This window comes from Bos javanicus, chromosome 22, assembly GCF_032452875.1.
Source record: "Bos javanicus breed banteng chromosome 22, ARS-OSU_banteng_1.0, whole genome shotgun sequence".
Classification (NCBI taxonomy): Eukaryota; Metazoa; Chordata; class Mammalia; order Artiodactyla; family Bovidae; genus Bos; species Bos javanicus.
In genome coordinates this window covers 8,624,582-8,696,670 of record NC_083889.1, presented here as the reverse complement: position 1 = coordinate 8,696,670, position 72,089 = coordinate 8,624,582, and the positions used below count along the sequence as shown (strand labels likewise).

The window sequence follows — 72,089 nt, the reverse complement described above, 5'->3', positions numbered from 1 at the left end:
TTGTAAGGCCTCCCCCAGGCAGCCATTTTGCTTTTTTGTATTTCTTTTCCATGGGGATGGTCTTGATCCCTGTCTCCTGTACAATGTCACAAACCTCCGTCCATAGTTCATCAGGCACTCTATCTATCAGATCTGATCCCTTGAATTTATTTGTCACTTCCACTGTATAATCATAAGGGATTTGATTTAGGTCATACCTGAATGGTCTAGTGGTTTTCCCTACTTTCTTCAATTTAAGTCTGAATTTGGCAATAAGGAGTTCAAGATCTGAGCCACAGTCAGCTCCTGGTCTTGTTTTGGTTGACTGTATAGAGCTTCTCCATCTTTGGCTGCAAAGAATATAATCAATATGATTTCGGTGTTGACCATCTGGTGATGTCCATGTGTAGAGTCTTCTCTTGTGTTGTTGGAAGAGGGTGTTTGCTATGACCAGTGCATTTTCTTGGCAAAACTCTATTAGTCTTTTCCCTGCTTCATTCCATATTCCAAGGCCAAATTTTCCTGTTATTCCAGGTGTTTCTTGACTTCCTACTTTTGCATTCCAGTCCTCTATAATGAAAAGGACATCTTTTTTGGGTGTTAGTTCTAAAAAGTCTTGTAGGTCTTCATAGAACCGTTCAATTTCAGCTTCTTCAGCGTTACTGGTTGGGGGCATAGACTTGGATTACTGTGATATTGAATGGTTTGCCTTGGAAACAAACAGAGATCATTCTGTCGTTTTTAAGATTGCATCCAAGTACTGCATTTCAGACTCTTTTGTTGACCATGATGGCTACTCCATTTCTTCTGAGGGATTCCTGCCCACAGTAGTAGATATAATGGTCATCTGAGTTAAATTCACCCATTCCAGTCCATTTCAGTTTGCTGATTCCTAGAAAGTCGACATTCACTCTTGCCATCTCCTGTTTGACCACTTCCAATTTGCCTTGATTCATGGACCTAACATTCCAGGTTCCTATGCAATATTGCTCTTTACAGCATCGGACCTTGCTTCTATCACCAGTCACATCCACAGCTGGGTATTCTTTTTGCTTTGGCTTCAACCCTTCATTCTTTCTGAAGTTATTTCTCCACTGATCTCCAGTAGCATATTGGGCACCTGTTTCTTTAGGTAAATTCATTACTAAGTATTTTATTATTTTCATTGAAATGGTGACTGGAATTGTTCCCTTAATTTCTCTTTCTGTTCTCTCATTGTTAGTGTATAGGAATTCAAGGGATTTCTGTGTGTTAATTTTATATCCTGCAACTTTACTATATTCATTGATTAGCTCTAGTAATTTTCTTATGGAGTCTTTAGGGTTTTCTATGCAGAGAATCATGTCATCTGCAAACAGTGAGAGTTTTACTTGTTTTCCAATCTGCATTCCTTTTATTTCTTTTTCTGCTCTGATTGCTGTGGCCAAAACTTCCAAAACTATGTTGAATAGTCGTGGTGAGAGTGGGCACCCTTGTCTTGTTCTTGACTTTAGGAGAAATGCTTTCAATTTTTCACCATTGAGGATAAAGTTTGCTGTGGGTTTATCATGTATGGCTTTTATTATGCTGAGGTATGTTCCTTCTATGCCTGCTTTCTGGAGGGTTTTTATCATAAATGGGTGTTGAATTTTGTCAAAGGCTTTCTCTGCATCTATTAAGATAATCGTATGGTTTTTCTCTTTCAATTTGTTAATGTGGTATATCACATTGATTGATTTGCGCTTGTTGAAGAATCCTTGCATCCCTGGAATAAAGCCCACTTGGTCATAATGTATGATCTTTTTAACATGTTGTTGGATTCTGTTTGCTAGAATTTTGTTAAGGATTTTTGCATCTATGTTCATCAGTGATATTGGCCCGTAGTTTGTGTGTGTGTTTATGTGGCATGTTTGTCTGGTCTTGATATTAGGGTGATGATGGCCTCATAGAATGAGTTTGGAAGTTTACCTTCCTCTGCAATTTTCTGGAAGAGTTTGAGTAGGATAGGTGTTAGCTCTTCTCTAAATTTTTGGTAGAATTCAGCTGTGAAGCCATCCGGTCCTGGGCTTTTGTTTGTTGGAAGATTTCTGATTACAGTTTTGATTTCCGTGCTTGTGATGGGTCTGTTAAGATTTTCTATTTCTTCCTGGTTCCGTTTTGGAAAGTTACTTTTCTAAGAATTTGTCCATTTCTTCCAAGTTGTCCATTTTATTGTCATATACTTGCTGATAGTAGTCTCTTATGATTCTTTGTATTTCTGTGTTGTCTGTTGTGATTTCTCCATTTTCATTTCTAATTTTGTTGATTTGATTCTTCTCCCTTTGTTTCTTGATGAGTCTGGCTAATGGTTTGTCTATTTTATTTATCTTCTCAAAGGACCAGATTTTAGTTTTGTTCATTTTTGCTATGGTCTCCTTTGTTTCCTAATTTTTAAGATTTCTTTCCTTCTACTAGCCCTGGGGTTCTTCATCTCTTCTTTTTCTAGTTGCTTTAGGTGTAGAGTTAGGTTATTTATTTGATTTTTATCTTGTTTCTTGAGGTAAGTTTGCATTGCTATGCTGCTGCTGCTGCTGCTGCTAAGTTGCTTCAGTTGTGTCCAAATCTGTGTGACCCCACAAATGGCAGACCGCCAGGCTCTGCCGTCCCTGGGATTCTCCAGGCAAGAACACTGGAGTGGGTTGCCATTTCCTTCTCCAATGCATGAAAGTGAAAAGTGAATGTGAAGTCGCTCAGTTGAGTGTGACTCTTCATGACCCCATGGACTGCAGCCTCCCAGGTTCCTTCATCCATGGGATTTTCCAGACAAGAGTACTGGAGTGGGTTGCCATTGCCTTCTCCAGTATTGCTCTGAACCTTCCCCTTAGCACTGCTTTTACTGAATCCCATAGGTTTTGGGTGGAGAAGGCGATGGAACCCCACTCCAGTACTCTTGCCTGGAAAATCCCATGGATGGAGGAGCCTGGTGGGCTGCAGTCCATGGGGTCACTAAGAGTTGGACACGACTGAGCAACTTCACTTTCACTTTTCACTTTCATGCATTGGAGAAGGAAATGGCAACCCACTCCAGTGTTCTTGCCTGGAGAATCCCAGGGACGGGGAGCCTGGTAGGCTGCCATCTATGGGGTCGCACAGAGTCGGACACGACTGAAGCGACTTAGCAGCATAAGTTTTGGGGTGTTGTGTTTTCATTTTCATTTGTTTCTATGCATATTTTTATTTCTTTTTTTTAATTTCTTCTGTGATTTGTTGGTTACTCAGAAGTGTGTTATTTGGCCTCCATATGTTTGTATTTTTAGTAGTTTTTTTCCTGTAGTTGACATCTAATCTTACAGCATTATGATCAGAAAAGATGCTTGGAATGATTTCAATTTTTTTGAATTTACCAAGGCTAGATTTATAGCCCAGAATGTGATCTATCCAGGAGAAGGTTCTGTGTGTACTTGAGAAAAAGATGAAATTCATTGTTTTGGGGTGAAATGTCAATTAAGTCTACTGGTCTATTGTATCATTTAAAGTTTGTGTTTCCTTGCTAATTTTCTGTTTAGTTGATCTATCCATAGGTGTGAGTGGGGTATTAAAGTCTCCCACTATTATTGTGTTATTGTTAATTTCCACTTTCATACTTGTTAGCATTTGCCTTACACATTGTGGTGCTCCTATGTTGGGTGCACATATATTTATAATTGTTATATCTTCTTATTGGATTGATCCTTTGATCATTATGTAGTGTCCTTCTTTGTCTCTTTTCATGGCCTTTATTTCAAAGTCTATTTTATCTGATATGAGTTATTGCTACTCCTGCTTTCTTTTGGTCTCCGTTTGTGTGAAATATCTTTTTCCAGCCCTTCACTTTCAGTCTGTATGTGTCCCTTGGTTTGAGGTGGGTCTCTTGTAGACAGCATATATAGGGGTCTTGTTTTTGTATCGATTCAGTCAGTCTTTGTCTTTTGGTTGGGGCATTCAACCCATTTACATTTAAGGTAATTATTGATAAGTATGATCTTGTTGCTATTTACTTTGTTGTTTTGGATTTGGTTTTGATTTGGGTTTGGATTTGAGTTTATAAACCTTTTCTGTGTTTCCCATCTAGAGAAGATCCTTTATCATTTGTTGAAGAGCTGGTTTGGTGATGCTGAATTCTCTGAGCTTTTGCTTGTCTGTAAAGCTTTTGATGTGTCCTTCATATTTGAATGAGATCCTTGCTGGGTACAGTAATCTTGGTTGTAGGTTTTTCTCTTTCATCACTTTAAGTATGTCCTGCCCTTCCCTTCTGGCCTGAAGAGTTTCTATTGAAAGATCAGCTGTTATCCTTATGGGAATCCCCTTGTGTGTTATTTGTTGTTTTTCCCTTGCTGCTTTTAATATTTATTCTTTGTGTTTATTTATTCTTCATTAATTTGATTAATATGTGTCTTGGGGTGTTTTGCCTTAGGTTTATCCTGTTGGGGACTCTCTGGGTTTCTTGGACTTGGGTGGCTATTTCCTTCCCCATTTTAGGGAAGTTTTCAACTATTATCTCCTCAAGTATTTGCTCATGGCCTTTCTGTCTTCTTTTTCTGGTATTCTTATGACTCAAATGTTGGGGCATTTGACATTGTCCCAGAGGCCTCTGAGGTTGTCCTCATTTCTTTTAATTCCTTTTTCTTTTTTCCTGTTTCATTTATTTCCACCATTCTACCTTCTACCTCACTTATCCTGTCTTCTGCCTCAGTTATTCCACTGTTGATTCCCTCCAGAGTGTTTTTGATCTCAGTTATTGCATTATTCATTATCGATTGACTCTTTTTTATTTCTTCTAGGTCCTTGTTAAACATTTCTCGCATCTTCTCGATCCTTGTCTCCAGACTATATATCTGTAACTCCATTTTGTTTTCAAGATTTTGGATCATTTTTACTATCATTATTCTGAATTCTTTTTCAGGTAGACTCCCTATCTCTTCCTGTTTTGTTTGGTATGGTGGCCATTTATCATGTTCCTTTACCTTCTGAATATTTCTCTGCCTTTTCATCTTGTATAGGTTGCTGTGTTTGGAGTGGCCTTTCTGTATGCTGGTAGTTTGTGGTTCCTCTTTACTGTGGAGGTTCCTCCCTGTGGGTGGGATTGGACAAGTGGCTTGTCAAAGTTTCCTAGTTAGGGAAACGTGCATCAGTGTTCTGGTGGGTGGAGCTGGATCTCCTCTCTCTGGAGTGCAATGAAGTGTCCAGTAGTGAGTTTTGAGGTATCTATGTGTTTGGTGCGACTTTTGGCCACCTGTATTTTAATGCTCAGGGTTATGTTCCTGTGTTGTTGGAGAATTAGTTTGGTATGTCTTGCTCTGGAACTTGTTGGCTCTTGGGTGGAGCTTGGTTTCAGTGTAGGTATGGAGGCTTTTGGATGAGCTCTTGTCGATTAATGTTCCCTGGAGTCAGGAGTTTTCTGGAGTTCTCAAGTTTTGGATTTAAGCCTCCTCCCTTTGTCTTTCAGTCTTATTTTTACAGTAGCTTCAAGACTTCGCCATCCATACAGCACCAATGATAAAAACATCTCCTTTTGAAGAGAATGGGCTGCCTTTCTGGGTGCCCAACGTCCTCCTCCAGCTTTCAAAAGTTGTTTTGTGGAATTTGTTCAGCGTTCAAATGATCTTTTGATGAATGTGTGGGGGAGAAAGTGATCTCCCTGTCCTATTCCTCCACCATCTTAGGCCACCCTATGTGTTTCTTACATGAATACCTGTCATTGGCTTAGGGCACACCCAAAACATCCAGGATGAATTCCTTTCCTCAGGACCCTTAACTCAACCACATCTGCAAAATCTTTGTTTCCAAATAAAACCACGTTCCCAGGTTCCCAGGCTTAGCATATGGACACATTTTTTTTTGGGGGGGGGGTGCACAATTCAAAGCTACTGCAATAACCAACCATGCTAAGCGTGGTTGTTTTCTGGGAAGAGCAGAAACTGAGTTTCTAAAAGGTTAAGTAACTGGCACAACATCACTGAAATGGAAAATAGCAGAACTGGGACTCAGACCCAGGCCTGACTCAATGTGTCTGGTCACTTTTTCTGCACCATGACTCTGCCATGAGATTATGTGTTATCACACAGGGTCTCAAATCATCCTGAGATCTAACTAATATCAAGTAAGGCAGGACTGCAAAAAGCCTTGCTGAGTCTTGTCTTGAAAGATGGGTGAGTAGTAAATATGTTATCTATAAAATTTGATGATACATACCTGAATAAGAATCAAATACCACATAGTGTAAAGCCTGCCAAAATGAAGGTGAAGTGCTTTGGGTGCAGGGTCCCAAGGCTGATGTATTTCAGAAAGAAAGGGGATGCCTGGAGACAAGAAATGAAGGAGCTGAAAAGGCTTCCTGGGAGGATAGGATCCCAGTTGAAAGGAAATGAAAAGGAGGAACTGGACTTGGATACACCAAGAAAAAGACATCATAGACAGTGAAAATGTTAAGACAAAAACTTGGAAGAGAAGAGCCATAAATACAACTTGGCTACAATGTAGGGTTTACCCAAAGGGGATTAATGAGAGAGAGATAAGACTGGAGGGTTTGGTAGGGGCATCTGGTGAAGCATCTTAAGGCTACACTTAGGAACTAAGACTTGGCTCTAAATGGTGAAAACCACTCAAGACTTCAAAATACATGGTGAGAGGTGCTGATGCAAAATAGAAGTTAAGGCAAGTGAGATGTGTCTCTGGTTCTTCCAGCTTCTCTGCTTGTGCCTTCTTCATACAAAGTACAATCCTAATCAGTCCTCCTTTCACTTTTCTTTTAGGGATGAATTTGGTAAGAGAAAGACTGGCTCTGAAGTACATTCCAATCCTAGGAGTTTAAATAGTACCATATCAGCCATTTTCTCCCTAGTAGAACTCTGATCAGGCTTCTCTGTTGGCTCAGATGGTAAAGAACCTGCCTACAATGCACAAGAACTGAGTCTGATCCCTGGGTTGGGAAGATCCCCTGGAGAACCCCGACTGTTTCTTCAGGGAAGAAACCTGTGTCAGCTCTTGTAAGCTGTAGAACAGGTGGTCCATTTCCAATGACCAACTCTCAACCAGAAGACCATTTCTGTTTAAATGCTGTACTGAGGTCCAATGTCTAATGGACTGGCACATCTAAATGAAATTAGAAATCACACCTGAGCACAACTTTTCCACAATGAAGAGGGTATAGCTTTCATATGCAACAAAAAGAATGTGGAACAGGATGAAACAAGATGAACAGGATACCAGGAGTCCATTTCCCAAAACTAGAGAGACCGGACTAATCCCCACCACTGGTCTCTGTCCAACTCTGGATGAGACCACATGGCTGAGGAAAAGTGACTGCTCACCTCTGAGAGCATGTTGAGGCCATTCCAGCAGCTCATAAGGTCAGAGGCAAAGAAGGAACTGAAAACAAGAACCTAAAAAAGACCCCTTCCAGAACACAATCCCACAGTCCCATGAGCAAACCCGCCTACTTCTCCCATCACCTTTTCGTACTTAAGAGTGCTGAGTGAGAGAAAGCCTGCTAGTGCTTCAACATAAATTTACTTCTGATAATGGAAAGCAGGGAATGGTCTCAAATGAATCTTAGGAGGCTCTACAATAGAGGAAAATACTAATTATGCCTAACATTTGTAGAGCATGTGAGAAAGCACTTTTACAAGTACAATTCCATTTTATCTTTCCGGAATTAATGAAACCATACATAAAACATGCTTAGAATGGTGCCCAGAACATAGCAGGTGTTCAATAAATATCACTCTCCTTCTCATTTACCCAGGAGCTCTCTCTGCTGTCATCTTTCCAGCCTGCCTCTAGGCTGTCACTTCCCATTACTCTCTGCCGTGAAAACTGGGACAACAGTGTTCTCTTCCTTTCCTGCTCACAAACAAAATCCTACCAAATCCCTTTCAAATGAACCAGCAGAAGCACAAAGTGACAGTTTTTTTTGTAAATCAGTTATTATTTCTCCACTCAACATAAACACAGCCTGGGTCTGTTAAACTGAAATAATCAAATGTCAGCCGTCTGTGTCAGCTGCCTAAGAACCACACTGCAACAGGACATACTTGGTCCAGATAATTGCCACATAATAAATTATGCAGATGATCAGAAATATTAGTAAAATCACTCTGTCATGGCTTTGTGCCGTGCAGGTGGGAGGCCAGTCCCTTAAGACTAAGTCATGGGGAAACTGAAAATAAACCTAATTATTAGTCTGGCTGGAGTCCTGCCAGGCATGAGATATTTCTTTCCCTTGCATCTCAGTGAATCTTTTCTCCACAAAAAGAAGATCTATACATGCTAACATATACGTGTAGTTCTCCTGTCGGAAAACTGTTTAAGAATGGCTGCTTCCTCTTTTCTGTTGTTGCTGCAGCAGTAAATAGATCAGATCAAGCCCTTCTTCTTGTCTATCAGCATTGTGCTCATCCTTCAATGTCACTTCCAAATCCCCTGCAGTCAGAATTAACCACTTGTCCTTCTGGGTTCCCACAGCTGGGTGCAGGAATGACTAATTAGCCCTCGATTCTTTCTGCCACATGTAATACTTGCTTGTTTATTTGCTAAGCTTCTCTACAAGAAAGAAAGCAAAACATCTTCTTTATCTCTATAGTCTCCCCAGGGCCTCGTGCGGTGCCTGGCACGTGGTGGGTGCTCAGCAAATGTTTGTAGAATTTCAATGAAAGCCGGTAAAAAGCCTAGAGCAGACACAGTCACTTCCTGAAACCATCTGTAGACCCCGTGGTTTTCGAGCCCTCCTGCTTCTGAAACATAGAAGCCTCACATGGAGACCATGTTTCTTGTCTGATGATGTGAGTTCAACAGGCCTTCCGATGAAGGAATCTTTCTTGATATTACATTGATGATTAACAACATGCGTTATCCCAGCCCCAAGATGCTAGGAGGCCTTTCTACATTATGAATAAGAGACTGGACTGAACTCAGCATGAGAATCAAGGTGATCAGACTCCATGAGCAAGGAGTCACAGGGACCCTCCACTGGTATATGTGAGTCAGGTCTGCCAATCGCAGAGCATTACCAAGTTTCCCTGTCCCACATTTCTAGTCATACACGAAGTTCTCTTTGAGCAACAGTGTGCTGTGGTAGAGAAGACATGGGCCTGTGTCTAGAAAGGCCTGATTCAAATCCCAAATCTACCAACTGACAAGTTATATGAGCTCATGCAAGTTAATAAAAGAAATGGGCTTAGTACCCTTACCTCTAAAATGGGGATAATAGATCTTCCTCATGTAAAAATATGGGCACTGCCTTCTGTCCCTGGCTTGAAAGTGAAATGAAAGTGTTATTGGCTCAGTTGTGTCTGACTCTTTGTGACCCTATGAACTGTAGCCCACCAAGCTCCTCTGTCCATGGAATTCTCCAGGCAAGAATACTGGAGTGGGTTGCCATTCCCTTCTGCAGGGGATCTTCCTGATCCAGGGATTGAACTCCAGTCTCTTGCATGGCAGGCAGATTTTCTACTATCTGAGCCACCAGGGAATCCCTTAGGATGTATTAATAGTATGCACTCTGGGCCCAAATACACCCATATAAATTCCATTCACCCACCTGCTCTGCTGGTATCTGGTGGTCTTCTCAGGGCCTGTGAAGCTGTTATAGCATAGCAGAGAGACATTCTCATGGGTGGCAAAGACTGAGACCAAAAAGCACAGACGGCATCAGCACCACTTGGTGTAAAAACAGACAATTGCTGTTATAGATGGAAGGAGCAAGCCTCTCAACTGGTGCTCAGTCAGAGCTCTGAGTCACTGGTCATGGGCTGTGCCCTCATATCTATAAGCCCTTGGTCAAGTGGCTCCACCAGCCATGGTCCATCACCTGGGAAAGGGGCAGCTGTAAGCCTGGAGCATCCAACACTCATGGAAGCCAGCAATGGGTGTCGTGGAGACCACTGATCACACAGATGAACTGTGCCTGCCTGAGAGTTACTGATGAGTACTTGTTCCCTCACGGTTACCATGACCCCACAACTACCTGCCCCAGATCTGAACGCCTCCAGTCCCAACCTTATAGCCTGACAACACAGGACATTCTAAATGTAACAGACTCTGTCGGAGCTCCAAGCATACCCCTTCAGCATTCACCCTTCTACTTCATACCTGCTGCAACCTAGAGCAAGCACCTGCCCCTCTTTCCCCAGAAGCTCTCTCCTGGCCCGCAAACTGGGAAGGCTAGGGATTCAGGGGGTTAGTGTTCTTGGAACAGCCCTCTGTGATAACAGATGGGATCTGGAGGATAAATACCAGTTTCCTCCTCCTTGGGAGGCATAACTCGGGGATGTGTTCTATCCTGTCTTCCTACAGTCCCCAGCAGTGCTGAGCTCAGGTGCCCAGGTGGTTACTGCCTGAAAAACATACTGTGTTTTGGTGATCTTCCCTTTCATCCTGCCCTTTGGGTGCTTCTGTTGATAACATCTCAAATAAGCTACTTTCTCTTTGGTTTTCTGGCTGTGCTTGGTCTTCATTGCAGCATGCGGGCTCTAGAGGGATCAGGTTCAGTAGTTGTGGTGCAAAAGCATGGTTGCCCCGTGGCATGCATGATCTTAGTTCTCCAACCAGGGATCGAACCCATATCTCCTGCATTGGGAGTACAGAGTCTTAACCACTTAATGAAATTTAACAGGGAAGTTCTGCTCAGTTCAGTTCAGTTCAGTAGCTCAGTTGTGTCCATTTCTTTGCAACCCCATGAATCGCAGCACGCCAGGCCTCCCTGTCCATCACCAACTCCCGGAGTTCACTCAAACTCATGTCCATTGAGTCAGTGATGCCATCCAGCCATCTCATCCTCTGTCGTCCCCTTCTCCTCCTGCCCACAATCACTCCCAGCATCAGGGTCTTTTCCAATGAGTCAACTCTTCGCATGAGGTGACCAAAATATTGGAGTTTCAACTTTAGCATCAGTCCTTCCAATGAACACCCAGGACTGATTTCCTTTAGAATGGACTGGTTGGATCTCCTTGCAGTCCATGGGACTCAAGAGTCTTCTCCAACACCACAGTTCAAAAGCATCAATTCTTTGGCACTCAGCTTTCTTCACAGTCCAACTCTCACATCCATACATGACCACAGGAAAAACCATAGACTTGACTAGATGGACCTTTGTTGGCAAAGTAATGTCTATGCTTTTGAATATGCTATTAGGTTGGTCATAACTTTCATTCCCAGGAGGAAGCATCTTTTAATTTCATGGCTGCAGTCACCATCTGCAGTGATTTTGGAGCCCAAAAAATAAAGTCCAACACTGTTTCCACTGTTTCCCCTTCTATTTCCTATGAAGTGATGGGACTGGATGCCATGATCTTCATTTTCTGAATGTTGAGCTTTAAGCCAACTTTTCCAGTCCTCTTTCACTTTCTTCAAGAGGCTTTTGAGTTCCTCTTCACTTTCTGCCATAAGGGTGGTGTCATCTGTATATCTGAGGTTATTGATATTTCTCCCAGCAATCTTGATTCCAGCTTGTGCTTCTTCCAGCCCAATGGTTCTCATGATGTACTCTGCATATAAGTTAAATAAGCAGGGTGACAATATACAGCCTTGACAGACTCTTTTTCCTATTTGGAACCAGTCTGTTGTTCCACGTCCAGTTCTAACTATTGCTTCCTGACCTGTACATAGGTTTCTCAAGAGGCAGGTCAGGTGGTCTGGTATTCCCATCTCTTTCAGAATTTTCCACAGTTTATTGTGATCCACACAGTCAAAGGCTTTAATGTGGTCAATAAAGCAGAAATAGATATTTTTCTGGAACTCTCTTGCTTTTTCCATGATCCAGCAGATGTTGGCAGTTTGATCTCTGGTTCCTCTGCCATTTCTAAATCCAGCTTGAACATCTGGAAGTTCACAGTTCACGTATTGCTGAAACCTGGCTTGGAGAATTTTGAGCATTACTTTACTAGAGTGTGAGATGAGTGCAATTGTACGGTAGTTTGAGCATTCTTTGGCATTGCCTTTCTTTGGGATTGGAATGAAAACTGACCTTTCCAGTCCTGTGGCCACTGCCGAGTTTTCCAAATTTGCTGGCATATTGAGTGCAGCACTTTCACAGCATTATCTTTCAGGATTTGAAATAGCTCAACTGGAATTCCATCACCTCCACTAGCTTTGTTCATAGTGATGCTTTCTAAGGCCCACTTGACTTCACATTCCAGGATGTCTGGCTCTAGGTCAGTAATCACACCATAATGATTATCTGGGTTCTGAAGATCTTTTTTGTACAATTCTTCTGTGTATTCTTGCCACCTCTTCTTAATATCTTCTGCTTCTGTTAGGTCCATACCATTTCTGTCCTTCATCGAGCCCATCGTTGCATGAAATGTTCCCTTGGTATCTCTAATTTTCTTGAAGAGATCTTGAGTCTTTCCCATTCTGTTGTTTTCCTCTCTTTCTTTGCATTGATCACTGACGAAGGCTTTCTTATATTTCCTTGCTATTCTTTGGAACTCTGCATTCAGATGCTTATATCTTTCCTTTTCTCCTTTGCTTTTCACTTCTCTTCTTTTCACAGCTATTTGTAAGGCCTCCCCAGACAGCCATTTTGCTTTTCTGCATTTCTTTCCCATGGGGATGGTCTTGATCCCTGTCTCCTGTACAATGTCATGAACTTCCATCCTTAGTTCTTCAGGCAATCTGTCTTTCAGATCTAGTCCCTTAAATCTATTTCTCACCTCCACTGTATAATCATAAGGGATTTGATTTAGGTCATACCTGAATGGTCTAGTGGTTTTCCCTACTTTCTTCAATTTAAGTCTGAATTTGGCAATAAGGAGTTCATGATCTGAGCCACAGTCAGCTCCCATCTTGTTTTTGCTGACTGTATAGAGCTTCTCCATCTTTGGCTGCAAAGAATATAATCTATCTGATTTTTGTATTGACCATCTGGTGATATCCATGTGTAGAGTCTTCTCTTGTGTTGTTGGAAGAGGGTGTTTGCTATAATCAGTGCGTTATCTTGGCAAAACTCTATTAGCCTTTGCCCTGCTTCATTCTGTACTCCAAGGCCAAATTTACCTGTTACTCCAGGTGTTTCTTGACTTCCTACTTTTGCATTGCAGTCCCCTATAATGAAAAGGACATCTTTTTTGGGTGTTAGTCCTAGAAGGTCTTGTAGGTCTTCATAGAACTGTTCAATTTCAGCTTCTTCAGTGTTACTGATTGGGGCATAGGCTTGGATTACCATGATATTGAATGGTTGCCTTGGAAAGGAACAGAGATCATTCTGTCGTTTTTGAGATTGCATCCAAGTACTGCATTTCGGACTCTTTTGTTGACCATGATGGCTACTCCATTTCCTCTAAGTGTTTCCTGGCCACAGTACTAGATATAATGGTCATCTGAGTTAAATTCACCCATTCCAGTCCATTTTAGTTCGCTGATTCCCAGAATGTTGATGTTCATTCTTGCCATCTCCTGTTTGACCATTTCCAATTTGCCTTGATTCATAGACCTAACATTCCAGGTTCCTATGCAATATTGCTCTTTACAGCATCGGACCTTGCTTCTATCACCAGTCACATTCACAACTAGGTGTTGTTTTTGCTTTGGCTCCATCCCTTCATTCTTTCTGGAGTTATTTATCCACTGATCTCCAGTAGCATATTGGGCACCTACCGACCTGGGGAGTTCCTCTTTCAGTATCCTATCATTTTGCCTTTTTGTACTGTTCATGGGGTTACTTGCTTTCCAATCGTTAACTCAGTGTCTTCTGGGGAACCTGGGCTAAGACCATATTTAACCACTAAGACTCAATATCCTTATTCCTAGCATAGCCTAATTCTTACAAAGCTTGACTGTATTAACAGGATGCATGATAATTCTTTGTCACAACATTATTTGATTAAGTACACATATCATTTTCCCACAGGGCTGGAAAATAGAGTTAAGTGTATTTGCAGAGACACACACATGCACAGGCATGTGCATTCATTCATTCTGAATGTTATATTCAAAAGAAACCTTTTGAAGTGGATGGCTCTCTGAGGTTCCCCTGACTGATGGTTGTACCCCCAAGTCTTGTCAAGGCTCCTCCAAGGATGAGTGGCATCTGGCAACTCGCCTTTCTCCTTCTCTTCTTCCCCTTCCTCATCCTCTCCCTCCTCTCTTTTTTCTCTTTCTCTTTTCCAAGTCAAATAAGCCCTGTAAAATGAAATAGACCTATTATTTCCTGTACTGAGCTGAGAGAGTGACAAATGGGGGACCAAAACACCATGGCAGTTGGCGTTAATTAATACTAAATTTACTGAATTAAACAATGAATTTTAAAGAAATAATTCTAAGATGTCATTTCAATTAAGGCACTGTCACTGGGATAATAGATGCAGATGGTGTCCAGGAAAGTCGATCATGGCAGTTACAGGAAGAAACCATTAACTCCAAAGGAGCAAGCAGATGAAAAAGAACGAAAAGAAACTCATGCTTCCCAAGGCTTCTGGAAGGTACTGCAGAGTTGCTAGGCTAATCACACCTCTGTACCTCTCCGGGAGCTCAGCTGGTAAGGAATCCACCTGCAGTGCAGGAGACTCTGGTTCAATTCCTGGTTCTGGATGATTCCCTGAAGAAGGGATCGGGTACCCACTCCAGTATTCTTGTCTGGAGAATCCCAATGGTCAGAGTAGCCTGGTGGGCTACAGTCCATGGGGTTGCAAAGAGTCAGACACAACTGAGCAACTAAACACAGCATGCAACACCTTTTCAATCAAGGGAGGTGTATCTTGATTAAGCTCATTCATCTAGAACAAGTCACCTTAGTGGTTCCCCATTTTACTAAGGCAAAGCAGAAGCAATCACTTCCCTGGATTTGAGCAGAAATCAGAGCAGAGTATTTAGGGTGAAAGGTTCTAATAGACACAAGCCTTGGCTTTTCTCCCCAAAAGGATTCCCTCTCTTGGGCCCAGAGAAATGAATGAACATCTTTATGACATTTGGAAAACTGGAACAGGAAAGGTAGAGGCATCACGGCCAAAGAATGAAGAGCGACAAGAATCTCTTTAATGGCCATCTAGTTCAACTACAAGATTGTCCAAGCAAGAATGAGGATCCAGGGCTTCCCTGGTGGTCCAGTAGTTAAGGTTTGCCTTCCAGTGTAGGGGTGCAGGTTCGATTCCTGGTTGGGGAGCTAAGACCCCACATGCCTTGTGGCCAAAAAAACAAAACATAAAACAGAAGCAGTGTTCTAACAAATTCAACAAAGACTTTAAAAATGGTACACATCAGAAAAGTCTTAAAAAATAAAATGAGGATCCAGAAATGAGGGCTTCACCCAAGGCCCCATAGTTCAGACCTCAAACCTACAACCTGTCCGTTTCTTCCTCTAGAACAATGTGGGTCTCTGTGAGTACTAACTACAAAGAAATATCCTGAAAAGACCCTTTAATTAAAAAATAATAGACATAAAATTAGGAGAATAAATTGAAGATGTCACTAAGAACAGCAGGTACAACAATCTCAGTCTTAGTTTGTCTATAACATGGTTATAGTAACCACTAACTAAAGGCTGACTCCTCTAGCACATCCTACCCTCCCTGTATGTTTTACTTACTTAATATATGCCTAACCCACTATATTGAATTTTGAAGAGGCAGAGCTACAGTATGTCTGGAAAACAAGATGAGTGTGTGTGTGTGTGCTATGGTGTTGGCCAGAGGCAGGGTGGCGGGGTGGGATACGGAGTAAGCAGCCAGGACGTATTTTCAAAGCTCTTTCCCTCCCCAGAGGAATACCTCCTACGTCCTCTGAGTCACACAAAAGGCATGGAAGGGGCACCCTCAGTCTAACGGTGTTTCACCAACCTTTGCCTGGCATCTGTTACAATTTCGAATACATAACTTTGGAATCTTAGAATTTCCTTCGAATTTTTCTCAAAATGAACAGCTCTTCTGGCCCTGGCCACCCCTGGGAAGTTCTGTTCACTTTCACAATCTGAAAAAAAGGACAATTTCATTTTTAATTATGAATATTCATGTGCTCAATGGAGACTGTGCATGTCATTATAATTCCCAATTTAGTTCAGAAGGAAACTGACATTTTATTCAAATTCCTTTATTCTTCACTGAAACAGAATAGGGTGACATTTTGCTCTGAAAGGAAATGGAAATTTTTCTCTTGTCTTTGTCACCTAATTTCCCATTTCCAATAAAATCCCATTTGCAATCCCAGTGTTACTAGAACAATCCAAGAGATCAGGAGGGTGAGGAAATTCCAGTCTGTAAGGGAAGAACTGACCTGGATAAGATTAAAATGCAAACAGGAGGTGACAATATGAGTCATACACAGTAGCTCATTTAGTAGCTCCTCACCCCCAGCCTGTTATGATCCCTCACTCTAGAGATTAAAACAAACAAACAAACAAAACCAGGAATCAGAAAAATTGAATGATTTGCCTAAGATCATATGGCTCTTAAGTAGAATAAAAATGTAAACATAGTTCTCTGGACGGCAAATCCCATTTTCTTTCCAATCGATCATAGCTGCTTATCCATTCCATAAAACCCCTCGATTATTAATCTGTGTGCAGAAGCCCCTCACCACCCCCAGGTTCCTGGCGAGCGCCACCTGGTGGGCCCACTGTCATGCCAGCGACAGAGCCATTCCTGTTTCACAGGGGAACCAAAGAAGCCATGAGGAAATTAAGTGATTTGAGAAAATATCATACAAAGGCATCTAAAGTTATGTATGTTCTTGTTCTCAAATATCATCACATGAAAAAAACACATTCACATTTAAGTAGAGAAACAAAAAATGAAAGAAATTAGGTATAAGGCAATTTGTCAGCCACACAAAGCATGGCCTAAATTCCTTCCACAAACACGGGAGCTTTATTAGTTTTCTAGGCTGTGTGACAAATTACAAACTTGGCAGCTTAGAACCCGTTGATGATCCCATGATTTCTACAGGGTAGCTGTCTGGGCTCAGCTCTGCTGAGTCCTCTGCCCAGGCTCTGGCAGGGCTGTCATCAAGGTACTGGCCAGCCTGGAGTCTCACTTGAAGCTCAGATTGTTAGCAGAATTTATGTCCTTCAGGTTGCAACAACTCCAGGCCAGAAGGACAACCTCTCTGACTTCAGAGAAGTCCTAAGCCATCTTTGAAAGGACTCACTTGATTAGCTCAGGCCTATCCAGGGAATCTCTCTTTGATTAACTCACAAACTAATTAGGGACTTAGTGACATCTGTACCATCCCTTCACTTAGCTGTGTAATGTAACCATGGGAGTGGCACCCATAACATTCACCAGACCTGCCCACAGTGAAAGGGAAGAGATTCTACTTGGAACATACACAAAGAGGTGGAATCTTGGGGACCACCCAGAACTCTGCCTACCACACTAATACCACCTTTCAACAGGCAGCGTGCTCAGGTTCGTATTTGATATTCTACTGCTAATCCACACAGCAGTGTGACAATCTCCCCGGGTTCTCTGCAGCTCTTTAAATGGATGCCAGCTCACTACTTAATTAGGTAAGCCAGGATAAGTGCCTACTGTCATGCCTGGCCCAGGACGAAGATGTCTAGAAAGGTCAACGTCAAAAGAAGACTCGGTTCTTTACAAGCAGACACTTCCAATCCACATTGCAGAAAGCTGGAAATTACTGCTTGTAAAAACTAGGAGTTAAAATTGTTTTTGAAAACTGATAGGTCACGTCCATCCTCATAGACTGAGTTAGTAGTGAAGAACACAGTGACTCACGAGGAAGGGAACTCAGAATAAATAAGGGGGTTGAGTTCAAGGTCTGCAAGATTAGATTCCAGAGTAATGTGGCCTTTGTAAAATTTTTATAAGTAAGAATCTGCCTGCGAAGCGGGAGAGCCAGTTTTGATCCCTGGGTTGGGAAGGAAATGGAGAAGGAAATGGCAACCCACTCCAGTATTCTTGCCTGGAGAATCCCATGGACAGAGGAGCCTGGCAGGCTACCGTCCAAGGGGTTGCAAAAGAGTCAGACACCACTGAAGCTACTAACACCTTTAGGAAGAACTGGAAAAACAAAACCCAAAGACTGAGCATGTGGCCCTAACTTGCAGCACAGCCTGTGTGACCTGAATTTCTCTTTTCTTCTCTATGAGTCACAGCACCCCTACCTTTCAGTAAGAGTGACCTGCACGAGCTGAGAGAACATCCCAGGTTGGTCCTCTTCACAAATACACTGATTTTTCAAACAGCATGGAGGGGACAGCCCCTTGGCACCATTCAGATTCACCCAGGTGACAGCTCTTACCTCTCAGACATCACGGCCACTTTACAGTGTGAGGAACAGAGGGAAGATGTCCAACTTAAGAAAAGCACCTTTTTCTCAGCCATCAGGAACAGTTTTGGCCAGCCAACATCTTCTCTCCTCTTGGTGTTTTTATAGGTCTCTTGTGCATTCCCCCCTCAAACAAAGTCGTGATTATTCATGAGCCCAGGTGTAGTCGACAGCACCTGTTACGGGCCTCCTCTCTCCGTATTCACTTTTCTACATCCGCAAGCAAGTCATTTAACCACCAGAGTCCGTTTCCCACCTAAGTGGACATAATGATGCCGAGACCCAGGGACGGGGTAAGAGGATTAACTGACTTGATGCACAAGTCAGCTCCCCAGCAGGGGTCCTGACACAGTGGATGCTCTGTCCCACCCTCAACCCCCTCCATCCCCATAAGAAGGCAGATCTCATCTGGAGGGCATTATTTATAAAAGGCTAGAAGCTGTCTGCCTGCTAAGTGAGCTTACAGAGAATTCAAGTCTGATCATCAAAATTAATAATGGTATTCAATCTAATTTTCCAAGCCAGAGGAGTGGAAGGCTGAGCTGTAATCAATCTTTAGAGGTCAATTCACAGGGGATTTACCAGGTAAAGGGCTTAGCGCCCCCTTGTGCAGGAAAAATGCCATGCTCTTACCATCCTGCGATCTCTGAGCAAGATGCCTGTGGCTCCCTTAGATGATTGAAAACAGATTCCCCCTCTCTCACCTGCCCCTAGGCAGCCAGCTCTAGGTTAAATTGCAATTTTTTCTTTTAAAGATTGTGAATTGTTTGATTAGTTTCCAAATAAGATAGTCTTGCCTTCCCCATGGAATAAAAATCACAAGGGTTTACCTTAAATTTCCTTTCTATTCCTGAGTCCAGACAATGAGTTTCCTTCCCCAGAGGCAATTACTGCTGCTAGATTCCTGGGACTCCCACCAGAGATCGTGTGTGTGTGCATGCACATATACATACTGCATATCTAGTGCATACACATAAGTATTTACAAATATGTGTATATATCCTTCCACAAAGGATGAAGGGCTATACACACAGCACCTGGCTTTTCTCTACACCTTCCTTTTTCACAATATGTGTTGGCAATCATTCCATATCTGTCTGTTTCACTGCCTCGTTTTTTTGTGATTGCATAGTATTCCACCGAATGAATGAAAAATTTATTTATTCAGTCTTTTTGATAATTGTATAGTATGTACATATGTGTATTAATTGGAGAAGGAAATGGCAACCCACTCCAGTATTTTTGCCTTGAAAATCCCATGGATAGAGGAGCCTGGAGGGCTACAGTCCATGGGGTCACTAAGAGTCAGACATGACTGAGCATCTGAGCATATATACATATACATATACATGTGTGCATTAACATATGTACACATATAAAAATACTTGTATAAATTTTATTAATCTTTTGCTATTTCAAACAAGCTACTGATTTCAACAAACTGTGGAAAGTTCTTAAAGAGATGGGAGTACCAGACCACCTTACCTGTCTCCTGAGAAACCTGTACACAGGTTAAGAAGCAACAGTTAGAACTGGACATGGAATGACTGACTGGTTCAAAATTGGGAAAAGAGTATGACAAGTCTATATATTGTCACTCTGCTTATTTAACTTATATGCAGAGTATATCATGTGAAATGCTAAGCTGAATGAGTCATGAATCACAAGCTGGAGTCAAGATTGCTGGGAGAAATAGCAGTCTCAGATATGCAGATGATACCACTCTAATGGTAAGTGAAGAAGAACTAAAGAGCCACTTGATGAGGGTAAAGAGGACAGTGAAAAGCTGGCTTAAAACTCAACATTCAAAAACGAAGATCGTGACATTCAGTTCCATCACTTCATGGCAAATAGAAGGGGAAAAAGTAGAAACAATGACAGATTTTATTTTCTTGGGCTCCAAAATCACTGTGGACAGTGACTGCAGCCATGAAGTTAAAAGACACTTGATCCTTGAAAAGACACCCACGACAAGCCTAGCCAGCATATTAAAAATCAGAGACATCACTTTGCCAACAAAGTCCATCTAGTCAAAGCTATGGTTTTTTCCAGTAGTCATGTACACATGTGAGAGTCAGTCCAAAGAGAAGGCTAAACCCCAAAGGACTGATGCTTTCAAATTGTGGTGCTGGAGGAGACACTTGAGAGTCCCTTGGACAGCAAGCAGATCAAACCAGTCAATCCTAAAGGATATCAACCGTGAATATTCATTGGAAGCACTGATACTGAAGCTGACGCTCCAATACTTTGACCACCTGATGCAAAGAGCTGACTCACTGGAAAAGACCCTGATTCTGGGAAAGATTGAGGGCAGAAGGAGAAGTGGGCAACAGAGGATGAGATGGACAGAGAGCATCATCAGTTAAACGGACATGAATTTGATCTAACTTGGGGAGACAGTAGAGGACAGGGAAGCCTGGCGTGCTACAGCCCTTGAGTTTGCAAAGAGTTGGACATCACAGCGACTGAACAACAACTGCTTTCAACAAGCTATTGCTATTTCTGTAATTAATAATCTTTCTGTTGGTTTATATTACGGTGAATGTATTTTTTGGATCGACTCCCAGTAGTGAAATTGTGTCCAATGTTCTTCTAATTGCTTTATACATATTCACTCAGTGAATATTTATTGAGAATCTTATCAGGTCTTATTGACGGTGCTGAGAATATATCATTGAATGTACTAGACAAAATTATTCTTATCATATTTTACATTATAGTGATAATAATTTTTTAACTCCTTACAATAATTGTCTTATATACGCTAGTGGTAAAGAACCTGCCTGAAAATGCAGGAGACATAAGAGATGTGGGTTTGATCCCTGGAGAAGAGCATGGCAACCCACTTCACTATTCTTGCCTGGAGAATCCCATGGACAGAGAAGCCTGGTGGGCTACAGTCCATGGGGTTGCAAAGAGTCGGACACGACTGAAGTGACTTAGAATGCACACAGGGACTATCAGTCTCCCATTTTATAGGCAAGAAGACTTGCCCAAGATGTACAGTTAGTAAGGAGTGGAGTTGGGATTAAAACCAGGTAGTTTTGTTCCAGAATAGTTGCACCTTGCTACAAGCTATATTTTTACAACACATCTTAAATATGCTACACGTCACAACTCAGCTCAGCCTTATAAGAGGCCCCATTATTTTTTAAAATTTTTATTGGGGTAGCGTTGATTTACAATGCTGTGTTAATTTCTGCCATAGAGCAAAGTGAGTCAGTACACACACACACACATTCAGTCTTTTTTTAGATTCTTTACCCATGTGGGTCATTACAGAGTACTGAGTAGAGCTCTCTACTATTTTTTTTTTTTTTTAGAATAGGTTTAACGGAAAAGAACTTGTTATGCCTGGAAACAACCTATCCATGGGGACACCTTCTAAAAGGCTCTTAGATCAGTTTTCCTCAAAGTAGCTCTGGTCTGAGGCTCTTGTGCTTGTGATTTCCTGAGAGAGGAGGGGATGGGAGCATCAAGTTAGGGCAGGGGAAGAGGCTGCATAAAGACGTGAACTCAATGGAACTCTACCCTCGGCTGAGCCCTTGAGGAGCTCAGAAGCATAAACGGCATCACAGAGCTGTCCTCCCTGGTAGCAGAGGGATGGTGATCCGCAGCCCCATGCTCAGTCATGGGCTGTGAGCTGCCTCTAGAAAGAGGTACAACCTCCTGGGCTATTCTGGGTGAGGGGAATGTCCAGAATAAGGATGCAGGTGCAGACAGCCGGCCACCCCTACAGTTAAGGCAGGTGGGGCATGGACTGGCCCTGTAAAGGGAACCTGGGCAGAGCACCATGGTGTGTGTGTACCACGTCACGGAAAAAGCATCTCCACTGGATTCTCCTGCAGGTACTTCTGAATCAACAAGTTCAAGGCTGGATGCATCAATGGGCACTGCTTCTGTATCCTCCACCACGTTAAACAGCACCACCTCCCACAATGATGCCCAGTGCAGAAGCCTCCTGGTCCTTTCCCCGCTCAGCCTCTTCAGCTAACCAGACAAAATTTGTAACTCACAATGTCTTACTTTCTCCTAAGGAAGAGCTTTTCTCATCCCAACTCAACTGCATCCTGACTCCATTATCGCCTTCTCAGATCGGTCTTCCACATGGCAACCTGAGGGATCTTCCAATGCACAGATCTCATCCTGAAACTCCTTGTTTATTAGACCTTCAGTGGTTCCACTTCTTCTATTCATTAAAGCCCGGAGAGTACTGGCCTTGTTCAACTCTAGACTCTCTGTTCCACTAGCCACACACCTCAACCCACTAATGTACACTGCTGTTCAACCCAACTGCTTGAGCTTCCTCAAACACTAAAACTCTTGACTGACAAGAATTAGTCTACTTTTGTCCAGAGTCAGGCTAAACTTTCTCTGCCCTGGGATAAAGTCCCTCAAGGGCTCTCAAACTTGATAAATATTTAGTGTGTGGTATCTAGTCTCCAAATTTGTCCCCCAGTAAGTTATGCTTCTCAGTATTTATGCTCCTGTGCACCCCCACCCTTGAATCTGAGCTGAACTGGAGATTTGCTTATAATCAACAAAATGCAGAAGTCACACTTTGATTTCTGAGGGTTAGTCAGAAAAAGCTTCATAGCTTCCAACTTTCACTCTTGGGAGGTTTGCTCCAAGGGAAACCAGTCACCAGGAAGAAATCCATCTGTCATGGATTGACAGATGCTGTGAGGAATCCCAAGCTAGCCAAGCAGAGAACCCATGTGAGGAGACAGAGATCTGAGAGAACAGCCCCCACACATATCCAGCCATCACAGGCATCAGACACATGAATAAAAATGTCTTCAGATGACCACAGTCTCAACCATGGTCAGTGGGCAAAAACATGAGGGGTCCCAAGATGAGTCTAACAGTCATAGAACCATGAGAGATTTTCGGGAATCCCCTGGTGGGAATTCCAGGTGATGCGATGGTAAAGAATCTGCCTGCCAATGCAGGAGAGAGATGCAAGAGATGTGAGTTTGATCCCTGGGTCAGGAAGATCCCCTGGAGGAGGAAATGGCAACCCACTTCAGTATTCTTGCCCGGGAAATCCCATGGACAGAGGAGCCTGGTGGGCTGCAGTCCATGGGGTTGCAAAGAGTTGGACATGACTGAGCAGGCACACGCAGCTGGTGGCCCAGGGGCTAAGACGCCATGCTCCCCATGCAGGGGGCCTGGTTTCAGTCCCTGGTCATGGAGCTAGATCCTGTGTACCACAACTAAGACCTGGTCATCAAATAAATAAACAATATTTAATGGCGAGGGCAAAAAGACTAAGCTTTTGGTGAATTGTTACTTAGCCACTGATCACTAGAACATGTCTGAATTAGTATATAGGCTACTGTACTTGGAGTGTTGCTCTTTGTTTTCCTGACTGTGCAGTCCAGGATAAGAACCATACATTGTTCATCTCTGAGTCTCATAGTGTAGTGTAGAGACAGACATATCAATCAACTCAAGAAGTGTTTGATGAATGAATCAAGGAATGAGGTAAGAGTGGGGATTCTGGGGATTATTACTCCCTCATGCCCTGTGCTCATCCTCAGTGAGGTCACCATAACTTCTTCTATAAAAGTTGAGTTTTATAAACACTTACTGGGTGACTGAAGTGTGACCTGTGAGGTCCCACACATAAGCTCTAGAGTCAGACAAACTCAGGTTTAAATTCCAGCTTTGTCCCTGATGAGTTGCATCCCCTTAAGCCTTGATTTAAACTCTTTGAGCTTCATTTGCTTATCTACAAACTTTGGATAATGAAATTCCTAACTTCTTGATATTGAGGTAAAGATTGCATGAGATGATATTTTAATCCTCACAGTAAATGACTCACTCCATGTTTCATTAATGTGTTAACTGAATTGACAATGTAAGTAAAATGCTTTGTCCAGTCATTAGTAAAAGAACAGATGAATTAACCAGTGCACCTTGCAAAGTCTCAGTATATACATCCTTTCTTTCATGCCTTTCCTTCATCCTTTCCTCATTTCCCTCTATTGTAAGGTCACAGATGACCTGTGCTAAGACTAAACATCCATGGTACAACTGAAAACTGGAGGGGTGACCAGATTTACTTTTGAGTAGTTCCTATATGTCCAGGCATCAGCAGCAGTGAATCAGTGTTCATACCTGTAACCAACATCAAATTTCACATTCTGAACCAAACTTTTCTAAGAAGTGACTTTCCCTATAAGAAATAAAGTCTATTCTCCAATATTCCTCTGCTTCCTCTTCCAGGGAAATGTTGGGAAGACTGTGTTCCAGCCACTACTTTGACAAATTTCATCATTTGTTTCTCCTCTGTAATGAAGCAAGTTGTTGAAATTAGGGTCATTTCTCCAAAAAGAGAAACCTACTAAGCACAATATTAATGTGCAGTGGGGATGTTTATCAGCAAAGAGCATTGGTTCCCAAAGCAGCAAATGACCCCAGGAGGTAAAATTATGAGGTGATCTCATGCTCAGGCAGAACAGAAAGGGGATATGTCAGCAGGTACATCCAGAGGACTAGGGTCTCTGCGGTGCATGCTCCCCATTGTGCCCTTAGCATGAAAGAGCTGCTTCTACAAGCATCTCCAGTGTATTCTACAGGGTAACACATACCTGATCATCATAACATAAATACTCCCTTCATCTTAGGGAGAAAATAACAAGGGCTTTGATTTCTGGAAAGAAATGTACTCATTATTATCAACGAGAGGAACACTGGACTGATTGAACATATATAAATTGAGGACCTGTCTAGAGGCTAATACATCCTCTTCTCTCCATTAGTCTGTGGCTGCACTTTTTAAAAATCCATTTCCACAGTGCTGTTTAATAATAAATATAAAATAAAGTGAAGGTGATTCTCCTTTCCTAGCAAACACAGAAAAATTATGTCTTGTCTCCCACTATGGGAGGTATATTGCCCACATCCCTAGTTCTCTCCCCACCTTGGAGCCAACACACAGATGAAAACTAGTATTTGATTACAGCAGTCAATCTCAGAAAGGCAACATGAGATATGGGGATAGTGCTGGTCCGAAAGTCTAAGAGCCTTACAAGCATTCCTTTTCTGTCCTCACCCTGGAGGAAGGTGTCGCCGTTCCCTGGACCAGCTCCTTATGGCCTGTCCTCCTCTGTTCTCACCAGAATCTCCCCATCATTTATCACACATTCTTTAAGAATCATCTCTGCAAGAATTCCTCCTGACACGTCCCAGGTCTGGTTACAAATCCCACTGTGTGTCATCAGCCATCTGATTTGCTTCTGCCCACAAGGTGCTATAATTCTTTGTTTGTCTCTCTCCACGAAGAGACACTTCATTTTTGCATAGTAAAACTGTGCTGCGTTCACCCCTCTAATTCCAGCAGCTGACACTGGGAGGAGAATGCAGTTGGACCTTTCTTCATGCTGAATGGAATTGTGTGGACGGGAATAATCACACAGATCCAAAGGGCTCCTTGGAGAAGATCTTGTACATGCTCCTCATTTTATAGATACAGTTATGAGATCCCCAGGAGACAAGGGGTTGCCCAAAATTATGCAGTTTATTAGCATCAGAGTAGGGACTTGGATTCAGTTCTCTTAAATCCTAGTCCAGGGCCCTCTTTGTTAAATGAAATCAATACGTATCGAGTACCTACTATGTGGAAGGTTCTGTGCCATGTGAATGGCTTATGACCTCAAGGAATTTTTATTTCAAGGACAGAAGGAAGTATGGGATACACAAGACATGGCTGAATGTAAAAAGAGCTCATATGGATGTATGAATAAAATGGCTTGGGAGTGTGGGGATTATGTGAGATTGATTCCAGGGGAATGGCAGCAGCCACTCTTGGTCATGTGGGGTATATCACCTTGGCCCTGCTCTGGCTTTAGCTTCAGTTGTGTTGAGCCATGCAATCTCACTCTCATGCTCACAGCATCTCACCCGGAGCTAACACTTGGTTTTCTGCCCCAGTGTCAGGAGCCAATCAGCTTATACAAGCCCTGTGTAAAGAAGTTAGCAGCCTTCAGGGTCATTGCTCAAAGAAGAGAGGACCACAGTCAGCAGATAAATAGCCTGGCATCTCAGCCTTCAGGTGGGAAACACTGGAACTCACTCTGCTCGTCTTTCGGAAGGAAGGTCCTGGAGAAGCTAAACCCTGTGGCCCACCGCCTTGACCTTAAGAACTCATGACTTTATGGACTTCCCTCCCTCTGTCTCTCTCTGTCTCTCTCTCTGCTCCCTGACATCTGCTTGCTAAGGTCATTTCCCAAATAATCTGCCTGCAGAGGCTTTTCTCAGACTCTGCCTCTGGGGCAACCAAAATGAAGACAGGAAGTCAGAGGTACAGCGCTGCTTTATGACTTCCACGGGCCCTGGGCATTTTTGCCTTCATGTGTTCCTTCTGCATTAAAAAGAAGAAAATTAATATATAATTATATACAATTATATATAAATAATAAATATATAAATATAATTTAATGTATAATACAAATTTAATTTTAAATTATATTTTACCACCACATTGGTATAAAGACAAAAATAAAACACAATCCAGGTTGTATGCCTTATTATGTGCTCATTAACATTATATGCAGCTTTTCCTTCTGATTTTAAAAGGATTTAAAATTAAAATATTACCATGGGCCCTCAGCACTGTGTTCCCTCTGGGCCTAATGGATGAGTCCATCCTGCAGAGGGGAAGGAACAGCAGGATGGCCTCGTGGATAAAGTGTCAAAGGAGCTAATCCTTAAAGAATGGGCTTAATTTGAACAGACACGGAGACTTCCTATCCTTTCAATACAGATCATTGTTTTTTTAATATTTATTCTATTACATAAGTTAATCATGTTTATTGTGGTTGCTGCTGCTGCTGCTGCTAAGTCGCTTCAGTCGTGTCCAACTCTGTGCGACCCCATAGACAGCAGCCCACCAGGCTCCCCCGTCCCTGGGATTCTCCAGGCAGGAACACTGGAGTGGGTTGCCATTTCCTTCTCCAATGCATGAAAGTGAAAAGTGAAAGCGAAGTCGCTCAGTCGTGTCCGACTCTTCGTGACCCCACGGGCTGCAGCCTACCAGGCTCCTCCATCCATGGGATTTTCCAGGCAAGAGTACTGGAGTGGGGTGAATAATACAGAAGTATTAAGATAAAACTAAAAGTCACCTTTAATTTTACCAACAGGAATAAACTCAATACTTGAGGATATTCCCCATGGATGTTTGTATTTTGTGGTTTGAGTTTTATATTAGGGGGGTGTAAAATTGGAATATAGCATTTTCCTAGTTTCAGGCTTACAACATAATAATTCCATATTTGCATGCACTACAAAGTGATCTATACGATAAGTCTAGTTCTCATCTGTCACCATACGGCTTACCCCCTTCACCCATTTCACCTGCCCACAACTGTCCGCTGTTCTGGTACCCACCAATCTGCTGTCTGTATGGATGACTTTCATCTTGTTTTGTTTGTTCATATGTTTTGCTTTTTAGATTCCACATATAAATGCCATCAAACAGTATTTGTCTTTGTCTGACTTATTGCACTTAGCATAATGCCTTCAAGGCTTAGTCATGTTGTTACAAATGGCAGATTTTTTATGGCTAAGTAGTATTCCACTGTAGGTATATACCATATCGTCTTTATTCATTTATCTACCAATAGACACTTGGCTTGTTTCCAAACCTTGGCTATTTAAACAAAATTGCAATGAACATCAAGTGCATGCATCTTTCAAATTAGTGACTTTGTTCTTTTTGGAAAAATATCCAGAAGTGGAATTGATACTGTAGTTCTATTTTTAATTCTTTGATGAAACACCATACTGTTTTCCACAGTGGTGGCACCAATTTACACTCCCTCTAACAGTGAGTGAGGGTTCCCTTTTCTTTACATCCTTGCCAAGGCTTGCTATTTCTTCTCATTTTGATTATAGCCCTTCTAACAGGTGTGAGATGATAGCTCACTGTAGTTTGATTTGCATTTCCCTGATAATCGGTGACGCTGAACATCTTGTCCTGGGTCTGTTGACCATATATATCCATGTCTTCTTTGGAAAACTGTCTATTTAGATTCTCTGTCCATTTTGAAATCAAATTGTTTGGGAGGGTTTTTTTTTTTTTTTCTTTGCCATTGAGTTGTTTGAATTGTTCCTATATTTTGGATATTAACTCTTTATCAGATATGATTTGCAAGTATTTTCACTATTCACTAGGCTGTCTTTTCATTGTATTGATGGTTTCTTACGCTGCACAGACATTTTTAGTTTGACAAAGGCCCCGCATGCTTATTTTTGCCTTAGTTGCCCTTGATTTTGGAGTCAAATCTGAAAATTCAACATTGGGATTGATGTCAAGGAGCTTACTGCTGCTTTCTATTTCCTTCTAGGCACTTTTTTGTGTGTTGGGTTTTACATTCAAGTCTTTAACCCATTTTGAGTTCAGTTTGTGTATGATTAAGTCTTTTATGTGACTATTCAGTTTTCCCAACACCATTTAATGAAGACACTGTCCTCTGTGGTTTGGGGGATGCAGAAGTGCATCATTTACGTTAGTTAAAATATGTACTCACACGATTTTGCCTCAGTGCCTTGGAGATATTATTTTCTTTTTTTTTTTTTAATGTCCTGGCATGTGTTACTGAGGATGACAGTCTGATTTTTGTCCAACACTGACTTCTGTAAGTAATGTCTTTTCTAGTAACTTTCAAAACTTTCTCCTTCTGCATAATAGTTGTTGCTTCATTACCATGCATAGAGGGTATATGCATTACCATGCATAGAGGGTATATATAATAGTTGTTGCTTCACTACCATGCATAGAGGGTATTTAATATGACAGCATATTAAAAAGAAGAGATATTACTTTGCCAACAAAGGTCCATCTAGTCAAAGCTATGGTTTTTCCCCCTCATAGCTCAATTGGTAAAGAATCTGCCTGCAATGCAGGAGACCTAGGTTCAACTCCTGGGTCGGGAAGATCCTCTGGAGAAGGAAATAGCAACCCACTTCAGTATTGTTGTCTGGAGAATCCCATGGACAGAGAAGCCTGGCAGGCTACAGTCCATGGGGCTGTAAGAGTTGGACACAACTTAGCGACTAAAGAGAGAAAGATGTATGGATGTGAGAGTTGGACTATAAAGAAAGCTTGAGCACTGAAGAATTGATGCTTTTGAACTGTGGTGTTGGAGAAGACACTTGAGAGTCCCACAGCAAGGAGATCCAATCAGTCCGTCCTAAAGGAAATCAGTCCTGAATATTCATTGGAAGGACTGATGCTAAAGCTGAAACTCCAATACTTTGGTCACCTGATGCAAAGAGCTGACTCAGTGGAAAAGACCCTGATGCTGGGAAAGATTGAAGGTGGGAGGATATAGGGGATGACAGAGGATGAGATGGTTGGATGGCATCACCGACATGATGGATATGAGTTTGAGCAAGCTCCAGGAGTTGGTGATGGACAGGGAGGCCTGGCATGCTGAAGTCCATGGGGCCGCAAAGAGTTGGACATGACTGAGCAACTGAAATGAACGGAACTGAGGATAAAACTGTTTTCTCCTTCCTCCATATTCTCTTTCCTAATTCCCAACTGTTCATTCCTCTCCTCTGTATTCTGGGTTATTTCCTCAGGCAATTCCTCCAACTTATTTATTCACTGTTTAGTCACACCTGGTTTAAACTATCCTTGCTGCTGCTGCTGCTGCTAAGTCGCTTCAGTCGTGTCCGACTCTGTGCGACCCCATAGACGGCAACCCACCAGGTTCCATCATCCCTGGGATTCTCCAGACAAGAACACTGGAGTGGGCTTCCATTTCCTTCTCCAGTGCATGAAAGTGAAAAGTGAAAGTGAAGTCACTCAGTCGTGTCCAACTCTTAGCGACCCCATGGACTGCAGCCCACCAGGCTCCTCCGTCCATGGGATTAAACTATCCTTAAATAAGGTTAATTATTTCTCTCCCCTATGGCAATATTTTTCATATGTAAACATAGCTACTTTTCTCATGTTAGAATATCCTTTTCCATTACCTCCATTTTATGGAGTCTATTCTTCTTTAACTTTGAATATTTTAAACTCACTTATATGAAAATACAGGTACATCTCGGAGATATTGCAGGTCTGGTTCCAGATACCACAATAGAGTGAATAATGCAACAAACCAAGTCATGAAGTTTTCAGTTTCCCAATGCATATAAAAGTTATATTTATACCATACTGTAGTCTATTAAGTAGGCATTATGCCTTACAAAAACAATATACATACCTCAATTAAAAATACCAAATGCCAACAATGTTAACCATCATCTGAACCTTCAAGTCATAACCTTTTTAACAGTAACATCAAAGATTACTGATCACGGATCACTATAACAAATATAATCATAAAGACAAAGTTAGAAATATGTTTTTTTATTATTATTATTTGAGTATAGTTGATCTACAATATTGTGTTAGTTTCTGCATAGAGCAAAGCGAATCGGCTATACATATCCACATATCCACTCTTTTTTAGAATTACCAAAGCATAACACAAAGTGAGCAAATGCTGTAAATGGTATTGATAGGCTTGCTCCACACAGAGTTGCCACAAACCTCCAATTTGTAAAAACTGCAATATCTTTGAAGCACAATAAAACAAAGTGTGCATGTACTTTTTCAGCTGACTTCATTCTGCTTTCTTGGGCATCAAAGCTTCCATTTGTTGCACCTGCTGACTATCTCTCATGGTGGCATTTCCTCAGTGTTTTATTTTTTCTCCTCAGCTCATCTTCAATTGGAATTTTCTTCAGGGGAAGCTTGGGGCATACCCTGGTTTATGAAGACCTCCCTTGGAGGATGTTTTCTGGAAGTCTCAGCTGGGGTCACAGTATTCACTGGTTCTAGATCCTTGGATTAATCCTCAGCTCAGGTCTCCAGCGCACACATGCAGAGCAGCTCATTGCATGTTCTCCCTGGTAAGTTTGATCCACCTTAGATCATGGTAGGCAGTGAATTCTGCCAGGGTTACACATGCTGCCATTCTGACATATAAGTTTGCATTTCTTAAATTGTTTCACCCTGTCTTTTAATCCATTATTTTTTTTAAACATAAGTATTTAAAGAAAGGTTCCTTTACTTGGAACCTCTGGAATCTTAGAAGGTAGATATCATACGCTGAAATTGTTTTAAATTTTTGTATTTATGCATTTTTTTCTAAGGAGACAATCTGCAGCTTTCATCATATTCACAAAGGGATCTGAGACCCTTAGAAACCATTCTTTGAATGGTGTTAAAAGGTTTTAAAACCATTCTTTTAAACAGTCTTGAATGTCTCCTAAATTAAGTGGAGCCCTTAGACATATGCTAAGAGCTACAGATAAAGAAATACATTCTATACCCTTTTTAGTCTAGGTCAGAGCTGGGAGGGAAGTCTTCAGAAGCTGGCATGAGTGGTGCCACCACAGGTAGGCTCTAAGAGGCTTTCTTTCAGAGAATGTGTGTGTGTACAAAATATATATTTGGGGCTTCAAAAAGCTGGAAAGAAAGGAAGCCAGTCCAATCAGTGTGACTGCCTTCACCAAGCAAAAGCCAACCCAAGCTTGCCCTGTCTCTACATCCCCCATCTTTCATCCCAAGACACATGAGGACACAGAAATATTGTAAAACAAATGGAATTAGTCATAAATACAGAGATATATATATATATATATATATATTTATAAAGCTATCAGCACATAAAGTAACATCACACAAAATAATGTAAGACAAAAAGACTAGAGATAAAGGAAGTCACCTTCTAATGATGAAAGGCCCGATTCAAGAAGACAAAGCTATTTCCAACTCAATGCACTGAAAGGACACTGCCTCAAAATCTAAAAATCGACACTTGACAGAACTACAAGAACAATCGGGCCAATCCGTCACCCTAAAAAGAAACCTTAACCACTGAACACTGATAGGTGACGTCTACGACTGTGTCTCTGACTGTGTTCCTGTCTGCAAACTGAGATTCAGCGAGGGGATGTTCAGAAAGTCACACAGCGGGGAGGTGGCCAAACTCAGCTACAAATCCAGGTTCCTCTGACCCTAAAAGCAAGCAACTTTTTGCTTTGCTTTTTCCTGCTAACAAGAACTAGGAGAGAGAGATGATACCAATTTGGAAGTATTTTTTAATACACGTAAGCATTTGGTGGAGTATTTTTCCCTGCTCAGCAGCAGTTCTTTGCGATTCCTCCCCACCTGTTAATGACTGGGGTGTGTGCGGGGGCGGACTTGGCTTCCCGAGGCAACCCACACAGGTTGTCACACTGTCAAGGATTCCTCCATTAACAAGCTGTCACTACGATGCCAACAGCCACCATTTGGTTTGTTCAGGGAGTCAGGGCTCTGCGGTGGAGACTTGGCGCGTTTAGAGGAATTTAAAAAAATAAGGCAAGAGGCAGATGTCTTCCAGTCTGTTCTTCCACAACAGACTCAGGGATGAAGCGTGGGTTTTCACTGGAAGGAGGAGGGAGATGGGCTTTTAAAATAAGTGCAAAGAAGGAAAAAAGCTAGGCCAGGGGGACGGGAGAATAAGAATGATGCATTTAAAATTCAGCCCTTCCATTCCTCCAGGCTTCCTCTGGACAGGTTTCTGAAAAACCCCACAACTGCCCGTACCTTCAACAATGTGGGCTTCTCAAACTCTTAATTTTTTCATTAATTTATTTGTTTGACTGCATCACGTGGCATGTCGGATCTTAGTTTCCCAACCTAGGACTGAACCCAAGCCCCCTGCAGTGGAAAGTGGATTCTTAAACACTGGACCACCAGGGAAGTCCCTCAAATTCTAATTTTTAAAATGGTTACAAAGCCATGGTTCTGCTTCTTAAAGTGAAAGGTGCCGTTTGCCTGCAACCTTTTCAGAATTACCCGGATGAAACAGACGGACACTCTGCCAATCTGCTGAGGCACTTTCTGAGGTCTGTGTACTTCCTGTTAATTAGTAAGATTAACCTACCAGTTGACACAGACACACACAGAAGTCGCTCAGTCGTGTCCGACTCTTTGCGACCCCATGGATTGTAGCCCACCAGGCTCCTCGGTCCATGGGATTTTCCAGGCATGAATACTGGAGTGGGTTGCCATTTCCTTCTCCATACCAGTTGACAGGCCCAACTCCCCACTAACAAAGACGCCTGTGGAAATGCCAGCTCTCCAGAGCACTTCAAATAAGGGGATGGGAAAACCCAGCTTTAGAGCAACTACATTCAGAGATGCCATCTCAATAAATATTTTTCTTTGCACCTGTAGCCTCAGAATTGATTCCCACCTTCCTACCAACAAGTTTAGCACCTGTACCACCTAAAATAGGTTTGAGTTCTCTCCAGCCAGTAAGCCTTCACAACCTGCTCAACAAAAGCTTTTATGTTTCCAAAAATTGTACCGAAGCTGCCTTTGTTGTAAAAGTGTCCATAGTCAGATTTCAGGGAATTATAAAGTACATGCATCTCCCACTTCCACCCCCTTTTAAGTTCATATGACAAATAACATTGTTGTTTAGGCCCAAGGAGTCAGTCAAAAGCACAGCCTTAATTCATGATGAGGATCTAAGTTGGCTCAAAAAAAAGAAAAAGCAGTTATCCTGGCCTGAATCATCACTGAGACATGGAAGATATCCTGTTGGCAGAGGAGGAGCAGGCAGGTTTAGAGGTTATACAGACACTGATGAACTTTGGGAAGGATGGATGAAACTTGGAAACTCCTAAGCATCTGTGGTCTGGCAGGAATCATTACAGGTACCAGGCAGGAGACTGTATCAGAAAGAATCTGGATGGCAGTAAACACCTCAGGTTTCCCCCACATCCTAACTCTAGCTTCTGGCCAACCTCCCACCCTAGGGGTTGTCTCCTGGGAAGCCCCTATAGGGGTTGCTCTTCTAAGACTTTAAGCTCCAAATAAAAAGGAAAGTTTCAATCAGGTAGCAACGTCAGTTCCCCTTTGGCTATGGCTGCCAGGAGCCTTGGAGGCAGCATTATTCTTCCGTCTTCTATCATCAGCTATATTATAGAACAAGAGTCAAAAAACTGAAGGCCTTGGGTCAATAAAGCTTCTGTAAATAAAGCTTAATGGAAACCCATCAGACCCATCTGTTTATGAATTGTCTATGGCTGCTTCTATGCTACAATAGCAGAGCTAATAACAATGGAGACCATGTGACCCACGAAAGCTAAAATATTGACTATCTAGCCCTTAATAGAAAAAAATCTCCAGTTTCAAAATATGTGCAAATCCTGGATGTAATATTCAAAATATATTTCTAAAGGATGGCTGAGGTGGCAATAAAAGTAATCAAAAATGACCAGGAACAATGAACTCTCAAAAATAAGCAACTACTTAAGCTAGTGTATGATCTAGGGCCATTTTTCCTCTCCCTACAAATACTGGATCATCCTACCATGGGACTCACAATCACTGATACTCATACCAATGCCGGGACCTTAATGAGTGAAAATCTCACCAGTTAAACCAGCAAAGAACCTACCTTGCAAAGAATGGCATTAAGGAAGTTTGCTTATCTTAGTCCATCTAAGGTTGAAGGGGAAACAAGTCTTCCTTGAGAATTCATAATGACAATCCAACACTCAGGCAAATTTGGGACTGGACTCACAGTGTCCGTGTGGACTGGACTCACAACAAGAATGTTATTGTTCAGTTGCTAAGTCATGTCTGATTCTTTGTGATCCCATGGACTGCAGCATGCCAGGCTTCCCTGTTCTTCACCATCTCCTGAGCTTGCTCAAACTTATGTCCATTGAGTCAATGATGCCATCCAATCATCTGCTCCTCTGTTGTCCCCTTTTCTTCCAGCCTTCTATCTTTCCCAGAATCAGGGTCTTTTCCGGTGAGTCAGTTTTTCACATTAGGTGGCCAAAGTATTGGAGCTTCAGCATCAGTCTTTCCAATGAATATTCAGGGATGATTTCCTTTAGGATTGACTGGTCTGATTTCCTTGCAGTCCAAGGGACTCTCAAGACTCTTCTCCAACACCACAGTTTGAAAGCATCAATTCTTCAGTGCTCAGCCTTCTTTATGGTCCAACTCTAACACATCCATACATGACTACTGGAAAAACCATAGCTTTGACTAGACAGATCTTTGGCAGTAAAGTAATGTTTCTGCTTTTTAATATGCTGTCTAGGTTTGTCATAACTTTTCCTCCAAGGAGCAAGAATCTTTTTTCTTTTTTTTTTTAATGAGACATAGGCAGAAATGTTTATTTTGCATCAACTTTTTTTTTAATGTGTTCCCCATCCTGATCCCCCCTAAGAATCTTTTAATTTCATGGCTGTAGTCACCATCTGCAGTCATTTTGTAGCCCAAGAAAATAAAGTCTGTCACTGTTTTCATTGTTTCCCCAGTTATATGCCATGAAATGATGGGACCAGATGCCATAATCTTTCTTTTTTAAATGTTGAGTTTTAAGCCAACATTTTCACTCTCCTCTTTCACCTTCATCAAGAGATTCTTTGGTTTCTCTTCACTTTCTGCCATAAGGGTGGTGTCATCTGCATATCTGATATTTCTCCTGGCAATCTTGATTCCAGCTTGTGGTTCATCCATCCTGGCATTTTGCATGATGTACTCTGCATATAAGTTAAATAAGCAGGGTGACAATATGCAGCCATGATGTACTCCTTTCCCAATTTGGAACCAGTCTGTTGTTCCATGTCTGGTTCTAACTGTTGCTTCTTGAACTGCATACTGGCTTCTCAGGAGGCAGGTAAGGTGTTCTGGTATTCCCATCTCTTTAAGAATTTTCCACAGTTTGTTGTGATCCACATAGTCAAAGGCGTTAGTGTAGTCAATGAAGCAGAAGTAGATGTTTTTCTGGAATTCCCTTACTTTTTCTATGATCCAATGGATATTGGCAATTTGATCTCTGGTTCCTCTTCCTTTTCTAAAGCCAGCTCGTCCATCTGGAAGTTTTCCGTTCACATATCGTTGAAGCCTAGGTTGAGCATTACCTGCTCTGGTAATGTGTGAAATGAATGCAATTGTGCAGTCGTTTGAACATTCTCTGGCATTGCCCTTCTTTGGTACTGGAAGGAAAATTGGCCTTGAACAGTATGAAAAGGCAAGAAAAATATCCAAGGAAAGAATTTAATTTAAACTACTTAGGATTGGCCTTGGAAAAAGCTCTACATAGCCTTTCTGGAGAAATGCATCTAATATGCATACAAGCCTTAAGAATTTTCCACTGATAATATTTCAAGGAACATGAGCTCACAATCAAAAACTACTTAGCACATGAGTAAAACAAGTCATTTGGAGGGAGTTGGCAAAGAACAAAATCCCTTCTACAAATGACAGCAGCAATAGCAAGAGCAGCAATAGCTAACACTTGTGTAGTTCACTCGGTGCTCGAATTTCTCTAAGAACTTTACATACCATTAGTATTCAATCCTCAAAACAGTTCTCAAAGCAATTACTTTTATTACTTTTTTCTTAATGTTCATTCCCATTTTCCAAACAAGGAAAACAAAGCAGAATGTCTTCAGATTTTAGGATGGTGAGAATGCAAAACCAATACAATATTGTAAAGTTAAAAAATAAAATTAAATTTTAAAAAATAATAATAAAAAATATGACAGGTAACACATTTAAAGAGATAACTGACTGAGATTGTGTCTCAAAAATGACCAGGCATATTTGAAAGAAAGACTCAAGAAGAGATTATATAAATGAAAAATATAGTAAATAAAAACAAAAAAAATCAAGGTATAAGCTAAATTACAGGTTAGACACAGCTGAAGCAAGAATCACTGAACTGGAAATAGTCTAGAATTAAAAGAGAATTACTACTCAACAGGAAGATGAATGCAAAAATAAATTAATAATAATTATTATTTAAAATATTGCATAAAATGAAAAAGTATAAATCAGAGGTTAAGAGACACAGAAAGTGAAGTAATGATATCTAAAACACCCCTAGTAGGAATTTTGAAAGGAGATAATGGGCTGGTAGACAGACGATATTTGAAGAGATAATGGCTCAAAGTTTTCCAGAACTGATGAAAGGCATGAGTTAGTCTGGATAGGATAATTAAAAAGAAGCCTAGACAGTGATATGGCATAATGAATCTGCCAAACACCAAATAACAGAGAAAGCCTTTAAAGGTACCCAGAGAAAAACAACTTACCTTACCTCCAGTGTCACGGCACTTAGACTGATGAATGACTCCCAGCAGTAAGAGTGGAACCCATTTAAAGTGCCGAAGTAAAATAGCTGTCAACTGGAAATTTTATAACCATCAAGGCAATAATTGAAGAGTAAGGGTGAGATACAGGCAGCCATAGACAAGCAAAAACTGGGTTAATTTCCAAAGATCTTTACTAAAGGACTAAAGCATATACTTTAGAAAGAAGGAAAATGATTTCAAACAGATTGAAGATTTAATAAACCATAGTGTGCACAGAAGGCGATAAACATCTAGGTAAACCTAAGACCTATTAACTTATAAAACAATGATAAAATGATTTATATGACAAAATATGAACAAGATACAAAAAGTTATCAAGTAATAATAGTATATACATTCTGAGAGAATATTTGGGAATAAAGTATTTTAAATATCTTACATTGTGGGGGAGGAGAAGGCAAACTGATTTTAGACTTTTAAAAATTGAATATGGAGAAAATTTTCTAAAGCAACCAATTAACTAATACAAATAGAATGGAAATAATAGCAGAAATCTATCCCAAAATAATAGCAGAAAACTAAAGGAATAATGGGGGACAGAGGAAGCCCTGCTGCTGCTGCTAAGTAGCTTCAGTTGTGCCCAACTCTGTTCAACCTCATAGATGGCAGCCCACCAGGCTCCGCCATCCCTGGGATTCTCCAGGCAAAAACACTGGAGTGGGCTGCCATTTCCTTCTCCAATACATGAAAGTGAAAAGTGAAAGTGAAGTCACTCAGTCGTGTCAGACTCTTAGCGACCCCATGGACCGCAGCCCACCAGGCTCCTCCATCCATGGGATTCTCCAGGCAAGAGTACTGGAGTGGGGTGCCATTGCCTTCTCCAGAGGAAGCCCTAACCTAATCAAAAAATTCCAACATAAATGAAAAATAAAAGAATTGGGAAAAATCCAAATATATCAGTAATCACTGTGAATGGCAATGTACTAACCCCACCAGTTTAAAGATAAAAATAAAGACTGGATAAAAATATACCTAAAACATGAAGGCAAAGAAAAGTTGTAAGAGAGATTTACAAAAACAACTTACAAATAAGCACTGGCACATAAACAGTACTGCATGAAATAAAATTTAAAGCAGAAAGTATTATTAGCACCAAAGGAGGTCACTTCATAAAGATAAAAAGACTTAATGCATCAGGAAAATATAACAACTTCAAACTTATACACACCAAAAAAAAATAGGCTCAGAATATAAAACTCAAAACCTGACAGAACCACCCAAAGAGTCATACAACTCCATAATGTGAGAGTGTAACACATTTATCCCCATAATTGGCAAGTAGGGAGAAAATAGTCAGTTAGATACAGGAGATCTAAAGAACATAGGCTAATGCTCTTGCCAAAATGGAAGACTATGCACTGCTTTCAAGAATAGACTGGTTGGCAGCTGGATAGTGAGAGTCTTACTTGTTTGGCAACCAGGTGGTAAGAGTAAGTCTACTTAAGAAGATGCTGAAAGTAACACTGGCAGACAATTGTGGTCCTGGAATTAGGGTAGTGAAAACAGGGATAGGGAGAGGTGGATTATTTTAAGAAAGATCAAGGAAGGATATTCATAGAGCTTGGTGATGGATTACACATTGAGTGTGAGTGTTGGAAGCCGGCAAGGAAGAAATGTACAGATTGAAAACTGTACAGATGTCTGCTCTATTCTCTGAGTTAGGGAGAAGAGGAGAAGCAGGTTTGAGACAGCAGGGGTGAATTTCACATAGGATATGATCATTTTGAGCTCCATGAAGCCTAATTTCAATAGGCAGTTGCTTTTACAGTCAAGAATCAGAAGAATACTTGGTTTGGAGATACTGTTTCAGAAATTGTTCAGTTCAGTTCAGTCGCTCAGTCATGTCCAACTCTTCATGACCCCATGGACCACAGCATGCCAGCCACCCCCCCTCATCCATCACCAACTCCCGGAGTTTACTCAAACTCATCTCCATTGAGTCAGTGATGCCATCCAACCCTCTCATTCTCTGCTGTACCCTTCTCTTCTTTGCCTTCAATCTTTCCCAACATCAGGGTCTTTTCAAATGAATCAGCTCTTTGCATCAGGTGGCCAAAGTACTGGAGTTCCAGCTTCAATGTCAGTCCTTCCAATGAACACTCAGGACTGATCTCCTTTAGGATGGACTGGTTGGATCTCCTTGCTGTGTAAGGGACTCTCTAGAGTCTTCTCCAACACCACAGTTCAAAAGCATTAATTCTTTGGTGCTCAGCTTTCTTTAGAGAGCAACTCTCACATCCATACATGACTACTGGGAAAACCGTAGCCTTGACGAGACAGACCTTGGTTGGCAAAGTAATGTCTCTGCTTTTTAATATGCTGTCTAGGTTGGTCATAACTTTCCTTCCAAGGAGTAAGCATCTTTTAATTTCATGGCTGCAGTCACCATCTGCAGTGATTTTGGAGCCCCCAAAAATAAACTCTGCCAGTGTTTCCACTGTTTCCCTATCTATTTGCCCTGAAGTGATGGGACCAGATGCCATGATCTTAGTTTTCTGAATGTTGAGCTTTAAGCCAACTTTTTCACTCTTCTCTTTCATCATCAAGAGGCTCTTTAGTTTTTCTTTACTTTCTGCCATAAGGGTGGTGTCATCTGTATATCTGAGGTTACTGATATTTCTCCCAGCAATTTTGATTCCAGCTTGTGCTTCCTCCAGCCCAGCGTTTCTCATGATGTACTCTGCATATAAGTTAAATAAGCAGGGTACAATATACAGCCTTGATGGACTCCTTTTCCTATTTGGAACCAGTCTGTTGTTCCATGTCCAGTTCTAACTGTTGCTTCCTGACCTGCATATAGATTTCTCAAGAGGCAGGTCAGATGGTCTGGTATTCCCATACCTTTCAGAATTTTCCACAGTTTATTGTGATTCACACAATCAAAGGCTTTAATGTGGTCAATAAAGCAGAAATAGATTTTTCTTTTGGGGGGAACTTTCTTGCTTTTTCAATGATCCAGCAGATGTCAGTAATTTGGTCTCTGGTTCCTCTGCCTTTTCTAAAACCAGCTTGAACACCTGGAAGTTCACAGTTCACGTATTGCCAAAGGCTGGCTTGGAGAATTTTGAGCATTACTTTACTAGCGTGTGAGATGAGTGCAATTGTGCAGTAGTTTGAGCATTCTTTGGCACTGCCTTTCTTTGGGAATTGTTAGAATGCACATATTAACATGAATATTTGGAGATGATATGCCATGTAGATTTTTGAAAACCACACACACAAAAAAGGAATAGATTAAATAAAAGGTGGTATTGGTTCTCTACTGCTACATAACAAATACCCTACTACCTTAGCCTTGATTTGCACAGTCTGCAGTTTGACAGTTTGGTCTGGATTCATTTGAGTGTTTGGTTTTTTGTTTCTTGTGCCGGTTTTACCTGAGGTCATATGGCTACAGTGAATTAATCATTCAGATGAACTCATTGATCTAAAACTTTCTCACTTGTCTGGAAATTGTGAGACCAGGGTATCTTGGCTACCTTTCATATGACCTCTCCAGCAGGTTGGCTGCAGCTACTTCACACTGTTGGCTCAGAGTTCCAATCACAGTCAGAAAATGACAAGCACCAATGTGCAAACGATTTTAAAACACTGCTTGCTAATTTCTCTAAATCCTATTTTCTAATTTCCTTAAAGCAGCTCATGTGATCATGTTTAGATTAAATGGAGGCAGAAATAAACTCTACCTCTTGAAGGAGGATCAGCAAAGTCACAATGCACAGGGCACGTACCTGGAATGGAAGAGATGAATGAAGCCATCTTTGCCATCTACCAGAGAACCAGCAAACAATAACTAAGTTGGAGAGGGCTGTGCAGAAAGCCAAAGAGTGTGCTGATGCATAATCCAAAGGAACAGAGTTCAGAGAACAATGGAGTGCTTCCCCATGTAGAATGTCCTAGGCAGTCAAGTAAAATAAATCTGAAGAAAGGTCACAGGACTTATCAACAAAGAGGCTGCTAGTGCTCTTAGCAAAAAAGGCTCTGCCGGGAGCAGGAGCTCCGCCCATGGCAAAGGTCATGAGGATGGAGGCTCGGCATACGCAAGGCGGGATCGAGCCTCAGGAGTCCTCCTGGAAATTCTTGAGCATCTACCCACAAAACCAGAGTCTGCCTACTTTCTGCTTTGTGCTCTCACCTATACCTCTGACTTTATGGGGGGCTGTCCCCCACTATCTCTCTCTGAAAAAAAGAGTTAACTTACAGCTCCAGTTAATATAGTTCCTGGGTCTGATAGTATTTCAACCTACTAACTCCTTTGGAAGTCCTCTAGCCTGCCTGAATAGGTTTTTCGGGCCACATGTGATTGCTCAGAGCCTCCCAACTGTGAGAGGCATGAGATGTTCTAAACTGTCTAAATACAGATTCCTTTGAGCAGTTAAAAGATTGATTAGAAATTGTATTGGTGAAGGGTTTTTCACTTGTTGGGCCAATGTTTGCTGCTAAGTCTCCATATCCCTTACCTGCTGTGTCCCTGGCAGTGTATTGATTAATATAATTGGTGTAAGTAGTAGCTTTAATGTTTGTAACCTTGGACCCTTGAGTTAATTCTTTTTCTTGTTATAGCCCACCACACCTTTGCCCTATAGGAATGTAACTTTATCTAATGCTTTGGAGGGTGGCACCTGACTAATCACCTTTAGAGAAAAATAAGTTTTCTGAAGAAAGGGTCTTAAAATGTTAACAGGCCTCTGGGCCAGAAGATGATGCAAATCACCTAAACTTTTGCATATGATAAGTTTGCAGGAAGAAAGCCTGGCTTAATGCATGACTCCACCCCTTCCCCCATTATCCTCTATGCATAACTTAAGGTATAAAAACTACTTTGGAAAATAAAGTGCGGGCCTTGTTCACCGAAACTTGGTCTCCCCGTGTCGTTCTTTCTCTCACCTTCTGGCTGAATTAGTCAGCGTCTTTTCTCCACTGAATTTCCTCACTGAGCTATCCTTATTTCAGCCTCTTTTCTCCACTGAATTTCCTCACTGAGCTATCCTTATTTAACCACTCTTTATATCCTTAATTAATGTTTAATTAAGCAATTGTTTCCTGATCTCGCCGACGCCGCCCCCTGCTTCAAATTCCCTGGATCCACCGGGGCTGGACCTTGGCAAGGCTCTTTTTTCAATGTGCGCAATTAACTTCTGTTTAAATAGATAATGTGTTTTGTGATAGATATTTTATTTTTTCCCCAGCTTTTTTGAGGTATAATTGGCTATACAAAAAACTGCACATCATTGATGTATACAATTTGGTGAGTTTGTACATAAGTGTACACTTGTGTTGTCATCACCACAATTGCAGTAATAAATATACCCATCATCACCAAAATGCTCTGTGTCTCTTTGTTTTCTTTTTCTTTCCTTCCTCCCTGCCCTCCTTTTTCTTTCTTTCTTCTTGATGTAGTAAAAATATTTCACATGAGATCATACGATGGAATATAATTCCACCTTAGAAAAGAAGGAAAACTTACTATTTGTGATAGCATGGATAGCCCTGGAAGACATTATAGGAAGTGAATTAAGCCAGTCACAGGAAGACAAACACTGCATGATTCCCCTCATATGATACAGCTAAAGCAATGAAAGGTTTAGAAGTGGAGGACAGAATGGTGGCCACCAGGGGACTGCAGGAGGGAAGGACAGAAGGAGCCAGAACAGCTTTGAAACTCATAAGGATAGAGGGCCGAGGAGGGAATGGGAAATGTGGAGGATGCATCTGGGAATCCCAGAATTAAAGAAGAAGAATGAGCAAAGATTGTCACTGCAGAGGAATGCAGGATAACTGGACAGCTGCATTCCTTTGTACTGTGAGATGTACACGAAACCAGGCATGTTTAAATGCTGGTAGGAGAGGCCAGGGAGAAGATGAACAGGTGCAGATGGAGAACAAGGAGAAAGAAAAATGACTCAGCTGAGGACTGACTGCTAGACAGAAAAGAGGAGCACCTGTTCTGCTGGAACAAGAGGAAAGGTGAAAACCATCTTTCAGAAATACAAAAGCGACCGACCACAGAGAAGGACATGGCCACACATTCACCATCGACAAGGGCAGCAGGCCAGGATATGACATTGCTGTCAAATTATAGCACAAACAGAATCTACTCCATGGAACAGTTTAGAATCAAAACAAACCTGGGTCTCAATCCTGACTTTAACACTCAGCAGCTGAGCAGACTTGGGAAAGTAACTTAACATTTCTGATCCTCTATTTTTCAACCTGTCCATGGACTCATGACACTAGACCCTCACCTTTTGCAAGGTTCATATATGACCACACACATCATGTTCATGTATGTTCACATGTTCATCAGACACGTTCATATATGATCACACTCGTCTCCTTGGCAGGCCCCATCCACCCAATGGGCTGCATGGCATGAGGGACATTAGGACACCTTTCTGAGTTCTAGTTTCTTCATCTAGAGAAGTTTAGACTGGACATATGGGCTTTCTAGGCTCCGTTGGGCACTGAGGTTCTAAATATCCATAGGTCTCAGGAATGGCTCCAGCCTGGGATCTGCGAGACTTTTGAAAGTAGGACAGATTTACACAATGGAAGAGAGAAGACCCAGGATGAATATCCTGGAAGCTCCTGGCAAGCTTGAGCCTTGCTGCTCACTCTTTGAAGAAAGAGGCAGGAACCACAGACCTGCCGGAGAAAGAAGGCTAAGTGTAGACTTGATCGTGACCTTTATGAGGGAATTACTTTTCTAGAAGTTTGACAATCCCTCTCTGAAGCCAAAAACATGGCAGACTGCCAATGCCCATCCTTCATTCATTCCAAAAATATTCATTGAATGCCTATGAGGTGCCATACAGTCTACTAGACATCAGGAATATACCAGTGATCAAGACAGGCAGAAACCATTCCTTTAAGCAGCTGACATTCTGATAAAAATATATCATAAGATATAAGTGCTATGGGCTTCCCAGGTGGCTCTAGTGGTAAAGAACCCGCCTGCCAATGCAGGAGACATAAGAGACGCAGGTTTGATGCCTGGGTTGGGAAGATCCTCTGGATGAGGGCATGGCAACCCACTCCAGTATTCTTTCCTGGAGAATTTCATGGACAGAGGAGTCTAGCAGGCTACAGTCCATCGGGTCACAAAGAGTCAGACACTACTGAAATGACTTAGCATGCACACATGTACACAGTAAGTGCTATGAAGAAAGATAAAGCAGGGAAGAGGAGCAAGAGGGAATGGATGAATGCAAGTGTTATTTTAGATAGGGTTGTCAGAAAGGGCTTCAGAGAGAAGGCAGTGCTTAGGCACAGGCCTGAGAATAGAGAGAGTAACAGCCATGTGTGAACATTTGGGGATGAGCACATCAAATAGGAGAAGAATCAGTGTCAAGACAGGAATGTACCCAGCATGTCCCAGCCTGGAGTAAGGAACATCACTCATCAAGGCCACAACGCACATCCTTACATGACTCCTCTTTAGGTATTTGTGTGGAGCTCAATCACAATCATAAGGAGATATTACAAATCAAACAGACTCAGGGTCGCATGATTCTCTCCCAAGTGTTCCCCTTGCTGCACTCAGCCACAGTCACCTGCAGCCGATCAGGATACCTGCACTGCATCATTGAAATTATTCATGTAGCCTCTAGATAAGGTTCTCTCAACAGCCATACTTCTTATGATAGTCTATGGGTTTCCTTTTCTTTTTTACAGGATAAAACGACTAGTTGGAAAATCTATTTTGTCCTGCTATAAGCCCTTTCCCTATTGGCATTATCCAAAACAGACTTTAAGATGGAAGCTTCTTTCTTCAGAGGATACATTCTACAACTTGGCATAGCTATTGAGCTCCAGAATTATTGATTCCTGCATAGTAATGACCTCATAACTTGCAGTTTCTCCCTCTCATTCTTTCTGATGCCCTCAATTTTATTTTTGCTCTTTGGTGACAAATCCCAAGCAATCTTCTGGAGCTGACAAGAAGCTAATTTTTAGATAAGGATGTAAAACTGTTAAAAAAAAATTCATGGTGAACACAGGGGTGTCTATTTAAAATACTGGTGTTCTGTTATCCACAGGGTGCAGTTGAGAAGCTGTAAATCTGGACTGGTGAATTTGATGTTATTCTCACTACAGGGTCTGAATTGATCAGCCCAAGGTGGCTGATGGGGCTTCCCAGGTGGTACTAGTGGTAAAGAACCTGCCTGCCAATGCCTGAGTTGAGAGAGACATGGGTTCGATCCCTGGGTTGGGAAGATCTCCAGGAGGAGGGCATTGCAATCCACTCCAGTATTCTTGCCTGGAGAATCTCATGGAGGGTTGAGCCTGGTGGGCTATGGTCCATAGGGTCGCATAAAGTTGGACATGACTGAGGCTACTTAGCACGCAGGCAACGCTGCTGATGTCTGCCGTCACTGGATACTGACGTGGCTTTCCCATGGCTCTCCAGTTTACAAAGCTGTTCCACGTGCCTTAGCTGAATGCTAGGTGGTTCCCTCCCATCACCACTGATCTCTTAATTGCTAAATCCCATGTATAGTCTGACCGTGGCCTCCCTGTAGGGTTTGGAGCTCTTAGCCACTCCTGCCTGACATTTTCAGTTGTGTCTTTAGCCATGTGATTCTATCTAGTTTCTACCCCATCACGCTCCTTTGCTGGGCCTCGTTGGTAGATGTCTCTTTCTGAACATATCCAAAGTTTGGTCTTCTCCAGGGTTGTGTTCCAGCCTTCTTTGCTGTGAGATCTCCAAACCCATCCATCAAATCACCTGCTGTGCATATGCCAAAGGTCTCCACATGTGGCCTCCAGCCTTGATCACTGGGTCCTCACTGATCTGGCTCTGGGCATGTAGTTGTCAGGAGGACCCAGGGCTCTCACAGATGCCTCCAACTCAGGTCAGTCACCAAATGGTCTGTGTCCTTCTGTAGCTTCTGCACATGAAGTTCAGTGCTGACTTTCTTTCCTTCATCCCCAGTCTGGTCCCAATTGGTCCACTTCACAAGCCATTCCCTTTGCAGACTTTGTTCAGACAACATATTCTCTGTGCTTCTTCCTAGAAAAGCATAACTTTCTCTTTCCTGCTATTGCTGCAACCAATACAGACATCTAATACTGCATAAATATTAGATGTTTATAAATATAAACTGTTTCTTGCACAAAGATCTCTGAAGTCATCAACAGTTTTATCTCTGATGCCTGCCAAATGGCCAGATCTCCTGGGCATAAGGAAGGCGCTGGAAATTCCTTCCCATTGAGCTTCCCTTGACAGTGAGTGAGCCAAGAGGATGAGGGCAGGAATGGTGAGGGGACAGGAGCAGGGCCTGTCTCTGTCCCAGCTCCTCACCAAGCTGCTGTACTGGCCTGCATCCAACTGCATAATCATCAAGTGATCAAGTGAAAGGTTGACCAGGAGTCCCAACCAGCTCAGCCCCTTGTTGCTTAGACTCTTGACTGAGAATATTATTTCCTCATTGGGAGGAAATAGATACAAGGGCCAGGGAGCAGCACACCGGAGGAATGGCAGAGGGTAAAGGCTTTCTAAGGATGTGTGAGGAAAAAGCATTCCATGAAGAGGAAACAAGTGACTGGAGTTAACATAACAGGGGGAAGTAGGGGATGAGATTGGGAAGGATAAGGGTGGCCAGATCACAGAGGGTCTAGCAGATTCCCATGAGGTCTGGAGGTTTATTGTGAGTCATGTTAGAAGACTTTGGATGGCTTTGTGCAGAGAGATGACATAATCAGACTTCGGTGTGTCTTATGGATCTCCTTGAACATGTGTGGAGGATGGGAAGGTTGGGTGGGGGCAGGGAAGCCAGTTAGGAAGCTATTAAAATAATCCAAGTGAGAGATAGCTGTGGCTTGGACCAACAGGCAAGTTGGGAAGTGATGGAGGTATAAGAAGTGGTTTGACACATGAAAAGATGCTCCATGTCACTAATTATCAGAGAAATGCAAACCAAAACTACAAGGAGATATCATCTCACATGGGTTAGAATGGCCATCATCAAAAAAACTTACAAACAATAAATGCTGGAGAGGGTATGGAGAAAAGGGTATACTTCCTATACTGTTGGTGGGAATGTAAACTGGTAACAGTCGCATGGAGAAGAATATGGAGGTTCCTTTAAAAACTAAAAATAGAACTAACATATGACCCAGTAATCACTTTCCTGGGCTGACACCCAGAGAAAACCATAATTCAAAAAGATACATGCACCCCAATGTCCATTGCAGCACTACTTACAATAGCCAGGACATGGAAGCAACCTAAATGTGCATCAACAGAGGAAGGGATAAAGAAGATGTGGGTATATATATAATGGAATACTACTCAGCCATAAAAAAGAATGAAATAATACCATTTGCAGCAAAATGGATAGACCCAGAGATCATCACATGTAGTGAAGTCAGACACATAAGACAAATATCATATGGTACTGCTTATATGTGGGATCATATTTTAAAAGAGTAAAAATGAACTTATTTACAAAACAGAAGTAGCGTTAAGGATATAGAGAACAAGCTTGTTGTTAGCGGGGATAAGGGGGGAGGGATAAACTGGGACTGACATACACGTACTATAGAGATACAATAGATAACTTATAAGAGCCTACTGCATAGCACAGGGAACTCTACTCAGTAATCTATAATGGCCTACATGGGAAAAGAATCTAAAAAAAAAAAAAAAACAACAGAAAGGCTTCATGTATACATATAATTGATTCACTCTGCTATATACCTGAGACTAACATAACGCTATAAATCAACGATACTCCAATAAAATTTTTTTTTAAAAAAAGAAGTGGTTTGATTCTGTTTGTGTCCTGAATATAAATAAGAGCCGAGATGGATTAGAGACCAATACTGGGATGAGAAAGCTGCTGTGGGGACAAAATGAGATACATGCATGCACTGCCTCACCTCTGGCCCTGGTCTCAGCCCACCTCTACCCCACACTGCACATTTCCCTACAAGTAAAATGAAATCCCTGGGAAATTCACAGGCTGTCTGGCTAAGAGGAGGAAAGAGAAGGCAGAGGGAGTCCCTGCCTTGGCCAGCACATGCTCACTCACCTTCCTGGCTCTCAGATCCCTGCAGCCCCCCAGGCAACAAGGACACTCAAAAATCATCCCATGCAGGTCACCTAGAGAAATTCTAGGTGCTCCCCCCAACCTAGACCCTTGTGCATGCCACTCCCCACCTCAGTCCCTTCTTTGCAACTTGGTTCTTTGTCTGGGCACCTGGTATCACTCCTGTAAGATTCAGCGTGTTAGGGGCACTTAATTCTCCTGAGCCCCCAGCCCTGCCCCTCTTCATTCTGAGTTGGAGATGGTCTCTGCAGCTCTCCCAGCACCCCGGAGCTCTCCACCACTTCAGACCTCACCATGCTGGATCTTAATTGTGGCAGGATTGAAAATCCATCCCCATTACTCTTCTGTGTACAAAGAAAATGTGGTTTCTTCATTCGGTCAATAACTGGCCTGTTCTTCCTCACAACCCTCCTTCCCACTGGTAAGCAAGAAAAGAAAACTGAATTTAGTTTAAGCTGTTACTCTTGGGTCTGATTCTAAATTTGAAGAATCTGCTGAATTAAGTATATAGTCTCTTGAGGTCAAAATGCTCAGATTCTCAGGTTTCTGAAGCCCGTCTCCCAGGCTCCATCCCATCCTCTCTATGTATATTGTTGGGCTGGTGAATGGAGAGAGTGGAACCTCCTTGAACAGACCTGGTACCCTCTGAATCCTCTCTGGCTTAGGCTATGGAGAGACAGGGCTGAACTGACCCTGAATGACCTCCCCCAAAGTGAGTCAGTTCCATCACAGGCATCCCATCAATGCCTGCTGGGATACCTCTGGCTGCTGTGACTTGCCAACTGGCCTCTCAGCTACTTCAAGACCCAGCAGTGCTTTCCGGCTGATTGGTGCTCCCTTGGGGCTCTCACTGACGCCTCTCCTAGGCCCCTCAGAGTCTCTGCCATGTCTGAATCCATTCCTGCTGTAGTGTCTCCCTGCACCCTTATGGTAGACACTTTTCCCCACCATGTCCACCCTCCATCCATGCATCCCACCCATTCCCCTGAGGAGCCAGAGTACAGGGAAGCCAACCCTAGCTTGATCACTCCTCTGGCCATTTGCCTCTTCTAATCACATTTTCCTTTCCTGTCTTCTTCCCACATCTGCCATGACTAGAAAGAGCAAGCTATTCTCAGGGTCTTTTCTTGATTTGCAAAGACTTCTAGAACACCAAACTAGATGATCATATTTCTTGCTTTGTTAAATGAGAACTAAAATAATTTAGAATGTTTTCAAATGCTACAAAGATGTTCTTTCAGCCTGTATTTGTCAGCCACAATAATGTAGCATAACAAACAATCACAAAACTCTAAGAGTACCCTTAATAGGCATTTAGTTAGCTCATGGCTGTGGAGGTTGAATGGCACTAGAAAATGGAACCTGAGTTGCACTGAAGTGACTCAGCTGGGGTGATTCTGCACCACTTGTTTCTCTTCTCTCTCCTGAAGCAAGCAGGTTGAGCCCAGGTACATGATTCCACAGGTAAGACAGAGTGCAGGAAGGAAGCCCATATGTGCAAGCTTGTTTCATGCCTCCACTGACTTCAGGTCTCTCAACATCCCATTGGCCAAAGCAAACTCTGTAGGGTGGAGAAGTATCCTCCCCTTAAATGAAAGAACTCCACAAACTTTCATGGGTAAGGTTGTTACCGATAGGGGAATGAAGAGTTGGGAACACAGAACTTCTGAGTAGTACTGACTATTCTAGAATGGTTCTTCTAGGACCCCTACCCCTTTTTTCACACCCTTACCCTAAGACTGACAACTGTCTTAAGCCAGCTAGCATGCTAATCCCCATTATGGAATTACCTAATCATTCGTATCCCTCCATTAAGCTGTGACCTCCGTAAGATCAGGGACTGTGTCCTATCAATCTTTGTAAGCCCTCATAGCCTACATACAGTATTTGCAGCAGATGATACGGTTGCCTCCCTATCACAAACTTCCTCTTCCCCTGTTTCCTGGCAGCCATATGCTCTGGGTGACAATGCCAGGGTGCCAATGCTCTGGGTGGCAATGAGCACGCTTCTCACTTTAGAAGTGGATGTGTCCCTCTAAAAGTTCACACGGAAACAAACCAAGGCGAAAGCTAATCAGTGCATGATGTTACCCTTGGACACAGAGTACAAGGGCGAATCTGTCAGAGTAGAGCTTAGAACATCTGTTTCCCTGTTGTAGAAGCTAACACCCATCTCCTTCCAACGTGCATGAGAAAACACACAGCCCTGGTCCATCGATAGCCACATGGCTAACACATGGGGAGCTGGTCTAGCACAAAGCAGATCTGAGAGGAGCGCAGATAAAGAAATGGAGAGCTGAGCTGCGCCCTCCCTCTGAAGTGTTCAGCTGAGTGGCACCATCCGCCACCTCACAACCACCCCTCAGGATTCTCCGTGTCCTTCATTCTAATTCTCTTTCCTTTTTCCAAAGCACTTTTCCTCTGAATTACTATATGTTTATTCATTGAGCTAAACCTATTTATTTGTTCATTGTCTATCTTCTCACACTAGAATGCAGGCTCCATATGGGTAGAGACTGTTATATTCACTGCTCTGCCCTCAATATCTAGAATTGTGCCTGCAATATAAAATGTACCTAATACAAATGTGTCAAACAGATGAATGAATGAATGAAATGTTTAAGTCTGAGTTTCCTGTTTATTACCTCTAAAACAATCATGACATGCTGTTCAACACACACTTGTTGAATGAAGGTATGTTTGGCAGAGCCAGTGAGAGCAAGAGACAGAGCTGCCTGCAAACACTCAAAGACCAGTGTACGGAAAAACATTAGATTCAGTCTATGTGGTTCAAGAAATAGATGTTACATTAAGGCTCAATATAAGGGAAAACGTGGTAGTAAGTTGTTGCAGGTGGGATGCACTGACATAGTAGATGATGAGCTTCTTGTTACTGGTGGTGTAACAGATGAGGCCAAGCTACCAGGAGAAACTAGGGAAAGGACTCTTGCAACAATGACAGGCTAGATGGAGATTCTAGGACATTATCAATACTGAAAAGGTATAGCTCTAATTCTCTCTCCTGGGTCTGCAGACTACATACTTCCTCTTAACCTCTGAACAGCTTAGCATGCCTCTGTTTTAGGTATATATCACTAGGAAAAATTTTCTCTAGTCTAGTCCTACTTTGGCACATCATTTGCTTGTGACTTGGAGAAGATCAGCATACCTCAGGGAGCCTCAGTTTATCCACAAAAGGAGGGGACTGGAGTGGATAAATTAAACTTATTGATGTTTAGCTGCTACGTTGTCTCTGACTCTTTTCGACCTCATGGACTGTAGCCCACCAGGCTCCTCTGTCCATGGGATTTCCCAGGCAAGAATACTGGAGTGGGTAGTCATTTCCTCCTCCAGAGGATCTTCCTCAACGATGGACTGAACCCACATCATGCTTGACAGATGGATTCTTTACCACTGAGCCACTGGGGAAGCCTGAATAAATTAAATACCCCAAGATTATATTGTGAGTGCTTATCTGCAGCCTGATGCTATACTAAGGGCTTAAGAGCCTTGGTTTAATGTGATTTTCATAATAATGGAAAGCTTTACTATGAAAGATACACACTACTATTCTTCTCTTTTTACAGATAAAGAAACAAAGATTCAAAAAGGCTGAATAATGTGTCCCAAGTCACAAATTCTGGAACTTGGAACCTGAACTATTAATCAGGGCTCCAACTTGTCAAACTAGAACTTACCTATTATTTGTCATCTCCTTGGGGTCTTTTAGCTCTGACAGTCTGGGATTCCACACCTTGCCCCATTGGGCCACATAATCAGGATTCAAGACTTCATAACCAACCCAGGTCAGCACAAAGGCAGCGCAACCTGTCCTTCTGGCCCCTCTGAACTAAGTATCTCCAAACACCCAGATAGCAAACCACATTCCCAAAAGTTTGTGTTTCTCAAATCTTCCCCACTCTACCCCATCCCTTCAAGCTTCCTGGATTATAAGAGGCAATATAAAGAGTATTTGCTCTGAGTCAGACACTTGCAACTGTGGGATCAGAACAAACATGTGGGAGAAAAAGTTGTATCTGGGTGTAAGGGTATCATTAGCATTCCCATTTTCAGATAGAAAGACTAAAGGTGAGTGAGATTATATAATGTGTTCCAGGTCACTCATAGCTAGTAAGAGACAAAGTCAAGACATTAAACTAAGTATAACTCACTGCAACAAGCACAAGGCCATTCTCTCTCCATTTATCTGTGTGAGTGTATAGGAGTGAGTGTTTTTCCTCCATTTAAATATTGTCCAGGAGCTGATTGTGGCTCAGATGACAAATTCCTTTTTGCCAAATTCAGACTTAAATTGAAGAAAGTCAGGAAAACAACTAGACCACTCAGTTATGACCTAAATCAAATCCCTTACAATTATACAGTGGAAGTGACAAATAGACTCAAGGGATTAGATCTGATAGACAGAGTGCCTGAAGAACTATGGATGGAGGTAAGTGACATAGTACAGGAAGTGGTGATCAAAACCATCTCCAAGAAAAAGAAATGCAAAAAGGCAAAATGGTTGTCCAAGGAGGTTTTACAAATAGCTGAGAAAAGAAGAGAAATGAAAGGCAAAGGAGAAAAATATATGCAGAGTTCCAAAGAACAGCAAGAAGAGAAAAGAAAGCCTTTCTATGTGACCAATACAAAGAAACAGAGGAAAACAATAGAATGGGAAAGACTATAGAGGTCTCTTCAAGATTATTAGAGATACCAAGGGAACATTTCATGCAAAGATGGGCATAATAAAGGACAGAAATGGTATGAACCTAAAGGAAGCAGAAGACATTAAGAAGAGATGGCAAGAATACACAGAAGAACTGTACAAAAAAGACCTTAATGACCTAGATAACCACAATGGTGTGATCACTCACCTAGAGCCAGACATCTTGAAGTGCAAAATCAAGTGGGCCATAGGAAGCATCACTATAAAACAAAACTAGTGGAGGTGATGAAATTCCCACTGAACTATTTCAAATCCTAAAAGATGATGCTGTGAAAGCACTGCTCTCAATATGTCAGCAAATTTGGAAAACTCAGCAGTGGCCAAAGGATGTGAAAAGGTCAGTTTTCATTCCAATCCCAAAGAAAGGCAATGCCAAAGAATGTTCAAACTATTGCACAATTGCACTCATCTCACACGCTACCAAAGTAATGCTCAAAAATCTCCAAGCTAGTCTTCAAGAGTATGTGAACCAAGAATTTCCAGATGTTCAAGCTGGTTTTACAAAAAGAAGAGGAACCAGAGATCAAATTGCCAAAATCTGCTGGATCATAGAAAAAGCAAGAGAATGCCATAAAAACATCTACTTTTCCTTCATTGACTACACAAAAGTCTTTTTGACTATGTGGATCACAACATACTGTGGAAAATTCTTAAAGAGATGAGAATACCAGAACACCTTACCTGCCTCCTGAGAAACCTGTATGCAGGTCAAGAAGCAACAGTCAGAACTGGACATGTAACAATTGTTTCCAAATTGGGAAAGGAGTACATCAAGTCTGCATACTGTCACTCTGTTTATTTAACTTATATGCAAAGTACATCATACAAAATGCCAGGCTGAAGCACAAGCAGGAATCAAGATTGCTGGAAGAAATATCAGATATGCATATGATATGACCCTTATGACAGAAAGTGAAGAGGAACTAAGGAGCCTCTTGATGAAGGTGAAAGAGGAGAGTAAAAAAGCTGGCTTAAAACTCAGCATTCAAAAAACCAAGATCATGGCATCCAGTCCCATCATTGCATGGCAAATAGATGGGGAAATATTGGAAACAGTGACAGACTTTATTTTCTTGGGCTCCTAGATCACTGTGGACAGTGACAGCAGCCATGAAATTAAAAGATGCTTGGTCCTCAGAATAAAAGCTATGACCAACTTAGACAGCATGTTAAAAAGAAGAGACATTACTTTGCCAACAAAGTCCGTTGAGTCAAAGCTATGGTTTTTCCAGTAGGAATACATGAATGTGAGGACTTGGACTATAAAGAAGGCTGAGTTTGAAAAACTGATGCTTTTGAACTGTGGTATTGGAGAAGACTCTTCAGAATCCATTGTACTGCAAGGAGATCCAACAAGTCCATCCTAAAGGAAGTTAATCCTGAATATTCATTGGAAGGACTGATGCTGTAGCTGAAGTGCTAATACTTTGGCCACCTAATGTCAAGAGTTGACTCATTAGGAAAGACCCTGATGCTGGGAAAGACAGAAGGTAGGGGAAGAAGGGGATGACAGAGGATGAGATGGTTGGATGGCATCACCAACTCAATGGACATGAGTTTGAGCAAGCTCTGGGAGATGGTGAAGGACAGGGAAGCCTGGCATGCTGTAGTCCGCGGGGTTGCAAAGAGTTGGACATGACTTAGCAACTGAACAACAACAAATATTGTCCTGGAGAAGTGGAAAATAACAGTTCAATTTCACTTTATATATGTTCCTAGATAAATATAACTTCTCCCCCTAATCCAGAAGTTGACAGAATTATTAGAGCTGCCATTTGTCTGCCTTCTCTCCGTATATCCTTCCATCCCCACCCCTAATAAATGGCCAGAGAAGATTCCATGCAGAAATTATGTGAAGCTGCCTAGTCTGATCTTTGACTAACGTGACAGTTAGCTATTGCCACCATAATGCTGCCTAACAAAACTCAGGAGCTTAAGACAATGATCATCTGCTGTCATGGATATGGAGGTCAGTTCAGGTGATTGGCTTCAAATTGCAGCATCTTAGCATTGACTGACTTAGACCAGGTTGCCAGGTGGCTTTGCTTCAAGCTGCAAGGCCCTACCCCACAGGTCTCTCATCCTCCCTTGGACCAGCTCAAAGGAATGTGTCTTTCTTATGGCACTAGCACAGGCTCAACACAGCAAGCCAAACCACACAGGTGTCTCTTAAGCCTCTATTCACATCAGGTCTGCTAACATTCTGTGGACCAAAATAAATCACATGAATAAACTCAAAGTCAAGGAACGGCAAAGCGTTCCACTCACAAAGATGGTGGGGTGTACTGGTTTGCTAAGGGCTACCACAGTGAAATATCACAGATTGGGTAGCTTCAATAATATAAATTTGTTTCTTACAATTCTGGAAGATCAAGGCAGCTTGAGTGTCTCCTGAGGCTTCTCTCCTTGGCTTATAGCTGTCTACCTTCCCACTGTGTCCCCATTCTGCCTTGTCTCTGTATGTGCATGCTACTGGTGTCTCAGCCTCTTCTTATGAGGATATCAGTCCTGTTGACTTCAGGCCCCACCCTTATGACCTCATGGGACATTAATTACCTCTTTAAAGGCCATCTACAAATACATCACATTAGGGGTTAGGGCTTGTAAATATGAACTGGGGTCAGGGGACACTATTAAATTTATAACATAGGGTTAGTGAATTTTGGGAACACCTGTTCTCATTTTAAGCTTTTCTACAACTTGGAGTCTGGCTGATCGCAGTTTCAAACTCTGACTCTAGCACTTAACAGTTGTGTAACCTTAGGAAAATTACTTCCCCACTTAGAAAAATAGACCATTGACAGAGGAATGGATAAAGAAGATGTGGTACATACACACAGTGAAGTATTACTCAGTCGCAAAAAGAAGGAAACAATGCCATTTGCAGCAATATAGATGGATCTAGAAATTGTCATCTTAGTGAAGTAAGTCAGAAAGAGAAAAACAAACATCAAATGATATTGCTTTCGGGTGAAATCGAAAACAAATGTTACAAATGAAACCTATTTACAAAACAGAAATAGAGTCACAGATGTAGAAAACAAACTTATGCTTATGGGGTGGGGAAAGGAGGGGAGGAGATAATTTGGGAGACTGGGATTGACATATATACACTACTACATATAAAACAGATAACTAATAAGAACCTACTGTAGAGCACAGGGAACTCTTCTCAACACTCCGTAATGACCTACTTGGGAAAAGAATTTTTTAAAGAGTAGATATATGTATATATATATATAACTGATTCACTTTCCTGTACAGCAGAAACTAGCACAACATTATAAAGTAACTAAGTTCCAATAAAAATTAATTTTTAAAAATAGAATGCTTTTAATAACCAACTCATACATTAGTGAAAATTTGAATGAAAGAATTCATTAAAAAGCAAGTGCAAAGTAGTTGCTCAATAAATACTGCTGGTACTGTGGCTCTTTACAATCAGGAAGCTTCCACTCTACTCAGGGAGGCTGTACGGGCTCTGACATCAACCACATGCCTTTCCTTCTGGGACCTAGATTCCCTCCTACAGCAAACTCTACTCTCCCAAACCTATCTTCCTTCAATCTCTTTCTACAGCATGGTGACACTTTAAAAATTCCACTTTATACTTCTCTGACAATAAGTTAGAGGCCAGAAAGAAAGGAGATGATGATAAACACTTGCTTTTCTAGACCTTTTATAGATGCCTGGCTGCCTTAAAGCCATGTCATGCTGCTGGAGCATCAGCAAAATGCTTGATTTTCATCTGTTACATAAAAAGTTTGTGACCTCAGGGGAGAACAGTGCAAGCATTAAGTAGGGCCCTTTTAGAGTATCTCCTAGGAGTTCTTTTTGGAGTTAGGGACATATGTTTAAAAAGTTCCAATGGAAGTTTTAGAACTTTGCAGACATTTCTCAGTATCTGGTTGGCTATTTCACAAGCTAAGTGCCATTAAGACCTCGGTGAAATATTTTCTTCTTGTGGCCTCTCAATGCCCTCTCAAAAGGGACAATTACATGTCTAACTTCCTCAGGATTAATTCTTTCAAAAATTATTCTTACTAGTGTTTCAAGTGGTTGAAACATCTAAATTCTCAGATCCCACCCAAAATGTCTGTAGCAAGCAATGGAACCAAATAGCACAGAGGAGAACACCAATAGCATTTTTTTCTCTGTTCTGCAGTCTCTGTTCTGCCTATAACTGCTTATTTAATGATCACAATATCCCTAAACAGTAATTAATCAGGAACCATCCAGGGAATCAGGGTCAATTTAACCACAGTCTTCCCTTACTGGCAGCCAACTTCCAAACCTGGTTTTGGGATTCCTGATCTCAGGAAGGAGGTATAAAGAAGACAGAAATAAAACTAGGTTATCTATGGGAAGCCTTCAGAATTTTTCAAAGACACTTAGACTAGGGAAAAGTCAAGATGCTAACTCTCCTCCCCCCTGTGCCCTGACGGAGCCTTCCACACTAACTCTTTTTAATCCCTGAAAAAACACAAGATAAGCTAGAGACTTTCTGAGCAAGGGAAATAACTGATGAGGTGGTATTCCTCACTCACTCAAGTATGCAGACTCAAGTTGAGGAGCCTGGACCATTAGGCCTAATATATGTGTTGTAGAGTTTGTGAAACTCAGTGCACAAAAATATGACCCTTGTCCCAAGGACAGAGCAGAAAATATGATGGGGCAATTGACTTAGTGCCTTTTAAAGGTGAATGCATTGGTATAGGTGTGCATTCCCGGATTTTATCAGCACAAAGGATGTGTGTTTAGCATGGGCCCAACAAGACCAGGAGCTGACTGTGGTTCAGACCATGAACTCCTTATTGCCAAATTCAGACTTAAATTGAAGAAAGTAGGGAAAACCACTAGACCATTCAGGTATGACCTAAATCAAATCCCTTATGATTATACAGTGGAAGTGAGAAATAGATTTAAGGGCCTGGATGTGATAGATAGAGTGCCTGACAAACTATGGAATGAGGTTCGTGACATTGTACAGGAGACAGGGATCGAGACCATTCCCATAGAAAAGAAATGCAAAAAAGCAAAATGGCTGCCGGCTGTGAAAAGAAGAGAAGTGAAAAGCAAAGGAGAAAAGGAAAGATACAAACATCTGAATGCAGAGTTCCAAAGAATAGCAAGAAGAGATAAGAAAGCCTTCTTCAGCCATCAATGCAAAGAAATAGAGGAAAACAACAGAATGGGAAAGACTAGGGATCTCTTCAAGAAAATCAGATATACCAAAGGAACATTTCATGCAAAGATGGGCTCGATAAAGGACAGAAATGGTATGGACCTAACAGAAGCAGAAGATATTAAGAAGAGATGGCAAGAATACACAGAAGAACTGTACAAAAAAGATCTTCACGACCCAGATAATCACGACGGTGTGATCACTGACCAAGAGCCAGACATCCTGGAATGTGAAGTCAAGTGGGCTTTAGAAAGCATCACTACACATCACAAACAAAGCTAGTGGAGGTGATGGAATTCCAGTTGAGCTGTTCCAAATCCTGAAAGATGATGCTGTGAAAGTGCTGCACTCAATATGCCAGCAGATTTGGAAAACTCAGCAGTGGCCACAGGACTGGAAAAGGTCAGTTTTCATTCCAATCCCAAAGAAAGGCAATGCCAAAGAATGCTCAAACTACTGCACAATTGCACTCATCTCACACTCTGGTAAAGTAATGCTCAAAATTCTCCAAGCCAGACTTCAGCAATATGTGAACCGTGAACTTCCTGATGTTCAAGCTAGTTTTAGAAAAGGCAGAGGAACCAGAGATCAAATTGCCAACATTTGCTGGATCATGGGAAAAGCAAGAGAGTTCCAGAAAAACATCTATTTCTGCTTTATTGACTATGCCAAAGCCTTTGACTGTGTGGATCACAATAAACTGTGGAAAATTCTGAAAGAGATGGGAATGCCAGACCACCTGATCTGCCTCTTGAGAAATTTGTATGCAGGTCAGGAAGCAACAGTTAGAACTGGACATGGAACAACAGACTGGTTCCAAATAGGAAAAGGAGTTCGTCAAGGCTGTATATTGTCACCCTGCTTATTTAACTTATATGCAGAGTATAACATGAGAAACGCTGGGCTGGAAGAAACACAAGCTGGAATCAGGATTGCCGGGAGAAATATCAATAACCTCAGATATGCAGATGACACCACCCTTATGGCAGAAAGTGAAGAGGAACTAAAAAGCCTCTTAATGAAAGTGAAAGTGGAGAGTGAAAAAGTTGGCTTAAAGCTCAACATTCAGAAAACAAAGATAATGGCATCCGGTCCCACCACTTCATGGGAAATGGATGGGGAAACAGTGGAAACAGTGTCAGACTTTATTATAAATCACTGCAGATGGTGACTGCAGCCATGAAATTAAAAGACGCTTACTCCTTGGAAGGAAAGTTATGACCAACCTAGATAGCATATTCAAAAGCAGAGACATTCCTTTGCCAACAAGGCTATGGTTTTTCCTGTGGTTACTTATGAATGTGAGAGTTGGACTGTGAAGAAGGAGGAGCACCAAAGAATTGATGCTTTTGAACTGTGGTGTTGGAGAAGACTCTTGAGAGTCCCTTGGACTGCAAGGAGATCCAACCAGTCCATTCTGAAGGAGATCAGCCCTGGGATTTTTTTGGAAGGAATGATGCTAAAGCTGAAACTCCAGTACTTTGGCCACTCATGTGAAGAGTTGACTCATTGGAAAAGACTCTGATGCTGGGAGGGATTGGGGGCAAGAGGAGAAGGGGACGACAGAGGATGAGATGGCTGGATGGCATCACTGACTCGATGGATGTGAGTCTGAGTGAACTCTGGGAGTTGGTGATAGACAGGGAGACCTGGCGTGCTGTGATTCATGGGGTTGCAATGAGTCGGACACGACTGAGTGACTGATATGATCTGATCTGATCTGATTATTTATTCTGCATGATTAGAATCCTCTTTAATCTTTACAACTGCATCAAAAAGAATAAAATACCTAGGAATAAATCTAACCAAGGAGGTAAAAGACTTGTACTCAGAAAACTATAAGACACTGATGAAAGAAATTGAAGATGATACACACACATGGAAAAAGATAATACTACTACCTTCATGGATTGGAAGAATAAACACTGCTAAAAAAAAATGACCATACTGCCCAGGGCTATCTATAGATTGCAATCCCTAACAAAATAACACAAAAGATCCCAAATAGCCAAAACAATCTTAATAAAGAACAAAGCTGTGAGCCCTGGTTTCAAACTATATTACAAAGCTACAGTAATCAAAACAGTATGGTACTGGTATATGCAGAATACATCACGAGAAACGCTGGGCTGGATGAAGCACAAGATTGCAAGAGAAATATCAATAACCTCAGATATGAAGATGACACCACCCTTATGGCAGAAAGTGAAGAACTAAAGAGCCTCTTGATGAAAATGAAAGAGCTCTGAGAGTGAAAAAGTGGGCTTAAAGCTCAACATTCAGAAAACTAAGATCATGGCATCCAGTCCCATCACTTCATGGCAAATAGATGGGGAAACAGTGGAAACAGTGTCAGACTTTATTTTTTGGGGCTCCAAAATCACTGCAGATGGTGACTGAAGCCATGAAATTAAAAGACGCTTACTCCTTGAAAGGAAAGTTATGACCAATGTAGACAGCATATTAAAAAGCAGAGACATCACTTTGCCAACCAAGGTCTGTCTCGTCAAGGCTATGGCTTTTCTAGTAGTCATGCATGGATGTGAGAGTTGGTTTCTAAAGAAAGCTGAGTGCCAAAGAATTGATGCTTTTGAACTATAGTGTCGGAGAAGACTCTAGAGAGTCCCTTGGACAGCAAGGCGATCCAACCAGTCCATCTTAAAGGAGATCAGTCCTGGGTGTTCATTGGAAGGACTGATGTTGAAGCTGAAACTCTAATACTTTGGCTACCTGATGTGAAGAACTGACTCACTGGAAAAGACCCTGATGCTGGGAAAGATTGAAGGTGGGAGGAGAAGGGGATGACAGAGGATGAAATGGCTGGATGGCATTACTGACTCAATGGACATGAGTTTGGGTAGACTCCGGGAGTTGGTGATGGACAGGGAGGCCTGGCGTGCTGCAGTCCATGGGGTCACAAGGAGTCAGACATGATTGAGCGACTGAACTGATTGACTGACTGGCACAAAAAAAGACACACAAATCAATGGACCACAATAGAGGATCCAGAAAAAATGTATGCTTATACAGTCAATTAGTCTATGACAAAGGAGGCAAGAATACACAATGGGGGAAAGACAGCCTCTTAATTAACTGGTGCTGGAAAAACTATATATAAAATAATCAAACTGGACTACTACCTCACAGGATGCAGTCCAGGTTCAATGCACGATACTGGATGCTTGGGGCTGGTGCACTGGGACGACCCAGAGGGATGGTACGGGGAGGGAGGAGGGAGGAGGGTTCAGGATGGGGAACACGTGTATACCTGTGGCAGATTCATGTTGATATATGGCAAAACCAATACAATATTGTAAAAAATAAATAAATAAAATTAAAATAAATAAATAAATAAACTCAAAATGGGTTAAATATTTAAATGTAAGACTTGAAACTATAAACTCCCAGAAGACATCAGCCTGAGCAATATTTTTTGGATATGTCTCCTCAGGCAAGGGAAATAAAGACAAATAACATGGACTCCTTCAAATAAAGAAGCTTTTGTGCAGCAAACTATTTACAAAACAAAAAGGCAGCCCTCTGAATGAGAGAGGATATTTGCAAATGATATATCTGATAAGGAGTTAATATCCAAAACATACAAAGAACTCTTATGACTCAACATCAAAAAAACAAACAGTCTGCTTGAAAAATGGGCAGAGAACCTGAACACTTTTCCAAAGAAGACATACAGGTGGCCAACAGACACAGGAAAAGATGCTCAACGTGACTCTGTTGCCAGATACATGAGTCAGGTGCCTGTGGGCCTCGGCCATTAGCAAAGCCTCCTGTGTTTCCTGCTTCCATGACAAAAAGGGACATGGGGACAGTGACAACTGTAGGCTCCTTTAAGTAGCAATGCAGGCTTCTTTCCCTTGAGGCAGCAGCAGATACATACATACCATGCAAAAGAAAGACAGTGGATTTGAGCATCCAGCCTATCTAGCCTCAAATGCATATTCCACCACTGAGCAACTAAGACAGAGTTTTCTAGAATGAGAACAGCAATACCCACCACAGAAATACAGCAGACAAAGCTAAGTGCACTTGCAGAACTAAAAGAACGGCATCTGGCACAGCAGGCCTTCCAACCAAGCATACTGTTAGCACTTCCCAGCCTCAGCCAGGCCCGCTTCTTTCTCCCTCTTTCTAGTACACAGTTTTTGGTCACACAACATATGGATTTAGATTGCCTGCGGGGCTTTCTTTGTACAGGAGTGTGCTTGGACTCCGTGAGGGCTGGAGTAAACCTATTTATCACCTTCACCCCCTGCTCCAACACAACCCACTGGACAAAGTTCTGGCATGTTCCTGGAACCAAGGGACCTCTTCTGTTTGGAGCCAGCCTGACGCTGAAGTCTAAAAGTCTTCTCAGATCCATTATCTCATTATGTATTGAAAATTACCCTCTGACATGGAAACCACCAGTCCCATTTCACAAATGAGAAAAAAACCACCAAGGGATATGAAAGGCAAGACCAAATGTATTCCATTTCCCTTAACACAATCCAAATATTCTCCCTGATATAAAAAGAAAATGACCACCCTTGATTCCTGCCTTAAAAGATAGGAAAAGATGGAGGTATTTTGCCAGGAAATGAGATGGCTCTGAAATAGAAAACTGTCTAACTAGTTTCCCCTGAAAATACCCCATAAAGAAGGTATTCTCAAAACACTAAGCAATAAATACCAAACTCCAAAGATAAAACACAGAGGACATAGCACACATCGTTGCTTTTGACTTGCACTAAGCTGAAAACTGGGCACGGGATTGGATTCCATTTCTGAGAAAATGCTTTACCGCAACTGCAGACACACAGATTAACAAACCAACAGGCCCCTGCCCACTGGTGCCCTCTGCCAACATGATGTGCACCCAAGATGAGCCTGCCTTGTTCTGAAGCAAAGACTGGCCACACATAGCTATCCACCCACCTTGTCTCAGCTGTCCCTCCCACAGCCTCACAGTGCGAGCCCCGTCCCCCTGGCTTCCAAAGAGCCACCACTCAGCTCCTTCAGAAAGAGGCTGTCTTGCAGCTAGACTGTCAGACAAAGCCACCCCACATTTGCTGCCCACGTGTCCCCTGGGCTGGAAAGGTCACATGGATATCTCATGAGGTGTTTCCCATGTGGGCTGCCACCCTGCTTTGCCTGAGTCTCCTCACATCAAGCCCATGCATTCCCTGATCACACTGACCTCCCAAGCCTGAGCTCCCACAGTCCAGCTGTCACTGCCCCAGAGATATCTTTCCTACTAACCTCCTGGAGAACAGGAAGGCATGCTCTGTCCGGTCCATACTGCCTATCACAGTGCCCACTACATACAAGGCACTTATACGTGTGTTGCATATGTGAGTAAGTAGAGCTTTCCACACCAGAGGACACAGACCTTAAAATGCAGATGTCTGGGGACTTCCCTGGGTCCAGTGGCTAAGACTCTGTGCTTTCAATGCAGGCAGCTGGGGTTTGATCCCTGGTCAGGGAACTAGATCCCACATGCTTCAACTAAAAGTTTACATGCTGCAACTAAAAATCCCACATGCTACAACAAGACCCAGTACAGAGAACTAAATAAATAAATATGTTTTGTAATGATGTCTGTCGGAAGGGGCACAATAATGTAACTTCACTCAAGAACCCTGAATCTCTGAAGTGGGTAAGGGACTCCTAAAGGAGAAGAAAGGAATCAGAAAGGAGACTCTGGAGGACAACAAAGGCAGGTTTCACCTGGGGAGGATGGAGATTAGGATCTGTTTCTCTGGTGCTGAGAAAGGGAGAGGGTGACATTCCCTCTCAGGGGGGCATTTATTCCAACAGTGTAAAAAAAAAAAAAAGAATTCAGAACTCTGAAGTCAGATAGAATTTGATTGGCAGCCTGGCAGCTTTTCCGAAGTTGTTCATGAAGAACTCTGAAAATGTCAAAACACGGAAGCAAAGGAGCCCTTGGAAGTGAGCATTTCTGATTGTGAACCAGTCACAGTGCGGCCTATTTCAAACCTGCATGAGGCCAGTGGAGAAATGAACGGAAGCCATAGCTGCATTGATTGCTTCCAGATGATGCTTCAGTGGTATGGAGGGAGGTGGTGTCTTTTCATTGACTCAACTTAGAAAATTGTTTAGAAAATTTCCCAGCAGGTATCGGCAGGGTTTTGATGTAGGGATAATTCTGGGCAGGGATGTTTTAATGAGATTCTGCGTGAACCTCATAAAGAAAGTCACCATCACAGTTATGGAGGGATGCTGGCATTGCAACACACCTGGTGGAGACCGAACGTGGCCAACGGCATGCGATGCTGGCTTCTAGACATTTGGGAGTCTCACGGCAGCTTTGGCAGTGCTAGAGCAGCGGTGTTAGAGCCCTGGCCCAGGTGCCATGGAAACGAAGCTTGAAATGAAGGTTTACCCAAGGTCTCCTTTCTGCTGTCTGAAGCAAGATCCTTCATCATGCTCTATGCATTTTTTGTTTTCTTTCAAAGTGAGAGATGATCCTCTTTGAAAACAAGATGGTGCTTTTTCCCCCTTGCTTATAGAGCACCCACCTATGTACCAGGCTCATACCAGGCGCACTATATGATTTCATTTCATTTTCACAACAGCCTGAAGCAGTTAGGTAGTATAAAGAAGTGTATATCAGTCAGAGTTCAGGCAGCTGAAGAGAGCCAGTCTAGGTATTTTAGCAGAAAGGGAGTTAATACAGAAATTCTTAATATTTGGCAAGGGAGTAAGGGTCAGTAAAAACCATTGTTGACTTTGAAATCAGAAAATGCTTGAGCTACAGGAAGCCCCTACCAATGAGGAGGAAATGGCAACCCACTCCAGTATTCTTGTCTGGGAAACTCATGGACAGAGGAGCCTGGCAGGCTTCAGTCCATAGAGTCACAAAGAGTCATACACAACTGAGCACACACACACGCACAGAGTGACTAGGAAGAGTGTGAAAGCAAAACTAATAAAACCTGAAAAATCTTTCAAGTGTTATTAGGGGAATGTAAGTTAAAACCACAAATCCACTCACCCAGCAACATGGAGGGTTAGCCAGGATGCAGAGCCTTACCAGCCCTCAGACACTGCTGGTGAACAAGGAACTTGGTACAATCACTTTAAAAAATAATGTGGTGTTACCTCTTAAAGTTCAGGATGTTCACAGTCTATGGGAAAGGAATTCCACTCATAAAAATATTTGCTAAAGAAATTCTTGCATTTGTGCTCTATAATACAAAAAACATATTGAAATATTTACAGTCGCATCACCCTAAGCAGACTAAAACCTAAAGCAAACCTGATGCCCATTAACAGGATGAATAAATAAACTGGATTACATTCGTACAATGGAATGTTATACAGCAATGGAAATGAATTACCATTAGATTTAGCACGGTGTACAAACGTCAAAGATTTGATGCTGAAAGAAAAAAATCACTGAAAAAAAATCACTGAAGCAGTATGATTCCATTCATATGAAAGACAAAAGTAAAGAGCATACTGCTTGGATTATACACATATGTCATAAAATCGTAAAGAAAAGCAAGGTAAATATTAATTAAAATGGAGAATAATGGGCTATTTTGGAAGGAGATAAGAACAGAATCGGACCAGGAGGCTCAGGGAGCTTCTTTGGTCTTGATAATGACCTGTTTCTAAAAGTGGAATAGTGGGTTCAAGTGTGTTTTACTATCATTCCTTACATCCATCACATACGTTATATACACTCTCTCATGTATGATATATTTCACACTCCAAGAAAGTTAATGTCAGGGTGGAGATTTCCCCTCAGTCTCCAACCTTCTGCAGTCCCATCACGCATAGTCAATGTACAGCCTGTCCATCTCATTCTGGCCTTTAAATGCAACCTTATGTACATTCTGAGATAACATAAAGTCACTGCACTCATCTCCAGAGTTCCTCCTGACCACCTCTCTCTCGTCAGCTCTGCCACCCAAGGTGATAAACCACAGTGGTTTACAGCCTGGATCTTGGAACTTGATTTGGATTTCAGAACCTGGGTTTGAATCCCAGTCCTGCCGCTCACTATCCATGTGATCTTGGGAATATTATATAACCTCCATGTTTCCCAGGAAAGAAGACAGTACTTATATCATGGGGTTGTTGTTACAAAGATGCAATGAGTTAGTGAATGTGAAACACTTAGAATAGTGACTAGCATCTAGTAAACACCACTTAATTGTCAATTTTTACCATTACTTTTCATTTTTCTTCTGGCTAGATTTGTCAGTCAACCCATCCTTCTTATTTGACCCCGTATCTCAATAACTACTATCTATTTGGTACCATTTTAAAAACATGGATCAGCAAACTATGTCCTGTGAGTCAAATAGAGCCAACCTTCCAGTTCTATAAATAAAGTTTTATTGGAGCACAGCCATGTCCATTCATTTATATATTATCTATGACTGCTTTTATGCCACAACAGCAGAGCTGAATATTCTCAACAGAAGCCATAGGGCCTGCAAAGCTGTCTATCTCTTTATAGAAAATATCTGCTGATTGTACTTAAGAATATTGTTGAATTCTGCTCCCCTGGCTTTACCCCCTACCTCATAAGCTCCCTATCACAGACCATTACCAGTTTTCCACACTCCAACCTCAGGCACAGTGACTACTGAAACCAAAGTACTACTTTTAGACCAGAAGTACCAAAAAATCAAGTCTACCTTCTGTTGGCCATGTCCCATCATTGGCAGAGAACAGGGCACATCAACTATCCATGCCATTTCTGACCAAGACAAGCACTTGACAGCAGACTCTGACCCTAAGGTTTCACTATCTCATATTAGAAACTTCCAACAGAAAATCATGTGATTGCTTTGAAATAGGACAGGTAAAAACATAATAAATATGACAGTATTCTATATTTGCAAATTATACAAAGACAATTACTAACTATCAGCATGACTTGGCCATTAAAAACATAACAAATCTTAACTATTACCTACTTTATCCTCCTAAATAAGACAAAGCCATTAAGATAATAATTATGAACCTGTAGGATTCTTGCAATGGGTCTTAGGAGTAAACAAGTCAATGTGAAATAAGCATCTGGGTTTTTTATATTATCTTTATTCCACTGACTTGGTCCTCATGACCTCACACACCCAAGGCAACACACCTACCTTGCAGTTCTAAATGAGAAGTCCTCCAGTAAGGATGAAGGATGAGACAAAGACAAAGATTAAAAAAAGAAACCAGAAAGGATACAAAGACAAGGAATTTCAGCAAATCACCTGTTCCCACTCAGGGAAGGAAAAAAACCACACAGGAATGTCCTCCTTTGTGTGCTATTTTGGTCACATGTGATTAATAGCCTGTCACACTGTCAGGAGAGCCCAGACTCCATCAAACTGACATACATGGCAGCTCTGTGCACCCAAACCAGGTCACATTATTGTGCAAAATGTGCCAGGGGGGTGCACTGTATATGTAGATAGAATATATATAGAACACGTACCTGCCACTCGCATCCCTTGATCCTGAAATACTGCTGAAATTCTTCTCCTTACACACACTCTCAGTGTGCATGTGTGTGTGAGTGTGTGTTTCCCATTTCATTCAGCAGGCAGCTGTGAAAGCTATTTTACTGCCTACATAGCAACAGAAAAGGATCTGGTAAGTGTTTAATGAGGGGGAGGTGTGGTGAAAGGGATAGGGCAGCTAAACTGGGTAACTTAGAAGAGAATGAGAAAGGATAATGAATGTTGTTGCCATGGAAACTAGGTCATCATCTATAATACTTCTCTATGTATAACATTCTATATTCTGAGAAATGGGCAAATCCTATGCTTTACATTCATGAATATGATCTTTATAGAGATATTAACAGTCTAGTCAAGGTACTTCATTTGCCCATCCATTAGTGTAGCAATTCATAAGCCAGACAGAAAACATTCCCTCTAGAACAGAAGAAAACATAAATCCTTTGTGAGTCCTAAAAGGACTCACTATAATTTATTTTAGTTCTTTATTAAATTGGCTGTCACATATCTCTTCATTTTCCATAAACATCCCCTTTTCCAAGTCTTGTTCTTTAATAAAATATGCATACAAGAACACCCAAGGAATTGATACTTTTCTGTAAAGTTTGGCCTCATAATCAAATGTGCACCATCTTTCTATATCAAAAGAGTCCTTCCAATAACCACCCCTGGAAGTTTCTGAGCTAACTGATTCCCCAAGGTGAATTTATGGTTTGGGACTCAAGACTATAAAACATGTGTGACAACACTGAAATAGAAACAAAAATAAAAATCCAGGACTCAAAAACATGAATCTAAATGAAAGATCAACATGGGAGAGAGGATGGTGCAATACATATTTGCAGCCCTTCATGTCCTGGTTGTGTTAGTTGATCCAACAATTTGACAGAGCTTCCTGGTGGCCAAAGCAAAAGAGAAAACATAAAGGAAAATGAACAAAATACCACACCCTTCAAAATAAGCCAACTTTTTCTTAAAACTCAATATTGAACTTTGAGGTTCACACATGGACCACCGAAAGTTACTGCAATATTGTAAAGTAATTAGCCTCTAATTAAAATAAATAAATTTAAATTTTAAAAAAATTGCAAACATGGTGATAGATTTCATTAGGACCTTTGGGCATGGAATCAAAGTACAGCCCTCTGAAAGTAGTCTGGAAGGGTGTGGAGAGACAGGGGGAGGGGACGGAATAATATTGAGGGTCTCAGGGCATTTAGGGCTTCCCTTGCGGCTCAGCTGGTAAAGAATCTGCCTGCAGTGTGGGAGACCTGGGTTCGGTCCCTGGGTTGGGAAGATCCCCTGGAGAAGGGAAAGGCTACCCACTCCAGTATTCTGGCCTGGAGAATTCCATGGGGAATTCCATGGAGAACCCCCACGTATAGTCCATGGGGTCATAAGAATCGGACATAACTGAGCAACTTTCACTTTCAGGGCATTTAGATTTATTCTGCTTGATCCAAGAATTTAAATATTTTTAAGGAGAATTCTCACACATTCACTTACAAATATTCCTTATTTCAGCTGACTTTTAAGTAAGAATTGGAAAGCAAACATATTTTCAAATTCTCTGATCTAGAATGCAGGTCTGCTGTTATTATTGTTGATGTTGCTGTTATTTTTACTGATTGACAATCTTTTATGAAAATAGAGGAACTCAATACTCTCCAACCATCTCCCAAGTGATGATGTTATTGCAAAGGCATTATTACAATGGAACAAACTCTGAAGATGGTTCTAAAAAGTTCACAGTGCAACTGTGTCATCCAGGAAACACTGGGCCTATTTATACTATGTCAAAGGCAGAGACCAATAATCCTCATCTGATCTTCATAGACTTCTCTGCTTGCCCCCGTCTCCTTTGGAGGTGAGTCAGGACTAAACTGCTAAATTCTATCTAATGGAATGTGGGCCCAAAAAATGAGGTAAGTTAAAAACCCCAAACCCTTCAACCTGTCTTCTTCCTTTGCCATGGAAACCTTGGAGGCCATATGTTCCAGAAGGCATGGTTACACCTAGGTGTGATATGAGTGAAAAATAGACTTTAATCTTGCTAAGCCACCAAGATTTCAGGGTCTGCCTAGTGTAAGAGTACCATCAATTACCTGGATGACTGGCCAACAAACTGCCTTAACTGCACTATTTGTCATTTTTAAGTCAACTTTTATTAACTTTATTATGTGAAGTGAAGTGAAAGTCATTCAGTCGTGTCCAACTCTTTGCAATCCATGGACTGCAGTCCATGGGATTCTTCAGGCCAGAATACTGGGGTGGGTATCCTTTCCCTTCTCCAGGGGATCTTCCCAACCCTTCTCCAAGGGATCTTCCCAATCCAGGGATCGAACCCAGATCTCCTGCATTGCAAGCAGATTCTTTACCCGCTGAGCCACAAGAAAAGCCCTTTTTTTTTTATTATGGATGTTTTATATATATATATATGGCTTAAATATTCTCTATAAAAATAGACTTAAATCTTCACAAGCTTTAATGACTGCACTATCTTTGAACATAATTCTCTTTTTCTCTCTCTTGCCACCAATCCATGCTTTCTTAATATGTGCTCAGTTGCTCAGTCATCTAGTCATCTCTGACTCTTTGTACCCCATGGACTGTAGCCCACCAGGCTCCTTTGTCCATGAAATTTTCCAGGCAAGAATATTGGAGTGGGTTGTCATTTCCTTCTCCAGGGGATCTTCCTGACTCAGGGATCAAAACCGTGTGTCTTGCATCTCTTGCATCGGTGGGCAGATTCTTTACCACTGAGACACCTGGGAAACCCCTTCTTAACATAGATAAAAATATAATTGGAAAGAAAGAGATGGATTCGAGATATGGATAAAGAGATAGAGGAACAGACAGATACAGTGCTTCAATACGCTTCCATATGTTTTGAGGGTTCATGATTTTATCATTTACTTCAACCAGTGATCACGTAAAGGCCACCTCCATTGCGTATGAATACTGTTATTGAAGATTGAGAAAGTTGACTGAGATTAGCAGTTAGAAAGGGTTAGGAAAGTGTTTTAACTCAAATTATTCTGTTCCACAGCCTATATCTGAATTGTCATTCTCTCTACTGCCTTGAGTTAATTACCTTACATTTACTCAATTTTCCCAAAAACCAATTGTTGCTTAACTAATAAGATTAGTGATAACTTGTTGCTGTTTCTTTTCTGTTTCCTGACAACTGGTGGTCCCTTTTCTGTAGACTGCCTGTTTTCTTTAAGGATATTTGTCTATTTCTTGATTTGTAAAAGCTTTTTTAGAATTTTATTTTGTATACAATTTTAAAAGGTTATTTTCCATTTACAGTTATGATAAAATGCTGGCTAGATTCCCCATGATGTTGAGTACATCACTGAGCTTATGTTATAGCCAGTAGTTTGACAACAACTCCCCTCCCCCAACTAGTTACCACTAGTTAATTTTCTATGTCTGTGAGACTGTTAAGAGCTTTCTATACATTGAAGATATTAACCATCTCCCTGTCATATTTGTTCAAAAACTCTTAGCCAGTTTTCTTTTTTCTTTTACTTTAATTTAAATTGCTTTATTTTATTTCTTTTCCAATTTTCTGACTTCCATCATGGTTGTAAAGTTCTTGTTTACTTTAAACTAACATAAATATATGCTTATGTTTTCCATGAATCTAACAGGTTTTTTTTTTTTTTTTTCACCTTCATGCCCTTTATCCACTTAGGAGATATGCTTGTAAAAGGCTTTGGAGCCTCCTTAATTTTGTCTCCTTGAGTGTGCTTATTTTCAACAAGTACTTTTCCGGAAACTATTAACAAACATCTATGCTCTATCCTGTTGATTTGAAGTACTTTCTGTACACATTGCATTGACTGTAGCCCAACAAGGAGGCAAAGCATGTTGTCTTGTAATGAGGACATTACGAGCTCTACTGCTTCTGCCTTTAAAGTGTGTGTTTTGGTCATGAAAACAGAGAAGCAAGATCAATACTCTCCAACCTACCCCCAAGTCATAGTGTTACTGGAAAGAGATTATTACAATGGAGGAAACTCTGAAGATGGTTCTAAAAAGTTCACAGGGCTTTTTTGCATTCTAAGTGTGACAGGCATGTTTTGGTCAGAGATCTTTTTCCTACATACAGGAGTTACTTTTCTAATCCTATTTCACTGCAACTTAATTTTTTACTGATTTGGAATTACTTTCATTAATTACGTATTTTTGGCTGCATCAGGTCCCAGTTGCAGCATGTGAGATCTTTCATTGCAGTGCACAGGCTTCTC

At 41.7% G+C, this 72,089-nt stretch overlaps 2 long non-coding RNA genes across 3 annotated transcripts; one reads left to right on the top strand and one right to left on the bottom strand.

The window, feature by feature from the left end:
* Positions 1–17,253: 17,253 nt before the first annotated feature.
* Positions 17,254–31,203, top strand: LOC133235038 (uncharacterized). 2 transcript variants are annotated; one of them, XR_009732423.1, is made up of 3 exons: positions 17,254–17,413; positions 18,304–18,488; positions 30,919–31,203. It is a non-coding gene; the product is annotated as an uncharacterized LOC133235038 (long non-coding RNA). The 2 variants fall into 2 exon arrangements; XR_009732422.1 differs by lacking the exon at positions 30,919–31,203 and adding an exon at positions 22,044–22,422.
* On the bottom strand, positions 25,824–68,075 carry LOC133235040 (uncharacterized). The gene is made up of 2 exons (XR_009732424.1): positions 67,809–68,075; positions 25,824–26,162 (listed from the first exon to the last, which is right to left on the bottom strand). It is a non-coding gene; the product is annotated as an uncharacterized LOC133235040 (long non-coding RNA).
* Positions 68,076–72,089: the final 4,014 nt, after the last annotated feature.